The sequence below is a fragment of the Haematobia irritans genome, chromosome 3, assembly GCF_050003625.1.
Source record: "Haematobia irritans isolate KBUSLIRL chromosome 3, ASM5000362v1, whole genome shotgun sequence".
Lineage (NCBI taxonomy): Eukaryota > Metazoa > Arthropoda > Insecta > Diptera > Muscidae > Haematobia > Haematobia irritans.
Window position 1 is genome coordinate 205,242,002 of NC_134399.1, and position 72,089 is coordinate 205,314,090.

Genomic DNA, 72,089 nt, shown 5'->3' on the forward strand with positions numbered 1-72,089 from the left:
CGTGTTCCTTTTTTGGGTCAGAATAGAACCCTATTGATTTTGGAAGATATGGGGCGAAAGATATATAGCTCCCATATATATCTTTCGCCCGATATGCACTTATATGGCCCCAGAAGCCAGAGTTTTGGTCCAATTTGGATGAAATTTTGCACTAGGAGTACAATTAGTAGTATAGTCATGTGTGCCAAATTTGATTGAAATCGGTTCAGATTTAGATATAGCTCCTATATATATCTTTCGCCCGATATGGACTATTATGGTCCTAGAAGCCAGAGTTTTGGTTCAATTGTACAAAATTTTCCATAGAAACAAAATTGTCACAAAATTTTCTATAGAAGTAAAATTGTCACAAAAATTTCTATAGAATTAAAATTTTGGGAAAAAATTTCTATATAAATAAAATTTTGATAAAATTTTCTATAGAATTAAAATTTTGACAAAAATTTCTATAGAAATAACATTTTGACAAAAGTCTCTATAGAAAATTTTCCATAGAAGTAAAATTGTCACAAAATTTTCTATAGAAATAAAATTTTGATAAAATTATCTATAGAAATAAAATTTTGACTAATTTTTCTATAGAAATAAAATTTTGACAAAATTTTCTATAGAAATAAAATGTTGACAAAATTTTTATGGGAATAAAATTGTGAAAATCTTTTCTATAGGAATAAAATTTTAACAAAATTTTCTATAGTAATAAAATTTTGGCAAAATTTTGTATAGAAATAAAATTTTGACAAAATTTTTCTGTAGAAATAAAATTTTAACACAATTTTGACAAAACTTCCTCTAAAAATAAAATTTGGACAAACTTTTCTATAGAAATAAAATTTTGACAAAAACTTCTATTGAAACAAAATTTTGAGAAAATTTTCAATAGAAATAAAATTTTGACAAAGTTTTCTATAGAAACAAAGTTGTGAAAAATTTTCTATAGGAATAAAATTTTGACAAAATTTTCTATCAAAATAAAATTTGACAAAATTTTCTATAGAAAAAGATTGTGAAAAACTCTTCTATAGGAATAAAATGTAACGTGCGTCCATCCAACTATCTTGCAGTCTATAGGGCTTTGCCCAAATAAATTTGACAAACATTCTTTTCCTCTGTTGGTTAAGCTACACTTGTAGTTTAGGCAATGTATGGTTTTAAGCTGATATAAAAAAAAAACAACAGAAATAAAATTTTGACAAAGTTTTCTATAGAAATAAAACTGTGAAAATCTTTTCTATAGGAATAAAATTTTAACAAAATTTTCTATAGAAATAAAATTATGACAAAATTTTGTATAGAAATAAAATTTTGACAACAATTTTCTATAGAAATAAAATTTTAACAAAATTTTCTGTAGAAATAAAATTTTGACAAAATTTCCTATAAAAATTAAATTTTGAGAAAATTTTCAATAGAAATAAAATTTTGAGAAATTGTTTCTATAGAAATAAAATTTTGACAGAATTTTTTATGGAAATAAAATTGTGAAAATCTTTTCTATAGGAAAAAAATTTTAACAAAATTTTCTATAAAAATAAAAATTTAACAAAATTTTCTATAGAAATAAAAATTTGACAAAATTTTCTATAGAAATAAAATTTTAACAAAATTTCCTATAGAAATAAAATTTTGACAAAATTTTGTATAGAAATATAGAAATATAATTTTGACAAAATATTCTATAGAAATAAAATTTTGACAAAATGTTCTATAGAAATAAAATTTTGACAAAATTTTCTCCAAAAATAAAATTTGGACAAAATTTTCTACAGAAATACAATTTTGAAAAAAATTTCTATAGAGACAAAGTTGTGAAAAAGATTTTCTATAGGAATAACATTTTGACAAAATTTTCTATTGGAATAAAATTTTGAGAAAATTTTCTATAGAAATAAAATTTTGACAAAATTTTGTATATAAATAAAACTTTGACAAAAATTTCTATGGAAATAGAATTTTGACAAAATTTTCTATACAAATAACATTGTGAAAATCTTTTCTATAGGAATAAAATTTTAACAAAATCTTTTATAAAAATAAAATTATGACCAAATTTTGTATAGAAATAAAATTTTGACAACAATTTTCTATAGAAATAAAATTTTAACAAAATTTTCTATAGAAATAAAATTTTGACAATATTTCCTATAAAAATCAAATTTTGAGAAAATTTTCAATAGAAATAAAATTTTGAGAAAATGTTTCTATAGAAATAAAATTTTGACAGAATTTTTTACGGAAATAAAATGTTGACAACATTTTTTATGGGAATAAAATTGTGAAAATCTTTTCTATAGGAATAAAATTTTAACAAAATTTTCTATAGAAATAAAATTTTGACAAATTTTTTCTGTAGAAATAAAATTTTAACACAATTTTGACAAAACTTCCTCTAAAAATAAAATTTGGACAAACTTTTCTATAGAAATAAAATTTTGACAAAAATTTCTATTGAAACAAAATTTTGAGAAAATTTTCAATAGAAATAAAATTTTGACAAAGTTTTCTATAGAAACAAAGTTGTGAAAAATTTTCTATACGAATAAAATTTTGACAAAATTTTCTATCAAAATAAAATTTTGACAAAATTTTCTATAGAAAAAGATTGTGAAAAACTCTTCTATACACAGAAAAAAATATCACCAAAATATTTCCAATTAAAAAGTTAATTGAAGTTTTTCAATTAATAAATTAATTGATACAATTAACTTTTTAATCATGATAGAAACAATAAGTTAATTAAGTCAATGATTGAAATTTTTAAAATGTTTAATTAAAAAATTAATTGATACAATTAACTTTTTAATCATGATAGAAACAATAAGTTAATTAAGTCAATGATTGAAATTTTTAAAATGTTTAATTAAAAAATTAATTGATACAATTAACTTTTTAATCAAATTCTGAAGACTAATTCAGTTAAAAAAAGTGCTATTTTTTTACTTTTTTAATTAAAAATGTATTTCAAACAATCATTTGTTAATCCAAATAAAAACTCTAAGCCAATCTAACTAAGTAATTAAAAATAGTTACCTTTTTAAAAATAGTTACCTTAATAAATTAATTGCGTTTTGCAATCAACATCAATTAAATTTTTAATTGAATCAATTTAAAAATTAATTGAATTTTGCTGAAAAAATTTTTTAATCAAGAATTTTTTCTATGCCCAATTAAAACTGTGATTGATACTATCATTTTCGTGATTGAAGACATTTCAATTAAAAAATTAATTGGATCAATTAATTTGGTGATTGAATCAGAGAAAAAATTTTTTGTGTGTACACACAAAAAAATTTTCTAATTCAATCACGAAATTAATTGATCCAATTAATTTTTTAATTGAAATGTCTTCAATCACAGAAATGATAGTATCAATTAAAAAATTAATTGACAATCAATTAAAAAATTAATTGATCCAATTAAATATTTAATTGACACTATTAATTGGTGTGATTGATTTTTATTTCAATTAAAGAATTTGTTGAATCAATTAAGTTTTTAATTGAATTTTTTTTTAACTCAATTAAGATTTTAATTGGAAAAAATTTCGAGAAATTTTTTTCTGTGTAGGTATAAAATTTTGAGGAAATTTTTATAAATTAATATCCCATGAAAATTTTAATTTTTGTGTTATTTCATACAAAGACTATTGTTCTTCCTTTTTGTAGAAGTAGCAATTCTCACATGTTGGTGCAACCTAAAATGGTTAAAACATATAAAATTCGACACATTTACAATTCAAGGGTATTTATATACCCAAGAAATTGTCACTAATAGGAGGAGTCATTCATTCATAACAATTTTTTTTCACACTAATCACAAAGAATGCATTAAAAACTACAAAATAAAAATTTTGTAATTTGGTAAATTGTTTGAAAATTTTCATCAAATTTTGATAGATTATTTCTGGCAATTCACAAACGTAAGCGACTTTTTTTATCATTATGCGACTTTTTTGAACATGCGACTTTTCAAAATTTCCAACGGTAACACTGCCTCAGGCAATACAACGTTGTAGATTGCTTCAGTTTCCACATCAAGGTACCGGACAGCATCTGCAATATTAGTACAAAATGCTTTTTGTAAGGGAATACATACAAACTTTTCATCCACCAAGAAGTAATAAAATGCAGTGGGATAAACCAACACCTCACGAAGGCCAACTTTTGAAAGAGTGACGATTATTTGGTTCGATTTCTAAAACAATAAACAAACACTAATTTTTCAACGCAAATATGAACTAAATTGGTTGAATGTTTAGAACAGCAGAAAATCATCAACAGTTCTCTGTGAATTCAATTTCTTAAAAAAATTCGAATTTTTTTCGCATTTTCTGAACCCACCCCCATAGGGGTATTTAAAAATCAACTTTGACCAAAGTGAAAATGCTTTGCAGCACTTGTCTTTAGTTTTCGTTACAAATTTTTTTTGTTTTCTTTTGTTTGTTGTTTCTATTTTTTTTTTTCAACAATCCATTTGGGTTTTAACACATTTTTCCACATTGCATTGCCCAAAGTTTTGGACCGTTTGACAATATCAATTGGTGGTCACTATGCAACACTGTGGTGTAGTGGAGTTAGTGACTGCTATTGTTACGTTGTCTTAACTGTCAGAGAAAAAATGTTAAGTAAACGTTAAAGAGAGTTTAAAAATATGAAATAATATGCCACATATATACACTGTGAAAAATTTGGTTATTTGTTGATATTATATACTGAAGTATATCAGCTTTAAAATAGATATACAAAGAAGATTTTTTAAAATTAATATTAATAAATACACAATCTACGCAAAGCTAATACAATTTTGATCACAATAAGGGGGGAACTAGAAACTTATAATCGACGTCAAATACCGTCCATTACCAAATTATAAGTCAACAAATTTATTTCGTATAAAGTTATTGGGTAGACGGGCGGACACGCTCTTTTGGAATCAAGACGTCAGAAAATGAATTTCATCCAAACGAACTTTGAGTTTCCGATAGAGATACACATTTGAGTGAAGTTTCATTAACACTTCCAATATAAAAATATTAATTATGGCTCTCTTATCTGGGGCACAATCTTTTTTGTTTGCCCCTTCTTTTCTCAGTGCACCTGAATACAATTGAACTTTTAGCAAGTTTTCCTAGCTTGGTTTCGACACAGTTTCTTAAATTTTAATTTTAACTAACCAAAATAGCTTAAGGCTATGGTTGTGTATGTTGGAATTGTTTGTTAGTATGCGAATGTTTGTGTCTAATACAAAAGCAGTGGTCTATATACACTACTCTCTTGAGATAAATATTGGATTTTCAATACTCTATGTATTGTGAAATATTAATGGACAGTTGAATTTGTCCCTTAGGGCATGAGTTGAAAATTTGAAAACTTTGTATTGCAAGTTTTTGATATTGTTGTTGTATTTGTTTGCTTTTATTTTGGGAATAGATTTGGTATGATTTCCAACGAAGTACCTTAAGGTGTCACCGCCATTTGTTGAAATTTAAAATTGATTTTTTTTAAATATCGGAAAAGTTAGCTAAAATAGAGAGGAAAAGGAAAAGGAAATAGAAATTTATTTCAATTATTAAATCAAGCTTTATTCTATAGGGCTCGTATTGGTTGATCGCAACAGGATTACCTAAACCGAAACAGGAACAACAGGTGGTTTCTACAATTCATATGTAATCGGATGAAAAATAGAAGCCTACTTAGTAGAGTGAAGTGCAACAGGCAATAGTCCTACTTTGGAAACAGCGACAGGAACAGACAAAGGAAAACAAGGGTTGATTCTCTCTTATCAGGAAACCAATTTTGCCGTTGAGAGCCAGCAACAGAGAGAATGGACTTGACAGTTGTCAGATAGAAAAATTGCAAGTTTTTGCTAGAGTTTTAATATTGCCACTCGTGCCAAAAATAATCCTCCACACGCAAAGAAAAAAAAACGTTTGGAAAACGTGTACCGAAAACGTTTTTCTTTTGTTAGAGTTTTTTGAATTGCTTCGAAAATTTTAAACTTTTGTTACCAAAAAAATTCGTTTGTTACAAAATTTTTATTTTTTTCAATAAAAAAAGTTATTTTTGAAACAACAGCACAGTTCATTTCGTTTATATCAAACATTGTTCTTTTCTTACTTTAGGTCTTTAATAAGACACATTGTACAGTTCAAAATTTAATATAGTACAATGTAATGTTGAATATTTTTTTCGGAATCTTTCGAACATATCTGAAATATATGTAAAAAAAAACAAAAACAAAAAAAAACTTTGGTCGAAGCAGGGATCGAACCCACGACCCTTGGCATGCAAGTCGGACGTAGCAACCACTGCTTCACGGTGCCAAACTAAATGTTTGTTTCTGTTAAATAAACTTTTATTCGGTTCGTGGGCGCCGCAAGCTATGCTATATAAATATAACTTATATGGATAATTATCTATTGATGACCATAACAGGTACATAGCTCAGTGGATAGTGTGTTGGCTTACAAAGTGCATGGTCCGCGGTTCGATTCTCCGTCCAGGCGAAAGGTAAAAAAAAATTTATAAAATTGTATAATTTCTTCTACATTGTTGGTATCACAGGAAAAGGTGTTAAAAACTAAAAAATCTCGTGGATGTGAGAAAGATGTGACGGAAAATGCAATTAGCAAGAAAACAACGTTTTTTTTTGAGTTAGTCTTTATGAAATTGTTTTTACATCCTGGAAAAGAATAAACGTTTATCACAAAAAGTATATACTTTTCTTCTAAATACACTTCCTTTCAGCGAAAAGCAAATGAGAAACGAACTTTGTTTGTCTAAAATTTCGTTTGGGAGGAAAGAATTATTTTTTTGCGTGCAAACTTCTAAGATATTAGTACCAAAAATCTAATCTATTTCTATCGAAAATGTTGTCGAAATTTTACTTCTATAGAAAATTTTATCAAAATTTTATTTCTATAGGTCTTGCAAAAATTTTATTTCTATAGAAAATTTTGTTAAAATTTTATTTCTTTAGAAAATTTTGTCAAAATTTTATTTCTATAGAACATTTTGTCAAAATTTTATTTCTATACAAAATTTTGTCAAAATTTTATTTCTATAGAAAATTTTGTCAAAATTTTATTTCGATAGAAAGTTTTGTCAAAATTTTATTTCTATAGAAAATTTTGTCAAAATTTTATTTCTATAGAAAATTTTCTCAAAATTTTATTTCTATAGAAAATTTTGTCCAAATTTTATTTCTGTAGAAAATGTTGTCAAAATTTTATTTCTATAGAAAGTGTTGCCAAAATTTTATTTCTATAGAAAGTGTTGCCAAAATTTTATTTCTTTAGAAAATTTTGTCAAATTTTTATTTTTATAGAAGAATTTGTCAACATTTTATTTTTATGGAAGATTTTGTAAAAATATCTTATTATACAATTGCCTGTTTCGGTATAAGGCTAACATGAAATATGATTTTGTAAAAATTTTATTTTTACAGAAAATTTTGTCAAAATTTTATTTCTATAGAAAATTTTGACAAAATTTTATTTCTATAGAAAATTTTGTCAAAATTTTTGTGGTTAATATATACATAAATATTGTTTTATTCAAAATAAATATTTTATTTTGAATTTATAGAAAATGTTGTTAAAATTTTGGTTCTACAGAAAAGTTGTCAAAAATTTATTTCTAGAGCTAATTTCGTCAAAATTTTATTTCTATAGAAAATTTTGTTAAAATTTTATTTCTTTATATAGTAAATTTTGTCAAAATTTTATTTCCTTAAAAATTTTGACAAAATTTTATTTCCATAGAAAATTTTGACAAAATTTTATTTCTATAGAAAGTCTTGCCAAAATCTTATTTCTATAGAAAATTTTCTGAAAATTTTATTTCTATAAAAAATTTTGTCAAAATTTTATTTCTATAGAAAATTTTGTTAAAGTTTTATTTCTATAGAAAATTTTGTCAAAATTTTATTTAAATAGAAAATTGTGTCAAAATATTTTTTTTATAGAAAATTTTGTCAAAATTTTATTTCTATAGAAAATTGTGCCACGGTTTTATTTCTATAGATAATTTTGACAAAATTTTCTTTCTGTGGGAAATTTTGTCAAAATTTTATTTCTTTAGAAAGTCTTGCCAAAATTTTATTTCTATAGAAAATTTTGTCAAAATTTTATTTCTATAGAAAATTTTGTCAAAATTTTATTTCTATAGAAAATTGTGTCACGGTTTTATTTCTATAGATAATTTTGACAAAATTTTTTTATTTAGAAAATTTTGTCAAAATTCTATTTCTGTAGAAAATGTTGTCAAAGTTTTATTTCTATAGAAAATTTTGTCAAAATTTACTTTCTATAGAAAATTTTGTAAAACTTTTATTTCTATAGAAAATTTAGTCAACATTTTATTTCTATCGCAAATTTTGTCAAAATTTTTCTAAAGCACATTTCTATAGAAAATGTTGTCAAAATTTTATTTCTATAGAAAATTTTGATAAAATTTTATTTCTGTAGAAAGTTTTGTCGAACTTTTATTTCCATAGAAAATGTGGCCAAAGTTTTATTTCTATAGAAAGTTTTGTCTAAATTGTATTTCTCTCGCAAATTTTGTCAAATTTTTATTTCTATCGCAAATTTAGTCCAAATTTTATTTCTGTAGAAAATTTTGCCAAAGTTTTATTTCTATTAGAAAATTTTGTCAAAATTTACTTTCTATAGAAAATTTTGTCAAAATTTTATTTCTATCGCAAATTTTGTCAAAATTTTATTTCTATAGAAAATGTTGCCAAAATTTTATTTCTATAGAAAATTTTGTCAAAATTTTATTTCTATAGAAAATTTTGTCAAAATTTAATTCTATAGAAAATTTTGTCAAAATTTACTTTCTTAAGAAAATTTTGTCAAAATTTTATTTGTATAGAAAATTTTGTCAAAATTTTATTTCGATAGAAAGTTTTGTCAAAATTTTATTTCTATAGAAAATTTTGTCAAAATTTTATTTCTATAGAAAATTTTGTCAAAATTTTATTTCTATGGAAAATTTTGTCAAAATTTTATTTCTGTAGAAAATGTTGTCAAAATTTTATTTCTATAGAAAGTTGTGTCACGGTTTATTTCTATAGATAATTTTGACAAAATTTTCTTTCTATGGGAAATTTTGTCAAAATTTTATTTTTATAGAAAGTCTTGCCAAAATTTTATTTCTATAGAAAATTTTGTAAAAATTTTATTTCTATAGAAAATTTTGTCAAAATTTTATTTCTATAGAAAATTTTTTCAAAATTTTATTTCTATAGAAAATTTTGTCAAAATTTTATTTCTATAGAAAATTTTGTCAAAATTTTATTTCTATAGAAAATTTTGTCAATATTTTATTTCTATAGAAAATTGTGTCACGGTTTTATTTCTATAGATAATTTTGACAAAATTTTTTTATTTAGAAAATTTCGTCAAAATTCTATTTCTGTAAAAAATGTTGTCAAAGTTTACTTTCTATAGAAAATTTTGTAAAACTTTTATTTCTATAGAAAATTTTGTCAACATTATATTTCTATCGCAAATCTTGTCAAAATTTTTCAAAAGCACATTTCTATAGAAAATGTTGTCAAAATTTTATTTCTATAGAAAATGTTGATAATTTTTTTTCCTATAGACAATTTTGTCAAAATTTTATTTCTATAGAAAGTCGCGCCAAATTTTTTTTTCTATAGAAAATTTTGTCAAAATGTTATTTCTATAGAAAATTTTTTCAAAATTTTATTTCTGTAGAAAATTTTGTCAAAATTTTATTTCCATAGAAGATTTTGTCAAAATTTTATTTGTATAGAAGATTTTGTCAAAATTTTATTTCTATAGAAAAATTTGTCAAAATTTTATTTCTATTGAAAATTTTGACAAATTTTTCTTTCTATAGGAAATTTTGTCAAAATTTTATTTCTATAGAAAGTCTCGCCAAGATTTTATTTCTATAGAAAATTTTGTCCAAATTTTATTTCTATAGGAGATTTTGTCAATTTTTTTTTTTATAGAAGATTTTGTCAAAATTTTATTTCGTTAGAAGATTTTGTCAAAATTTTATTTCTATAGAAAATTTTGTCAAAATTTAATTTCGTTAGAAAATGTTGTCAAAATTTTATTTCTATAGAAAATTTTGTCAAAATTTTATTTCTTTCGAAAATTTTGTCAAGGTTTTATTTCTATAGAAAATTTTGACAAGACTTTCTTTCTATAGGAAATTTTGTCAAAATTTTCTTTTATAGGAAATTTTGTCAAAATTTTCTTTCTTTAGAAAATTTTGTCAAAATTTTATTTCTATAGTTAATGTTGTCAAAGTTCTATTTCTCTAGAAGATTTTTGTCAAAGACGGATATCGTTAAATCGTCTTAGAATTCCTCCCGAATCCGGTTTGTTTGTGTATTGAAAACAAAAAACTTATATTTGTGGCAAATGGGAATCGATTGCAAATATAAAAGTTTAAAGATTTTAATGCTATATAAACATTAAAAGCTTTAAACTAGTGTTGAGTATTTCCTACACAAAGAAGATTAAACACGAAATATCTATTGCACCAAAAAACCCACCTGATAAATTCTCCATATCCAAAACTCTAATTGCCCACAATATTTTTCTATTGTGTCGATTACCCCCAATATTGTTTTTTTTTTCTAATTGCTCTACATACATACGTAGATAACATATAAAAACAATTTCGAATGCATTTACCAAAAGATATTCAAAGTACATTGTTTTGCTTTCCAACTAAACAAAGCCCATAGTCGAACAATTCTCGATTTAACCAAAACAAAGAGATTTTTTCATTCATGGAAAAATGAAAATTCAACCATAACATTCCAGGATGTTGAAAAAAAACACCATCTACATTTTCAAACCCGAAACTCAGACATACGTACAATCAAGATGAAGATTAACCAATTTTTGTGGTTTTTATGGATATCACTCATACAAACATACAAACTGATATTGCACTATGCACATAGTCCACCATAAGTGCAGCGTCAATGCATTGTGGTTCTGCTATAAAAGCTAAACTGGCATCCATTCCATCTACAATTGAAGCTGCATTCAGTGAGGTAGTCAAACTATTTGTAGCTAATGACTATGGGAATCTGTGTTCCCATTAACACATTTATCCATAAAAACAATACTGCACCACATTTGCAAAAGCTTAAAATAGCATCAGCAGGCCCATTACACAGTGGTGGCAATGTTAGGTTAGGTGGCAGCCCGATGTATCAGGCTCACTTAGAGTATTCAGTCCATTGAGATACCACATTGGTGAACTTTTCTCTTATCACTGAGTGCTGCCCGATTTCATGTTAAGCTCAATGACAAGGGACTTCCTTTTTATAGCCGAGTTCGAACGGAAGCTTTGAAACCCTCACCAACATTACTGAGGTGGTATAATCCACCGCTGAAAAACTTTTTGGTATTCGGTCGAAGCAGGAATCGAACCCACGACCTTGTGTATGCAAGGCGGGCATGCTAACCATTGCACCACGGTGGCTCCCTTGGTGCAATGGAAACAACGTTACTGTCTTACCAAAGATGCATCCTGTTGTATTGAAGTCAATACGTTTGATAGTTCGCCAGGACTTAATACTAAATATTCAGCACCATAAGAAACTATAGAGCCAACATGGAGACTGCAAGTAAAATAAGGGAAGCGCGCATACGCTTTGATAGCACTGTGACGCACTTTTCAAATTTTTGCCTTCAAACAAATAATCACTTATCCCAGCCGAAATTACTCGATGAGAGGAGAAAAGTAATTTCTGGATTTTGCTAGATTGGTTGCCGTTCGTTTTTTATAAGCCTGAATTGAGAAGAAACTGTCTCCACAAAAGTTGAATATATATGAGAGCAAAGTGCAGAGGATCTGGAGAAGTGATACATGACGACTATAAGAATGTTAAAAAGTACTCATAGATCCTATACACAATAGAAAGAAGGGCACAAATGATGACCGGGGAAATAATATTAACGGAGTATCCTGGGCTATAAATCCGTGTTGAAGAAGCTACACAGAGAATACAGATTGGTTGTGACAATCGAATTTATTGCCAACCTCCTTTTGGCAGTTGTAGCAACTACCAGTTGGCAGTTGTGTCACCCGACTGATTCGGTCGACACAACTAATACCACATATGGTGTTGGTTGGAGCTGCCGATGATATTGGTTGTGACTACCTTCATCATTCGGTTGTGTTACCCAACCTAAATAATACTCATGACCGAATTAAAAATATATTTAAAATCAATTACTTCACAGTGAAATATTATATTTTATTTTATTTTATTTTATTATTTACATATAGATATAGTGGTACAAAGAAATCTAAATACGCTAAATGTATGTAATTAGTAGATACAAATTTTTGTCGAAAATCTGTACTTATTGCATCAAAATGTATTCACGCCCAGATTTTTAGAGCAAACAAAAAATTTGTTGACGGTGAACATGTAGCATGGTTGCCGCAAACCTCTTATTTTCTCGGACATTATGTACCTGACTTCGACAGCATCAAAAACATATTGTCCTTTTTTATGGATATCAATAATTGAATATTCGTGGTGTGAACAAATTGATAAAATCGTGCAGATTTTAGATTTTGCACATCCAACTGCTTTCGTACCTGAAATGTAGCTTCTTAAAATCCAGGACTATATCGCTGGTTAACCAGAGTAGATTTTTCTGCCCAAGGTGGCGTCCAGTGCTGCATAGTTCAAAAATGGGTCACTATCGTAGGGAAATTAAGAAATAAAATTAGAAAGTTACGGGTTATAGGTATCACTGCTAGAGTTTGTAAAACTAATTCCAAAATTTACCCACTATATCATATCACATCAAAAATGGTCCACAGCTATTACCAGATTCAAAACGGCAGGTTCAATGAAAAGTTAAAAACCACAGCTAATATTGTCATTCCTATCCTACATACAATATCTATGCGTTTCTTTTTTAAACCAATTTGAAGCCTACAAAAATACGTCTTAGTAAATAATTTGTTAAAATAAAAATGACATTTGAGAATTCATCAACCGGCATTCGGCTGAGAATACCAAATATCAGTTAGAACTACTAAATGACAGTTACGAAATTTAGTTAAGGTAGGTCATATCTATCGAATTCAAATAATTTTTTTCAAAAGAGAGGCAATTAGTTGCTACAACCATTTGTTTGCAATTACAAACGAAAATCTATTGAAATTATAATCAAATGATATTAAAGACAGACAAACGCTTGTGATTGAAAGAAATAGATCGGCACAACTGATATTTAATTCTGAGTGTACAATTTTCGTTAGTACAACTGATTTTCAAACAATTTGTTTTCTGTGTGTAGGAGCAAGGTGAATGAAATTATTTCCCACACATAGTGGCAGACAAGATGATCACACCGAAGTTGACGTGTCAACTCGAACACTCTTTACAGAAGAAGCTGAAGAACAACAAAACACCCCATTCAAATAATAAACCAGCTGGAATATTGAAAACTACGTCCGAAAACCGCCCCTCACGCAGAAACTTGTGATAATAATAATAAGTAATAATAAGTAAGACTTACTAATACTAAACACGGAAGGAAAATTACTAGAAAAACTAATAAAACCAATGTAAGAAGAACCTATAGAGAACAACGGTGAACTATACTGGAGTAGGCAGAATGATTTCCGCCCAACGAAATTCCCAATGGTAAAGGGTGATACGGTCAAAATTTGGGCAATATAAACTTGAAGTATTTCTTTCAATTTTGCATTTAAAAAACCTGAACACCCCTCATTTTGAAGGTGTGTGTGTAGAATGTTGCTCCTATATTGATTTTGGAATTCACTCTTCATTTGTCAAAATGCCGTCCAAGCAAGAAGAGCAGCGTATCAAAATTTTGCTCGCGCATCGCGAAAATCCGACCTACTCGCACGCAAAGCTGGCAAAATCGCTAAAAGTTGCCAAATCCACCGTTACAAATGTAATTAAAGTGTTTTGGGGAACGCTTGTCGACAGCCAGGAAGTCTGGATCGGGGGGACATCGAAAACCGGAAGCCGCTGAGACGACAAAGAGAGTTGCCGGTAGTTTCAAGCGAAACCCTAACCTCTATCTCCGAGATGCCGCAAATAAGCTGGGTGTATCGTCTACAACCGTGCATCGAGCCAAAAAACGAGCCTGACTATCGACTTACAAGAAGGTAGTGACTCCAAATCGCGATGATAAACAAAATACGACGGCCAAAGCGCGATCCCGGAGGCTGTACACGACGATGCTGACGAAGTTTGACTGCGTGGTAATTGACGACGAAACCTACGTCAAAGCCGACTACAAGCAGCTTCCGGGACAGGAGTTTTATACGGCAAAAGGAAGGGGAAAGGTAGCAGATATTTTCAAGCACATAAAACTGTCAAAGTTCGCAAAGAAATATCTGGTTTGGCAAGCCATCTGTACCTGTGGCTTGAAAAGCAGCATTTTCATAGCTTACGGGACTGTCAACCAAGAAATTTACGTGAAAGAGTGTTTGAATAAACGTCTGCTGCCTTTCCTGAAGAAACACGGTTGTTCCGTACTGTTTTGGCCGGATTTGGCATCTTGCCATTACGGTAAAAAGGCCATGGAATGGTACGCCGCCAAAAAACGTGTAGGTGGTTCCCAAGGACAAGAACCCTCCCAACACGCCAGAGCTCCGCCCAATTGAGAAATACTGGGCTATTGTCAAGCGGAACTTAAGAAGACCAAAAAAACTGCTAAGGACGAGCAGCAGTTCAAGGCAAACTGGCTTTCTGCGGCGATGAAGGTGGACAAGGTGGTTGTACGAAATCTGATGGCAGGTGTCAAGCGTGAGGCCCGGCAATTCGGATTTGGAAAAGCGAAAGTCTAACTGAATAGTTTTCCTGAATTTTATACTAATTGAACTTTGAAAAAGAAATTTAATTTGATTTTTTTGATAAACGATTTCACCGATTTACACTAGAGGTGTGCATGTGACACGAAATTGTCGTGACTCACGAAAATTTTCGTGACTCACGCGTGAGTCGTGAGTCACGCTCATTGTAACGGCGTGAGTGTGCGTGAGCGTGATTAACAAACCAATATGTCGTGCGTGAGTGTGAGTCACGAAAATATTATCTTCGTGAGTGTGCGTGAGTAAAGATTTACGCTCACGAAAATAATCCCGCTCACCAACATAAAATGCTTAAGACTTAAATTCATTTACAATTTTAGTGACACCTGGGATGTTAAGAGTGTAATAAAGCTCTCGATTTTAACAATACTCATGTTTTCAGACACGTCGCTAAGGTACAGTACTCAAAAAATTGTTCGTGAGTCACGACATTTTTCGTGAGTCACGATATTTTTCGTGAGTCACGGTATTTTTCGTAAGTCACGACATTTTCGTGCGTGAGTGTGCGTGAGTACAAATTTTCTTTTCGTGAGTGTGCGTGAGTCCTACCAAACAATATCGTGTGTGAGTGTGCGTGAGTAAGATTTTTCCGTCGTGAGTGTGCGTGAGCGTGAGTAAAATATTACTCACGTGTACACCTCTAATTTACACGCGTTTTCCCTTGACCAAATTTTAACCGTATCATTCTGTATTAGGCTAACATAAATAATAACAAGCTACGAAGAGCCCCTCGTAAGAGGAGAAAAATAATGTTGTCGTTAGAATTGTTGTTGTGTCCTTGAAACCAGTTTCAAATAGTTATTGTCTGGAAACAAAACATTGTGTGATCAATCAGGTGAATTCAGCAATGCCTCTAAAAATAGATTTCGCAGCAATGCCTCTAAAGATAGATTTTAGTTGCACTAGTCTAGTTACAAATTAAAATCGAGAAATAAGATTAAGAGATTGTAGCTATATGAGAGGATGATGCACAGTGGTGGTGAAAAAATGGTTCAATTTGGAAGGAATAATTCTCGTACGTAATATCCTTAGGAAATTTGCATATAAGACCAAATTGAATCATCTCCCACCCCGCCAAATCTACACTAAAGACTATGGAAACTGGCATTAGTCGACATAGAAACATATGTCTAATCAGGCTTGTGGATTACTATCTAGCGTTTTCTTTTCAATAACTTCATAATCAATTCCTCAATTTTTCATGTTCAACAAGCTCGTATTAAAATTGTAATAATAATATGTAAAGTCACTAAGTCGAGTTACTGAAATATTGAAAAGAAAGATTTACTTTTTGATTCTCTTTACAATGCTTGGAAAACCTTTATGCGATCACGCCATTACGATTATGCCACTGTGCAATGGAGGATCTATTAAATTGAATACTTAAAAAACATACTATTCCACTCACACGCAATCTGTACTACCCACAACACACAAAAACCAACAAACGAACAATGCCCTGGGTGATGATACAGCTACTGATGAGGACGATGATGTCAATGATAATGATGCTTATCATTATCTTCATCACATGCTACTTTGTTAGAGTGTTGGTTGGTACTTGGTCTAGATGTGTTTGTTTTAATTTTTTTTTTTGTTTTTGTTATTCTTCTCCACTCATTGGGGGAGACAGAAACTCTCTGACAATGGGGTCAAAAGTGCTGCAAAATACTAAGTCCTCCTTCACTTTTTCTCTTTAGAGGCTTTGTTTGATGGCGTTAAAAATTCCTAAAGCACAATGTTCTTTTGGCCTCAATACATGAGTAACACGCAACCTGCCTATACTCTATTCTACTCTTTCGACTTGCTCTCTTCTATGGCCTAAGAAGATAAGAGGTCGGGCATATGGTCTGGTGTAAATGAAGCCATGGGAGAGATAGTTTGTGGTTTTTATGTGATTGCTATGATGGGCTTATTGCAGCATTTGTAGATTTGAGATAAAATTCATGTAGCCGTACATATGTATGTGTATGAGCGTGTGTAACTCACACTCACATTCGTTGTGCATTCATATTCGTTCATTCATTCATAGAGATTGTATAGAGTCATGCATTCACTCATTTAACTCTTCCAAATGGACTTTTAAATATGTCACCCTTTAACACTTCAACCAATATAACAGGCTCATTCAAATGGGCCAAACTATAGACAGACAGCCATATGAGGTGAGAAGCATTGGGGACGTAATATTTGCTGCAAATCCATTAAAAACTAGGGAGAATTCATATCCAAGCCATTTAGGGCAATCCCCAAAAACAATCGTTGTATTTATCCTATGCTCTAGTCTCGTTGCCATCGTTGCTATTGGAATCCTATGCAATTTTTTTGTAGATTGCAATTTTTCTCATTTTTGTGGCTTTTTGAAATGGATTTTGCAAATTGATTGCGGAAGGGTCTATGGAAAAGTTTTATCACAGAGAAATTTACTATAGATTTAGCAGGAAGGGGGGGGACATTTTTGGAAATGCAAATCTAATTAGAGGAAATTCCAAACAAAACCTATTTTACTAAAACAAATGTTTGCCTGGCTCCCACGAATTTGTCTTTACACCGATGATTTTGGTATTTATTCTGAGCCAAACAAGCGGAGAATTGAAGTAAGAACACGTTTAAGTCACAATACTCTTTTAAATAAATTTATTATTTTTTTCAGCTTATTTCATGTTCTATCAAAGTCCATTAAAAACGTGTTAACGACAACTTAAATTTCCAAATTTCAGACTCGTTATCAAGTAGAAATAAAAAAATAATTCCAAGAGATCTCCTATTTTTAAACACATATTAGCTTTGTGGCCAATATGCAAAAATTGAAAAATAATGTTGAATAATTTTTCAGAATTATTAAAGTCAAGTTGGCTTTGGCCAAACCAAATTTTCCTTCATGTAAAGATACTCCTCTGTAATTGAATTATTTAACTATAACGACAAAGCAACTTCATTGCAAAGTTTAGCGACTTTTGGGTAAGGAGAAAAACTTTAAATTGGAGAAATTTGCCCTCTATGCTAAAAAAAAATTTTATTCTTATTTTAAGGATAAGAAATACAATATTTTTTTCAGTGTAGACTGTTGTAAGCTGATAACCAACGACCACAGACCATCAGGAAACCGACGCACACATCAACCAACCGAATCTTTCATCAACTCCAGATCATCAATCAACCAAAGAATCGAAGTACTTACGATTATCTACGAATCGAATTCCTTCTTCATCTCACGAAGTCGCCAGTTGCCATCAGGTCTGTGGAGTCGGAGTCTTGGAGTCGGAGTCTGAAGATTTTGCTGGAGTCGGAGTCGGAGTCGTAAAAATCTTGCTCGACTCCGACTCCGGCTAAATCAAATTTTTTAAAACACTTCACATTTTTTTAACTAAGCAAGTTTTTACGCAAATTAGTTTCCATTGCTTTATTAATTCGATCAATGTACATCATGATTGTAAATGAAAATCAACTTCCAATTACGGCTATCTTTTTATGTTTCCTAGAATGTTAGACTAGCAGATGGGCTGGATCGATCCATTTTAATGCTCATATCAATTTATTTGAAATATTTCGAACAATCGAAATTATTTTTTTTTTAATTTTATTTTAAGGCCATATACGTATGTGGAATATTGACAGAAAATTTTTCAAAGTTTTTTTTTTTATAGAAAATGTTGTCAAAATTTTATTTCTATAGCAAATTTTTTCAAAATTTTATTTCTATAAAAAATTTATTCAAAATTTTATTACTATAGAAATATTTTTTTCTATAGAAAATTTTGTCAAAATTGTATTTCTATAGAAAATTGAGTCAGAATTTTGTTTCTATAGAATATTTTGCAAAATTTTATTTCTATAGAAAATTTGGCCAAAATTTTATAGTAATAGTAATAGTAATATTTTTATTAGAAAATTTGGTCAAAATTTTATTACTATAGAAGATTTAGTCAAAATTTTGTTTCTGTAGAATATTTTGCAGGATTTTATTTACTACAAAAAAATTTTTCTAAAATTGTACTTTTATTGATAATTTTTTCAAAATTTTATTTCTATAAGAAAAATTTTTATTTCTATAGCAAATTTTCTCAATTTTTTTCTTACTGATGCTCACTGATACTCACTGCTATAAAAAATGTATTCAGAATTGTATTACTATAGAAATATTTTTTTCTATATAAAATTTAGTCAAAATTTTATTTCTATAGAAAATTTAGTCAAAATTTTGTTTCTATAGAATATTTTGCAAATTTTTATTTCTATAGAAAATTTTGCAAAATTTTGTTCGCTACACAATTTTTTAAAATGTTTTTCTATTGATAATTTTTTCAAACTTTTATTTCTATAAAAAATGTTGCCAAATTTTATTTCTATAAAAATGTTATTCAAAATTTTATTTCTATATATTTGGTCAAAATTTGATTTCTATAGAAAATTTTGCCAAAATTTTATTTCTATAGAAAATTTAGTCAAAATTTTGTTTCTGTAGAAAATTTAGTCAAAATTTTATTTACTAGACAAAAATTTTTCCAAAATTGTATGCTCACTGATACTCATTGCAAAGTCGAAAACTTGCAGAAATGACTCAAATTTTAAAATTTTTCAATGAATGAATCATAAATGCATTTTTGCGAAATTGTCTAAACAATTATAAATATTTCCCAAATATTGCCCGAGTTTTGTAGAAGTCTGATTTGAGATTTTATCAAAATGTAGATCTAAATACAAAGTTGTGCAGAGTATATTATTGTCGGCCCGCCCGACTTTAGACTTTCCTTGCATTTTTAGTTTTTGTTAAAATTGTGTTACGTCCCATAACGTTAGATTTAAATTTTAAGTACATAGATTTTGTAGAAGTATATACAATTTTGTCTAAATCGATTCAGATTCAAATTCATGCATATGGGAATATAAACCTTTATATAGCTCGCAACAAATTTAAAGGATTTGAGATAGTGTCAATAATTTTAGTCCACAAATACATATACTGTTGGTATCTTCTCATATTATGATGGGTATTTATATCATTATTTTATTTATTAAACATTGCCCTAAATTTGAAATATAGAGTTCAATTGGCATCTAATGTGAAATTAAGACCTTTTTTTCACACATAAATAAATATGATACTTTATATCGATCTACTTACGGTACCCCACAATAGAACTACAAATTAGTGGTATTAAAATGAGATTTAGTTATATTACCCGGAGTCGACTCCGGAGTCGGAGTCGAGCTGATGAAGAATGCAGGAGTCGGAGTCGGAGTCGAGCAAAATTGGCTCGACTCCACAGCCCTGGTTGCCATATCGACGACATCCCGAATGCCTGCTCCCATAAGATTTCAATCATATTAGAGAGATTGTGAAATATCACACAAGTAGATTGTAAAATAGCGATTAATTAATAGTTTACTAGAAAGAGGTAAACAATTGTATTCTTATCTGACAACTGACAGACTTATTCCAGCTAGTTCATTTTATTATTTGTTCTCTCGTGTAACTTGTTACCGTACTACCAGGCGTGCTGCATCACGTCGTAAAGGTGAAGGAACAGGTCACAACACCAGAAAGGTTTCGAAAAATGAAGGCCATATTTGATCGAAATAAATTCCGACATATTAACGAAGAGCTTGGACTAAATCAATAAATAGTTTTGAAAGTGCAAGAGCTCACCGAAGAAATATTAGTTTACAAAAAAGCCAAGGAGTTGCTTCGCTTTCACGAAAGTAACTAGTTACCGAATCAGGTTTTCTACGATCAAAAGCCTTTCCAAACTGAGCACTTTGTGAACAAATAAAAGGATCAAGTTTACTTGCCAAAGAGATCAGCCGAAATGATTGGGTACCAGAATTCAAGCACCGTAGACGTTAATTGTGTCGACAATCGTAACGGCCGATGGTCGTTCCGGCACATATTCATGACCGTGGTGTCAAAACAAATACCGAAATTGTTCGGGAAAACGTCCTAAGGACAGTATTGAAGCCCCAGGCACAAACAAAAAAAAATTTTCTGGTTCAATCACGAAATTAATAGATCCAATTTATTTTTTAATTAAAATGTCTTCAAATGATGACAGAAATGATATTATCAATTTAAAAAATTTATTGAAAGACAATTAAAAAATTAATTGATCCAATTAAAAAATTAATTGATACTATTAATTTTTGCGATAGATTATTGTTTCACTTAAAAATTTTTGAATCAAAATTTTGTTGAATCAATTAAATTTTTAATTAAATATTTTGCAAAACAAAAATTAAGACTTTAATTGGAAAAATGTTCGTGACAAATTTTTCTGTGGAGACAAACATTTCGGCCACAGACCATGGGAATTCCAATAGAATCGTTTGTTGCACTCAGTACGCATCAATCCGTTGGAGTTTTGGGCTTGTTCCTTTCTACACAATTTGATTTTCAAATCATATGAAACACGTTATTTCATTGGATTTTCTTGCACGCTCAGATGAAAACTTTAGGATTTTTCTAAAATTCAAACCGACACGGTTCTCATAAATCCAGGATCTGATGTAATCTTCATCTTTAAATGTAACTTTGTGAAGCGTACCGTTTGAACCGACCATGTTGAGATAGTATGCTTCATCAAATCCACCTGAAATTCCAATCAGCAGACAATAAAACTTTAAACTTTTTCAAAATTCAACAAAGTAATTTGGCCTTGCTGAAAAATTTTAAAATAAAATATTTGTTGTTTTATCAAAAACCCAAATACATTTTTAATGGATCTGTAGACTGGGGATACTTTTCATGTGAGAAAACGCGAAAATCGAAAGTATTGGATTTTTGTAGCTTTCAAAATCGAGTAGTAAATTTCTCAAAAAAAAGCGTCGCCAAAAAAGCAGTGAAAACTTTCTTTTTTGGATCCTATAGTGGTGCAAAATTGGCGCAGAAGCGATGAATTTAACATGGGCTTATCATAGGACGGATGTCCACCATTTTAACAGCCGTTGCACTGAATTTGCATCACTACTTAAGGTGTGATCCGAATTCAGTGTTTTCACACAAAAAAAAATCTGGTGCAATCACGAAATTAATTAAAATTTTTCTACAATGGATATTGCATTTTTGTCGAAAAAATTTTAATAAATTGTACCATTTTATTAATTCTTACTCTGTTTTTAACCTATTTCAAACAAAAAAAAAGGTTAAAATAACCCATTAAAAGTATGAAAAAATGAGTTATAAACAAGCATATACGGCCGTAAGTTCGGCCAGGCCGAAGCTTATGTACTCTCCACCATGGATTGCGTAGAAACTTCTACTGAAGACTGTCATCCACAATCGAATTACTTGGGTTGCGGTAACACTTGCCGATGACAAGGTATCTTAAAACTTCCTAACACCGTAATATATACCATATAGTCCATACGTGGTATATAATTAAATACGTATATAATTAAATTTAAAGTTTCTATAGAAATAACATTTTGACAAAATAAAACTTTGACAGCATTTTCTATAGAAATAAAATTTGGAAAAAATTTTGTATAGAAATAAAATTTGGAAAAAATTTCTACAGAAATAAAATTTTGACAAAATTTTCGATAGAAATAAAATTTTGACAAAATTTCTATAGAAATAAAATTTTGACAAAATTTTCTATAGAAATAAAATTTTGGCAAAATTTTCTATAGAAACAAGTAAGGAAAGTCTAAAGTCGGGCGGTGCCTACTATATTATACCCTGCACCACTTTGTAGATCTAAATTTTCGATACCACATCACATCCGTCAAATGTGTTGGGGGCTATATATAAATGTTTGTCCCAAATACATACATTTAAATATCACTCTATCTGGAAGAATATGATAGACTTCTACAAAATCTATAGACTCAAAATTTAAGTCGGCTAATGCACTAGGGTGGAACACAATGTTAGTAAAAAAATATGGGAAACATTTAAATCTGGAGCAATTTTAAGAAAACTTCGCAAAGTTTATATATGATTTATCGCTCGATATATATGCATTAGAAGTTTAGGAAAATTAGAGTCATTTTTATAACTTTTCGACTAAGCAGTGGCGATTTTACAAGGAAAATGTTGGTATTTTGACCATTTTTGTCGAAATCAGAAAAACATATACATGGGAGCTATATCTAAATCTGAACCGATTTCAACCAAATTTGGCACGCATAGCAACAATGCTAATTCTACTCTCTGTGCAAAATTTCAACTAAATCGGAGTTAAAAATTGGCCTCTGTGGTCATATGAGTGTAAATCGGGCGAAAGCTATATATGGGAGATATATCTAAATCTGAACCGATTTCAGCCAAATTTGGCACGTATAGCTACAATGTTAAATCTACTTCCTGTGCAAAATTTCAACTAAATCGGAGTTAAAAATTGGCCTCTGTGGTCATATGAGTGTAAATCGGGCGAAAGCTATATATGGGAGATATATCTAAATCTGAACCGATTTCAGCCAAATTTGGCACGCATAGCTAAAATGCTAATTCTACTTCCTGTGCAAAATTTCAACTAAATCGGAGCAAAAAATTGGCCTCTGTGGTCATATGAGTGTAAATCGGGCGAAAGCTATATATGGGAGATATATCCACATCTGAATCGATTTCACCCAAATTTGGCACGCATAGCTACAATGCTAATTCTACTTCCTGTGCAAAATTTCAACTAAATCGGAGTTAAAAATTGGCCTCTGTGGTCATATGAGTGTAAATCGGGCGAAAGCTATATATGGGAGATATATCTAAATCTGAACCGATTTCAGCCAAAGTTGGCACACATAGCTACAATGCTAATTCTACTTCCTGTGCAAAATTTCAACTAAATCGGAGTTTAAAATTGGCCTCTGTGGGCAAATGAGTGTAAATCGGGCGAAAGCTATATATGGGAGCTATATCTAAATCTAAACCGATTTGGCTGATATTTTGCAAGTTTTTCGGGACCCATAAAATATTCGGATGTACACTCCAATTATGACCAGATCGTTGAAAAATATATATGGCAGCTATATCTAAATCTGAACCGATTTTTCCAAATTTAATAGGGATCGTTTTTGAGCCGAAACAGGACCCTATACCAAATTTTAGGACAATCGGACTAAAACTGCGAGCTGTACTTTGCACACAATAATACATCAACAGACAGACAGACGGACATCGCTAAATCGACTCAGAATTTAATTCTAAGCCGATCCGTATACTAAAAGTTTGGTCTTTGATTACTCCTTCTTGGCGTTACATACAAATGCACAAACTTATTATACCCTGTACCACAGTAGTGGTGAAGGGTATAAAAAGTTAAAATAACCCATTAAAATTATGAAAAAAGAGTTATAAACAAGTACATACGGCCGTAATTCGGCCAGGTCGAAGCTTATGTACCCTCCACCATGGATTGCGTAGAAACTTCTACTGAAGACTGTCATCAGCAATCGAATTACTTGGGTTGCGGTAACACTTGCCGATGGCAAGGTATCTTAAAACGTCCAAACACCGTAATATATACCACATAGTCTATACATGGTATATATTAAACTAAAAAGGCCGATTAAATACGTATATAATTAAGTTTAAAGTTTCTATAGAAATAAAATTTTGACATTTTCGATAGAAGTACAATTTGGAAAAAATTTTCTATAGAAATAAAATTTTGACAAAATTTTCTATAGAAATAAAATTTTGACAAAATTTTCTATAGAAATAAAATTTTGACAAAATTTTCTATTGAAAAAAAATTTTGACAAAATTTTCTGTAGAAATAAAATTTTGACAAAATTTTCTGTAGAAATAAAATTTTGACAAAATTTTCTGTAGAAATAAAATTTTGACAAAATTTTCTACAGAAAAAAAATTTTGACAAAATTTTCTATAGAAATAACATTTTGACGAAATTTTCTATAGAAATAAAATTTTGACAAAATTTTCTATAGAAATAACATTTTGACAATGTTTTCTATAAAAATAAAATTTTGGTAGATTATTTTTGGCTCGAGTGGCAACCATGATTATGAACCGATATGCACCAATTTTTGTGTGATTGGGGATCGGCTATATATAACTATAGACCGATATGGACCAATTTTGGCATGGTTATTAGCGGCCTTATACTAACACCACGTTGCAAATTTCAACCGGTTCGAATGAATTTTGCTCCTCCAAGAGGCTCCCGAAATCAAATCTGGGGAACGGTTTATATGGGGGTATATATAATTATAGACCGATATGGAGCAATTCTTGCGTGTTTGTTAGAGACCACATTTAACACCATGTTCCAAATTTCAACCGGAATTATGGACCGGTATGGACCAATTCTTGCATGGTTGTTAGAGATCATATACTAACACCACGTACCAAATTTCAACCGGATCGGATGAAATTTGCTTCTCTTAGAGACTCCGCAAGCCAAATCTGGGGATCGGTTTATATGGGGGCTATATATAATTATATACCGATGTGGACCAATTTATGCGTGGTTGTTAGAGACCATATACTAACACCATGTACCAAATTTCAGCCGGATCGGATGAAATTTGCTTCTCTTAGAGGCTCCGCAGGCCAAATCGGGGGATCGGTTTATATGGGGGCTATATTTAATTATGGACCGATGTGAACCAATTTTTGCGTGGTTGTTAGAGACCATATACCAACACCATGTACCAAATTTCAGCCGGATCGGATGAAACTTGCTTCTCTTAGAGCAATCGAAAGCCAAATTTGGGGGTCCGTTTATATGGGCGCTATACTTAAAAGTGGACCGATATGGCCTATTTGCAATACCATCCGACCTACATCAATAACAACTACTTGTGCTAAGTTTCAAGTCGATAGCTTGTTTCGTTCGGAAGTTAGCGTGATTTCAACAGACGAACGGACGGACATGCTCAGATCGACTCAGAATTTCACCACGACCCAGAATATATATACTTTATGGGGTCTTAGAGCAATATTTCGATGTATTACAAACGGAATGACAAAGTTAATATACCCCCATCCTATAAATGAATTATAAACAAGTATATACGGCCGTAAGTTCGGCCAGGCCGAAGCTTATGTACCCTCCATCATGGATTGCGTAGAAACTTCATCTAAACACTGCCATCCACAATCGAATTACTTAAGTTGCGGTAACGCTTGTCGATGGCAAGGTAGTCCATACGTGGTATATATTAAATCAAAAAAGATCGATCCAATACGTATATAATTCAGTTTGACAAAGTAGACATAAAATTTTGACAACATTTTCTACAGAAATAAAATTTTAACAAAATTTTCTATAGAAATAAAGTTTTCACAAAGTTTTCTATAGAAATAAAAATTTTGACAAAATTTTCTATAAAAAGAACATTTTGACAAAAAATTCTACAGAAATAAAATTTTAACAAAATTTTCTATAGAAATAAACTTTTGACAAAATTTTCTATAGAAATAAAATCTTGGTAGATTATTTTTGGCTCGAGTGGCAACCATGAATTTGAACCGAATAAAATTTGAACAAAATTTTCTATAGAAATAAAATTTTGACAATGATGAAAATTTTATTATGAACCGAATAAAATTTTAACAAAATTTTCTCTAGAAATAAAATTTTGACAAAATTTTCTATAGAAATAAAATTTTGGTAGATTATTTTTGGCTCTAGTGGCAACCATGACTATGAACCGATATGGACCAATTTTTGTGTGATTGGATCAATTTTGGTATGGTTGTTAGCGACCATATACTAACACCACGTTCCTAATTTGAACCGGATCGGATGAATTTTGCTCCTCCAAGAGGCTACGGAGGTCAAATCTGGAGAATGTTTTATATGGGGGCTATATATAATTAAGGACCGATATGGACCAATTTTTGCATGGTTGTTAGAGACCATATACTAACACCATGTACCAAATTTCAGCCGGATTGGATGAAATTTGCTTCTCTTAGAGGCTCCGCAGGCCAAATCGGGGGATCGGTTTATATGGGGGCTATATTTAATTATGGACCGATGTGTACCAATTTTTGCATGTTTGTTAGAGACCATATACCAACACCATGTACCAAACTTCAGCCGGATCGGATGAAATATGCTTCTCTTAGAGGCTCCAAAAGCCAAATCTGAGGGTCCCTTTATATGGGGGCTATATGTAAAAGTGGACCGATATGACCCATTTTCAATACCATCCGACCTACATCGATAACAACTACTTGTGCCAAGTTTCAAGTCGATAGCTTGTTTCGTTCGGAAGTTATCGTGATTTCAACAGACGGACGGACGGACGGACGGACGGACATGCTTAGATCGACTCAGAATTTCACCACGACCCAGAATATATATACTTTATGGGGTCTTAGATCAATATTTCGATGTGTTACAAACGGAATGACAAAGTTAATATACCCCCATCCTATGATGGAGGGTATAAAAATGAATTAAAATAACGTCCTCTGTAGTTAAAATAAATAACATTTTTGGGAAGACATTTTTGGAAGTGCGCCTTTAGAAGGAATTCCAAATTGCTGGGCTATGGAATTTTAAACTCTTCCTAAATGAAAATTCTACTTATATTTTGTAAGCAGTAATTTGGCTTTGCTGAAATTGTGGAAATAAGACATATGTTGTTTTGTCAAAAATCTACAGATATGTTAGGCTGGGGATACTGTTCATGCTAGAAAACGTGAAAATTGACTTTTTGGTTAATCGATTTTTTATTAAAAAAAAAAAATCACATCGATTTTTTGTAGTTGTCAAAATCGAGTAATAAACTTTTAATGTTTTTGAAAATCCAGTCAAATTTGTAAAAGCAGTCTATTTTTGTTATTTATTTATTTATTCTTTCTTCACGAATCCAAGCCGCCAGGCCATATGAGGATTCCAAATCTACAAAAGCATAACAACATTTATAAATTATAAAAAATGGTATATGAACAAAAAAGGTAACATAAATTGTATTTATAACTGACTAAAGGTTGAATTACACACCATGCGTCAATCCGTGCGTTGATGGAAGGGTTTATTTTTTCTGTTTGCGGCAGCCTATTCGAGCTTTTGATTTCAAAGAGAAATTTCAACTCTTCAATCATCGGACGCATTGTACGCATTGAACGCATGGTATGTAATTCTACCTTAACTGAATTTGAAACAAACGGATACACAATAATTAAAGAAATTTAAAAAAAATGTTAAAATTACAAAAAAATTATAAAACAATAAAATTTATTAATCATTAATATTGCACTTTTGTCGAAAAAATTTTAATAAATTGTACCATTTTATTAATTCTTACTCCCTATTTCAAACAAAAAAAAAACTAAAATAACCCATGAAAAATATGAAAAAACGAGTTATAAAAATATGAATTAAAATAACATCCTCTGTAATTAAAATAAATAGCATCTTTGGGAGGACATTTTTGAAGTGCATTTATAGTTGCGCCTTTAGAAGAAATTCCAAATTGCTGGGATATGGAATTTTAAACTCTTCCTAAATGAAAATTCTACTTATATTCTGTAAACAGTAATTTGGCTTTGCTGAAATTGTGGAAATAAGACATATGTTGTTTTGTCAAAAATCTACAGATATGTTAGGCTGGGGATACTGTTCATTCTAAAAAACGTGAAAATCGACTTTTTGGTTAATTTTTTTATTAAAAAAAAAATAACAACGATTTTTGTAGTTATAAAAAAAGGTATATGAACAAAAAAAGGTAACATAAATAGTATTTATAACCAGGGATCCGGAGCGGAGCAAGCCCTTTTTTTGCCGGAGCGGAGCGGGAGCGGCATTTCTAAAATCCGGAGCGGGAGCGGAGCGGTTTCCAAATGAAAAACCGCTCCGCTCCGAATAAAATATTACTTGAATGAAATGTGCAACTTTGAAATTACACTGTGTAGGTGATTTAAAATATAGCTAGTACTTAGCGTAGTGTGAGTAAACGTTTAAAATGTACGATATGTATTTTTGTACGTACGTACATTGGGGAAAACAGAACGTGTTTTTTCAGTAATTGTTTTCAAAAACGGCAAATGTCAAAATATATCTCTAGTATGTGTTGTAAAAGTAACAACAGTACTTTCGATCAATTTCATTCCGTATTACTATAAAGATGTTTGTAATGAACGTCATATAAATGCAATTAAACGATCTTATTTATATTTAATTTTTTAGTTTTCTACACTGAAAAAAATATTGTCGTGAAGTCAGAGATTTCATGGCCTTAGAATAAGAATGCAAATTTTGCTTAACATGCAAGACGCATCTCTAAAATAAAGTTTTTTCCTTGTCCAAAAGTCAATAAACTTTTGAATGAAGTTGTAATGTCCTTATAATTAAGTGATTTTACTTAAAAATGTATATCATAACATGAAAGATAAAATTTTTGAGGTAAGGTCAACGTGACTTTAATAATTAAGAAAAATTCTTTAAAATTAATAAAATTGTCTTTAAATTTGTTTCCTTTTTGAATCTTGCCTACAAAGCAAAAAATCGTTAAAAAATAAGACATGTTTATCAAAACACTTTATTTTAAAGACGCTTTTTACTTGAAACATAGCATAATTTCTACTGGAAGTAGAGTCTTAATATGGAAAATAAAATTGTCGTTAACTCATTTTTAAAGGATTTTGATAACAACTGACGAAAAAAATCTAAAAAAAAATAAAAATTAACATTTGCTTCCTAGAAGCAAGTACATAACCCCCAAATTTAAAAGAGAATTGCGTCTTTAAAGTATCGTTTCTTGTATTCTCCGCTTCTTTGGCTCGGAATTAATACCCAAACTGTTAAAGTTAAGACAAAATCTTTGGAACCGGGCATGCTTTTTTTCAGTGTAAGGACATTCATATTTGCTTTACTATTGTACTAAAGGGTGATTCTTTTGAGGTTAGGATTTTCATGCATTAGTATTTGACAGATCACGTGGGATTTCAGACATGGTGTCAAAGAGAAAGATGCTCAGTATGCTTTGACATTTCATCATGAATAGACTTACGATCTGCCACAACGTCGAATTTTCAGTGAATGGGCCCTAGAAAAGTTGGCAGAAAATCCGCTTTTTTATCGACAAATTTTGTTCAGCGATGAGGCTCATTTCTGGTTGAATGGCTACGTAAATACGCAAAATTGCCGCATTTGGAGTGAAGAGCAACCAGAAGCCGTTCAAGAACTGCCCATGCATCCCGAAAAATGCACTGTTTGGTGTGGTTTGTACGCTGGTGGAATCATTGAACCGTATTTTTTCAAAGATGCTGTTGGACGCAACGTTACGGTGAATGGCGATCGCTATCGTTCGATGCTAACAAACTTTTTGTTGCCAAAAATGGAAGAACTGAACTTGGTTGACATGTGGTTTCAACAAGATGGCGCTACATGCCACACAGCTCGCGATTCTATGGCCATTTTGAGGGAAAACTTCGGAGAACAATTCATCTCAAGAAATGGACCGGTAAGTTGGCCACCAAGATCATGCGATTTGACGCCTTTAGACTATTTTTTGTGGGGCTACGTCAAGTCTAAAGTCTACAGAAATAAGCCAGCAACTATTCCAGCTTTGGAAGACAACATTTCCGAAGAAATTCGGGCTATTCCGGCCGAAATGCTCGAAAAAGTTGCCCAAAATTGGACTTTCCGAATGGACCACCTAAGACGCAGCCGCGGTCAACATTTAAATGAAATTATCTTCAAAAAGTAAATGTCATGGACCAATCTAACGTTTCAAATAAAGAACCGATGAGATTTTGCAAATTTTATGCGTTTTTTTTTTAAAAAAAGTTATCAAGCTCTTAACAAATCACCCAGTATATCCTAGCATTCTCTTATTTCTGATATTAGTTCTCGAAAATTTAATTAAAATTATGGATAGTTTCAATTTTGGTTGAAAAATGCATACCCGGTTCCAAAGATTTTGTCTTTACTTTAAAAAATTTGGTATTGATTCCGAGCCAAAGAAGCGGAGAATACAAGTAAGGATACTTTTAATACAATTCTCTTTTAAAATCGGGTTTTGTGTACTTGCTTCTAGGAAGCAAATTTTAATTTTTCGCTTTTTCAGCTTTTTTTCTTCATATGCTATCAAAGTCCTTTAAAAACAAGTTAACGACGACTTTATTTTCCAAATTAAGACTCGACTTCTTGTAGAAATTATGCTGTTTCAATTAAAAAACGTCTTTAAAATAAAGTGTTGAAAAACATGTCCTATATTTGAACGATTTTTTGCTTTGTAGTTAAGATGCAAAAAGGCAACAAATTTAAAGACAATTTCATTAAATTTAAAGATTTTTTTCTAAATTATTAAAGTCAAGTTGACCTTAGCCCAAACATTTTTTCTTTCATATTATGATATCCATTTTTAAATCAAATCACTTGATTATAAGGACAATACGACTTCATTGAAAAGTTTATCGACCTTTGCTCAAGGAAAAAACTTTATACTAGAGAAATGCGTCTTCTATGCTAAGCAAAATTTGCATTCGTATTTTAAAGACATGAAATCTTTGACCTCACGACAATATTTTTTTCAGTGCATTTATTTTAATTTTTTCTCACATTGAAAACTAATGACTTGATTTGTATTATTGCATGCTATCTACTTTTTTTGAGAACGAACATTTCTTAAAAACGCTGTTCGAAAATGTATTTTTACAATAAAGGGGAAAAAGCGAAATTAGGTAACACTAGTTCTGAGTAAGAATATTCATAGGTATACCACAGACTGATTTCGATGGAGGTTGTTGCAAACATAAACATACACACACATTACAAATATAACAAAACCTCTTCTCTGCGTCTGTTGCAAAACAAAAAAAAAACTTTCGGAGAGTAGTTACTTCTACTCTGTATATAGACTTTCAATTCCAATCAGCGTTGCCGTTTTGGTCCGATCGGACCAAAATTGGTCCAAAAGATTTCTAATTTTTAAATTTGGTCCGATGGTCCGATGGTCAGAATTTGGTCCATTTTCATAAATTTGGTTTCTATCACACATTAAATAGTAGATGGTGCACCGCAAAGAATATTGTCGGGAGGCCAAATATTTCACATGCTTAAAATACGAATACGAATTTTGCTTAGAATAGAAGACGTATTTCTCTGAAATAAAGTTTTTTCTTTGTCTAAAATTTCTAAACTTTTCAATGAAGTCTTTTTGTCCTTATAGCTAAGTGATTCGGCATAAAAATGTATATCCTAACATGAATGAAAATTTCGTTTTAATGAAGTCAAAATGGATTTAATATTTCTGAAAAAATCTTCAAAATTAATAAAATGTTTCAAAACATTGTTTTAAAGTCATTGTACCCTAAACCTCATAGTGGTTAGGGTATAATAGGTTTGTCCGAAGTTTGATCTGCCAAAAAATGTGCCTACCAGAAATATTGATTTTAGACCCCATAAAATATGTACCGATCGACTCAGAATCACATTCTGAGTCGATCTAGCGCTTGGTGTCCGTCCGTCTGTCCATGTATTTGTTGTTCACAGGATTCCGGTCGCAATTATTAACCGATTTTGATGCAATTTGGTACAGGGAGTTTTTTGGGCACAAGGACGAACGCTATTGAATTTGGAAGAAATCGGATCAAATTAAGATATAGCTAACATATATATATATCGCCCGATTTCGACAAATGGGGTCATGCTGTGCCCCCATAAAATAAAACTCAATTGAACAAATAATACAATGTTTGTACTATAATTTTTTCGAAGAGGAGCGGAGCGGAGCGTGGAGCGGAGCGATTTATTTTTTCTCGGAGCGGAGCGTGGAGCGGAGCGGTTTTTTTTCTCCGGAGCGGGAGCGGAGCGGAGCGAAAAAAATGTACCGCTCCGGATCCCTGTTTATAACTGACTAACTGAATTTGAAACAAACGGATACACAATAATTAAAGAAATTAAAAAAATTGTTAAAATTACAAAAAAGAACACATAAAACAATCAAATTTATTAATCATTAATCATTAATTTTTTATTATTTTTATTTTTATAGTCACCAAAGTTGATTAATTAGAAGAAACCCCATTTAAATTGAATTTTAATTGTGGAATTTGACGCAACTCTTGTTTTTTATGAAAATTCTACAAAAATTCGAAAGTCAAAAGTCGACTTTTTAATAATTTCAACATTTGTAAATTTTTAAAAAAATTTTAAATTAGTAGAAAGTCGATTTTATCACATTTTCATAAGTCGTCTATTTCAACAGTCAAAAAAACAACTTTGCCAACAAAAAGTTTGATTTTCATTTAATAGTAAAACATTTTTTCAACACATCCTCTTCTTGGTATCCCATTTTATGTGTCTAATTCAAAAATGTAACTGAACTTAAATTTCTTGCATTGGTCCACGTTGCAATCCATAAAATCTGCCTCAAAACTAAAACCGGAAATGATTTTCCAATTTTTGTCATCTTGTCTTGGTCTTGCACACACGCACGCCCATCAAGAAAAAGTTTTCGGAAAGATAGACCATTTTATTGCCTTGCCATGAATCTCTATAAACGGCTTTATTCCAACTAGATAAATGAACGCATGATGCGACAATGTGTGTGTATGTGTGTATGCATGTTTGTGTGGAAATATGTCGAGTATTTGCATGCTATTCATATGCTATTTCACAACATCGAATGGTGCAATTGCAGCTTTACTAACTTAGCATGTCCCTAATGCAATTTCCTGCTCTTATTTGGAAGATTCCAGCACATAGTTTTTATTGCTCCATCCTAGTTGCTCACAGACGAAAAAGATAACGAGTTCCATTTGTAATACAACTCTTGTGATATATAGCTCGATAGGAGGGTAGACGAAATTTTGCCTTCGTTTTGAAACAATGGGGAAACAATCTTAGCAACAGTTGTATCACAATGAATGATGGTTGCAGTCATTGCATTGATACGACGCAATCATTAGGCATTCATTGCTATTTTTATTAGCAAATTAGGAAATTTCCTATTCATCACATTGACAAAAGTCATTAATCTACGTAAACAAATGGGATACTCAAGCTGACAAAGTTAATTAAAGAGATCAATATATATGGCTAGTAAGCACTTGAAACCCTTGAAAACGCACAGGGTGGCGGCATATATATAATGCAACAAAATACTGCGTTAAATTTTTTTTAAATTTTATTATTCAAAATCTAAAAATATCGGAAATAACATAAAAATTTAATATTAGTTTAGATTTGGTCCATGTAGAAATTATGGTCTTTAAATGGCCGATAGAGCCATCACACATTGCACTTTCGGGCAATGGTACGGAATCTTCTTGGAATATCCAATGCATAGGGTCACGAAAAAAAGTTGATGCGGTCACCCCCCAGTTTTGTAGCATATTCGAAGACAATTTCAGAACACCAAAACTTTTTTTCGTGCACCCTACGACGCCCCGAAATACAATTTTTTGTGCTGTGTCGTCATTTGAAGTCCGATCGATTGTTCGTGGTTGATCAGGGGCTATATTTCGTGCATTGGTAATTTTTGACTCCAATGTCAAATTTGATTTTTAATTTTTTTATTTCGCTTCGTATACCCCTATGATACCCATTTCTGATAACCATTATAAAGATCTTAACAAAATATGAAACTTTTGCTTTTGAAGTATTTACTTATATTCATAAACAAAACAGTTACAGAGATTTTAAAAAGTCAATAGGTCACCCTATACACCACCAAATAGTTTTTGTTGTCATGTTGTCCGATCGAAACCACATGTACATCGTTATTCACATCTACGAAATTAATTTATAAGGCATTTAGAACACAAAACCTGTTTATCTGTAAATTTGTAACGGTACCTTTGTATACATACCCGTTGTTTGCACTACGGCATTTTCTGCGTTATGCAAAGTGCATGTGTTTTTGCTGGAACAATTTGAGAGCCTGCTGTTTTAAAATTCTAACAATCACTTTCGCTTTCGCGCTCATTTCAAAACGATCCGTTCATAAAAGTGAATCACCACATCTGTGGTGTCAAACGTGTCAAAAGATTTTGCAAAATATACCATTCCAATTAAGAGGTACTTCAAAAGAAATAAAATTTAGACACAATTTTCTATAAAAATAAAATTTTCTATGAAAATAAAATTTTGACAAATTTGTCTATGGAAATAAAATTTTTAGAAATCTTTCTAGGAAAATAAAATTTTGACAAAATTTTCTATGGAAATAAAATTTTGATGAGATTTTCTATAGAAATAAAATTTTGACAAAATGTTCCACAGAAATAATATTTTGACAAAATGTTCTATGTGTTGAGAAAACTTGACAAAATTTTCTTAAGTAATAAATTTTGTCAAAATTTTATTTCTATATGGACAAACTTCATAGTTTGCCAAACATATTTTTTGATTTTTTATATTTGAATGAATTTTATGAATCTTTTGAATTTTATACATGAATGAATTTTATGAATTTGAATTTAAATGAATTGTTTAATATATCATATTTACATAATTATCGATTTCTTGAATTTCTGTTCAATTTGTTTATTTTGAATTATATGTACTAAAATATTGCTGAATTGATATCGATAACATCTATTGTAAATATTATTGTTGTAAAAGTTAGTACACTAAACCTTAAGATCCTAGCTTTTTCCTTCACTTCTTCTCTAACTACCCGACGGTAAGCACTACTTTTCTCCTCTACTTCTACTCTCTGCCGCTTCCCCCATATTATATTTTATCAATAAAAAATTGTTAATTTATACATTGAAAACTGAAACCTCCATTTGTTATTTTTTATTCTTTTCCGATTTGGTTTCACTCCGTCAAACTTTGTTTATTATTTCTCATTACCTGAGAAATAATAAATCAAAGCACACACACACACACACGTAAGCTTATACAGTCCACTCATCTCACCCAGGGGATTTCATGTCAAACTTTGGTTCTCCACTATCATCTGTAACAATCCCCCCACACACCTGTGCATGGTCCTCCGCAGCCGTTCATTGGTAACATATCGAAATCCACAACACCATCCACAACAAAGTAAACAAACAAATTACCATCTCTATCTACTCAGTTGAAAGATCGCCGGTAAGTGATACGTCACAAAATTATATAGAAAAGAACATAAACGTAAGCAAACACAAAAAACGGGGAAAATACGCGAGTTAAAAAGTTTAAAATTCGTTAAAAATTCGGGTAAATTGCGTGTTAAAATCAGGTAAATTTTCGTAAAAATACTTTGAAATTAGTAAAAAAAAAAAAGTAGAAATCGCACAAAGAAGGTAAACTATTGTCCAAAACTTTATAAAATTTGTTAAAAGTGTGAAAATAATTGGGAGAAAAGGCTAAAAAGAACGGTAAAAATCATTTAAAATCCCAAGAATAGAGGGAAAAGTGAACAAAAATCTTTAAAATTGATACAAAGTTGGGTAAAATTGTAAAAATAGCGTAGAGAAGCTCCTATGACTTGTTTCAAATGCAACGAAACAAGTTAAAAATGTACAGAGAAACTTCTAAAGTTGGTTTACGGTGATTAAAATAGTCAAATTATTGATATTCCGGATAAAATTGGCGAAAAACTTCTCTAAAAAACAAGGAGAAGAAGAGAAAAATCGAAAAAAAAACCGCAATTTGTGTTTGCAAACGTATGTATGTATATATATATATATGTATTTTAACTAAAATTGAAGTGCAAATCAAAATTACAAGAACAAATTGGTGCAAATTGGTGTAAAAGTGTGAAAAAAGTGTGACTTCCATTGCTGTCCGTCCGTCCAACGGTCCAAAAACGGTAAAAATTTGTTGTAAAAATTTCATAAAAATCGAAAAAACAGAAAAAATTGAACCTTTTTGATGCATATTCGTGTATAGTTGTTTGTATGTCATATATGCATTGGTTCAACGAACTGGTATGAAGTGAAAAAAAAAAGAAGAAAGAAAATCAAGAAGAAGATCAGGAAAATTAACAAATAATTTTCGTTTTGCTTTCAACGGTTTGGATAACATTAGCTATCGTGAAAATTCCCATTTTTATGAAATAAACGCGTTTGTGCTAAAACATTAACATTTCATCGGTAAAAATAAAATTTTCATATTCTTCAAATTTGCATTTGTGATCATATGTGAATAAAATCCACAAAGAATATTATACATATGATAGAGTGACAATTGGTCAGCTGTGCTAGTGTTACCATATCACCCCCGTTTCAATTAGCGAAGTCACACACCAAATTACACCTAACGCACCTGAATGAATGCGCAGCGTATGATCAATGATGCGCAGCGTATGATCAATGATAATGTCGATTTAATTAAATTCAATTAATATTTGGATTTTTGATTAAAAAAGTGAATGTAATTAAAACAAATAAAGTAAATATTGGAAATTTTGCCCATCTCACTATATTTTGGTTACAATAACAAAAATTTTTGCTAAAATATTAATAAATTAATACACAATAATTTACATTGAATTACCAGCGTAGTTAACAAAGACATCAAATTGATCATACACTTTGCATTCACGCCGACATAATTCAACACACCGCAACAAATATTTGCACAATAACTAATATAATCGTATTTGCACTTTAATACCATTGCACATTTTATCATTTTATATTGAACGTAGTAGTTATATGTACACGTATAAAAAACCATCAAACAGTGAATTATTCACCATTTACACAACAAATGCAATTCTGAAAATTTTATTTGAGTGCAAATTAATTCGGTACACCGCGGAAAAAAAATCAGTTTTATGTCAAAAGTGATTAAATCAAAGTAGAGTACGCAAACACATACATCCATTTGTGTTTTACCGGGGTATAAAAACAAAAACGCGAATTTTTGGAAAAGTTATCTACACTCGAAAAAACAAACCTATTACACTAAAGAAAGTTTGTATATCATCGTAGAAGTTTCCTTACATTCTTAAAGCAAATTTGGTAAAGCGCTAATTCTCTTTGGTAAAACGCAAATTACTACACTTGCAAAAATTAGTATCAACAAAATTTTTTTTAAAAAAAATTCACGAAAATTACACTTACAGAAATTTGTCTTTGAATTCAAAAAGAAAATCCGCTACTGAAAATTTCGTGTTTTCGACTCTCAAAACGTTATGCTAAAATTTGGAAAATGTAAATATACATAAAACTCGAATTTTTACACTCAGCAAAAATTCTCCAAAATTTTTCTACACTTAAAATTTTAACTTGGAACATTTTTTACATTCCAAATTTTGTACACCCAGCAAAATTTTTTAAATTCTGCAAAGTTTTTATAAACTCAAAATTTTAACTTGCAATATTTTTTAAAATTTTTCCTACACTCGGGAAAAAATTATTTAAATTCTCGAAATTTTTCCTACACTCAAAAATTTTTTGTCTTGGAATATATTTCTACATTCAAAATATTATTTCCTTCAAAATATTGCAATACTAAAATTTGCTAAAAAATAAATAATAATAATCTCAGAAAATTACGACATAACATATTTTCAATTATATTTTCCGGAAAATTGTATCACGCTCGGGAAAATTTATAATCAAAAAAAAAAAAAAAATCAAAAAATTATTACACTCGAAAAAAAAATCAATCTTTATTAAACTAAAAACTATTATTACACTCGGGAAAAGTGGGAAAACTTCGGAAATTTTCTAAAGTTGAAATAAAATACATATATGAAAATCTCTACAAATTCTTACACTCAGAAAATTAATTACGCTCGAAAACATTTTTTCGTTCCCCAAATACGAAGTGCACTCAAGCAAAATTCTCAGATCAACTCATGCGACTGCGAATACACTCAAATTAATATTATCTCAACATATATGAACGAATCATCATAACAACAGGTAAATTTTTGAAATTATTGGTAATTTATGAATATTTACAACATAACAAGCGTCTCATAAGAAAAATTGTGAGAAATAAAATCGCAATTTTCACTTCTCGAATATTAAATTTATTAAAATTGGTAAACATATACAAGAAATCAAGCGGCTCATAAGAAAAAATTGTGAGAAATAAAATCGCAATTTTTCATTCCTCGAATATTTAAATTTGTTGAAAAGAAATATATACAAGAAAATAAGCGTCTCATAAGGAAAATTGTGATTCAGAACATCGCAATTTCCGCTCATCGAATATATTAACGAAATCACTCATCGAAACATTAAAACAAACTATCAACGAAAATACTCATTACGACATTAAAAATAAACATCAATATATCTAAAAAGTGAAATTGCATCTCAAAGCCGAATTGGCTGATGAAACATATATATTATCTCTCTGTAACAATAATATCTCTTGCTCTCTGAATATTGCTATTAAATTGGCCTGTTGTGCTTTATCAAGATTTGAGGAAATTTTTGAACTTTTATTGAGTTATATGATTTTTTCGAAGAAAAATTGAACAAAGTCATATTTCTTTTGGATGAGTTCATTATATTTCTTCGTGACATTTATATTTCTCGCTCTGTGAAGCTTAAAATTATTTGGCCTGTGGCTTTACAAAAATTTGGAGGAATTTTTGAACTTTTATTGAAGATATATCATTTTTTTGAAACAAAATCTTGAAAGTCATATGTTTTCAGTGAGTTCAATATATTTCTCTTTGAAAATTACATTTCTCATTCTGTGAAGTTTACAATTATTTTATCTGTTTGCTACAAAGAGCTTGGTCGAATTTTGAACTTTGATTGCAGACTTATGATTTTTCGATTCGAGAGGTTTGGAAAATCATAGTTCAGTGAATGTGTTCAATAGATTTCACCTGCTTAATAAAATCTTAATAAAATTTAATCTCGTCTCATAAACGAAAAAATCGAAATTTTGTCTCGTTCACGTTTTTTGGAAAAAAAAAGATTTTGTTATCGTGAAAAACTTGTTTTTCTTGAAATTTTAGGACAGAAATTTTACCGATTGAATTCTGTTTAAAAGTATCGATTGGAAGTCGAATTTATCAATTGCATCGCATTACATAAAGAACGCAACACTTTGGAATTTGTGGAAGCACAATTAAAATTGTTTGAATTATATTTTCATTAGCTCAAATCAATTAAAATTGATTGATTATTTTTCTTTTCGCATATTTATCTTTTCAATTGATCTTTTGAACAATAAACTACTATATTTTCGCAACATTTGCAAATCCCGCTTATTAGTTTATTAGTTCTGGAGATAAATTTTCGCATAAAACACAACTAAAACGGTTAGAGGTTACCCACAAAACTTCATATTTGCAATTCCAAAAACCCATATATTTTTTCTCGCTATATTTCTGCAATTCCAATTCATTAATTTGATAAATTCAAGAAAACATTTTCTCGTTTGCAATCGATAATTTTCTGATACATTTTTTACGACAATGAATCCTACAAACAATCCTAATGAACTTTCATCAGGTCCTTCTGGATCAAATGCTTCCTCCAATTCTAACGCAGCAGTGGCTGCATCTCCCGCATATGATAGATTTCTTTTTGATTGCGAGTATTTAATACTTTTTTGCACGCAATTCGAACAATGCGATATTAGAGATCAAACGGACTCTGTATTGGAAGTTAAATTGGAAGACTTGGAGAAAAGATGGCAACAACTTCAGACTTCATATCAAAATATAATGCTATCGCCGAGTTCCACCGATCCGAAGGATATTAAAGCTAATGCAAAAATAAATTTCAATGCCAGTTCTGAGGCATATTACACCGCAAGGTCTCAAATCTTAGATATTCTCCGAATATCTGGAGGCCAAGCACGTCAAAATGCCAGGCACAGCCTAGTTCCTGAATATATACCTCAGAATCAGAGTTCTATTCCCGCCTCTTCTCATAACTCTAACGACAGTTATATAAAAGTTCCTCCGTGTGACACCGAGGTGTTTAAAGGTGGATACGAGGAGTGGCCCTCGTTCCGTGATATGTTCACGGCAGTTTATGTAAATTATCCAAAATTGACCCCCGCTCAAAAACTTTATCATTTACGCAATAAGACCAGGGGCCCAGCTGGGGCTATAGTCAAGCGTTACACTTTGTGCGATGAAAATTTTAATATGGCATGGAGCGCACTTAAAGCTCGTTACGAGAATAAACGTGTTTTAGTTGATAATCAATTAAAAATTCTTTTCAATATACCTGTGGCAAATGTTGAAAACAGCGAATCAATTCAAAAAATTCAGTCCACGGTCAATGATTGTTTATGTACTCTTCGATCTCTTAACGTCGATGTTGACGGATGGGATCCCATTCTCATTTATTTAATTTCCCCAAAATTACCAGATGAGACTCTCTCTTTATGGGAACAATCCCTCAGATCACATCGAGATCTGCCTACGTGGAATCAACTGGACGAATTTTTGATAAATAGATTCGAAGTTGTAGAACGCATCTCGAGCATAAAGTGCACAAAGCAGCAAAATAATGTTACACATCAAAATTCAAATAAATATGATCAACGCAATCCCATCTCATCTCAGGGCTCTGGCAAAATACAAACATATCTCTCTCAAGAAAAACTCACAGCTACTTGTTTACTTTGTGAAACCAACCATTCTTTACGAACGTGTCCGAAATTTCGTCAACTTACTGCACAACAGCGTGTAGACTTTGTCTATAAAAATAAGATTTGCAGTAACTGCTTATCAAGTTCCCATCTCAAACCTAATTGTAAAAGTACAAACACTTGTATAATTTGTCACAAACCGCACCACAGTTTGATTCATATACGAACTAAATACAACGAAAATACAAGTGAAAATTCAAATACTCAAGAAAAAAGAAGCGAAAGCCAGAATCATCAAAAGCCCAATACACACAATTTATCCTCACAGAAGGAACAACCATCTACATCAAAGCAAAATAATTCTTCTCATATCCAAGCCAACTTTTCATCGAATAATGATATGATTTTACTCCGAACTGCATTAGTGCAGATTGAACATAATGGAGAATTGTTCACGATTAGAGCTCTTATAGATCCGGGTTCTCAACGAACATTTATTTCAAAACGAATTCAAACCCGTTTACAACTTCCGACTACTAAGTCAAATTTTGAAATATCTGAAATTGGTGGCCAGCGTCAAACATCTGACAAACAATGTCAATTGTCCATAGTGTCAAAGAAACATGAAATACGATTCTCAGTTTCTGCCATTGTTTTGCCGCAAGTGACAAAACGTCTTCCTGCCATTTCGTTTGAAATACCAAATAATTCAGAATTGGAAAATTTAGAGTTGGCAGATCCATATTTCAACAAATCTTTGCAAATTGATTTGGTTCTGGGTAATGATTCCGAACGTTTTATTAATATTGAAGGAATCAAGAAAAATATTTGTGGCGAAACTTCAGCCTATAATACGATATTTGGCTGGGTTCTCAGTGGTCCAATGCGGACTGAAACAATACATTCATTCTCCGTAAATGTTCATGAATTCGAAGAATCCTCTATTAAGGAAATGCTAAGAAAATTTTGGGAACAAGAAGAAGTTCCTACATCCCATCTCGTCTCAGCTGCTGATGCGTTCTGTTAAGAGTATTACAGAAAAACTACAACTCGTTTACCCAATGGTCGTTACATGGTACGACTTCCTTTTAAGGAAGAATTTTCTGATTCATTGTACTTGGGTCCTTCTAGATTTATGGCTTTGGCTCAGTACAATCGTATGGAACGAAACCTTTCCAAAGATTCTGAATTAAAAACACAGTACCATGATGTTCTGAACGAATATATAGCGCTTGATCACGCAGAAGAAACGTCTTCTCGCGAAATTTCCTTTGATGATAAATTTAATTCATTTTACTTGCCACATCACGCTGTGGTACGACCGGAACATAAGTCCACAAAGGTTCGAATTGTTTTTAATGCGTCCAGAAAGACGAAATCAGGCTATTCTCTTAACGATGTGTTACACACCGGTCCCACATTGCAATCTGATCTCACTTCTGTTATTCTGAATTGGCGGAAATATCAGTATGTTTTCTGCGGGGATATTCAGAAAATGTACAGACAGATTCTTGTACACCCCCATGATAGACCGTATCAACGAATTTTATTCAAACCGTCCGATAATAACTTTATTAAAGATTATCAACTCAAAACAGTAACTTTTGGTATTAATTGCGCGCCATTCCTTGCTATACGTACTCTTTTGCAACTGGCATCTGATGTCCAAGCAACTCATCCCACAGTAGCTCGAATACTTAAACACGAAACATACGTTGACGACATTTTATCGGGCGGGTATTCTATTCAGGAGGCTTTGAAGGCTCAAAATGATCTAAGTGATATTTTAAAGAATGCCGGTTTTCCTCTTAAGAAGATCATAGCTAATGATCCACAATTACTCGCTCATATTCCGTCTCAAGACCTATACGATTCCGAATTTTTACGCTTCCATGAATCAAGTTCTACAAAAACTTTGGGTATAAAGTGGAACGCGTTGTCAGATTCGTTTACTTACTCGATAAATCCAATACAATTTGAACAGACTATGACGAAAAGGATGGTTCTATCGTCAATCGCTCAATTATTTGATCCCGCGGGATGGATTGCGCCGGTTATTATTCGGGCAAAAATATTAATGCAACAATTGTGGCTAGAAGGAATTGGATGGGATGACAATCTTGGTCCAGAGTCACAAGCTACTTGGAATAGACTCGTATTCGATTTCCCTCACATTAATTCTATCTCTATACCAAGATGGATTCAATGTTGTCCTACTGATACTTTGGAAATCCACGGGTTTTCAGATTCGTCTCAAGCTGCATATTGTGCATGTGTTTATTTGCGATGCCAGACTAATAAATCAGTTGTGTTTTCTAATTTACTGGTTGCTAAAAGCAAAGTCGCTCCTCTCAAACCTGTATGTTTGCCAAGATTGGAACTTAATGGTGCATTTCTGTTAGCTAAACTCGTCAATTATGTCACTTCGAATTTCGATTTCAAGATAAGCTCTATTACTCTATGGACTGACTCTTCAATAGTTCTTGGTTGGCTTTCGAAACCACCTTGGTCCTGGGAGACATACATTGCAAATAGAACTTCGCAAATTCACGAGTTAGTTCCTGGTAGCAATTGGCGGCATGTCCCGACTCATGATAATCCTGCAGATCTCGGTACTAGAGGTTGCCGACCTCAAGATTTAACACCCAATTCTTTATGGTTTAATGGTCCAAAATGGTTAACTCAACCACATTCAACGTGGCCTAAAAGAAATCCATTGGTTGCACCAGAATTAGGAAAACGTATTAATGTTCAAACTTATCATAGTACAATTGACGATACTGATATTTTACTCAGATTTTCGTCTTACAATCGCGCATTGCGAGTTATATCCTACATGTTTCGTTTTTATAACAATTGCCTAAGTCGACGGAGATCGACAATAAAAATTTCGAATCCATTTCTTACTCATAAAGAAGTTACATTTGTTAAATCACGTTTAATCACATTATCGCAAAAGAAATTTTACCCTGACGAATATTCTAATCTTCTTGAATCGAAACCAATTAATGATAAAAGCCAATTGAAATGTTTGAATCCATTTCTTTCTCACGAGAATATTATGCGAGTTAATGGAAGACTCGCCGACTCGTCTCTACCATACAACGAGCGATTTCCTATTATTCTTTCGGGGAACTCACGTTTCAGTCACTTATACTTATTAAACTTGCATCAATTATTAGCTCATGCCGATTGTACGCTAATGTGCCGAATGGTACAGACTAAATTTTATATATCCCGTTTAAAACCGCGAGTGAAGGCTATAATTCATAAATGCCGAACGTGTGTAATATTCAAACAAAAGTCCTGTAGCCAGATAATGGCTCCCCTTCCATCTGTGCGATGTGAACTATCCCCTCCTTTTAATATCACCGGTGTAGACTTCGCAGGGCCTTTTGAGCTAAAAAGTTCCACTCTAAAAAGAGCTCCAATAATAAAAAGCTACGTTTCGATTTTTGTTTGTTTCACTACAAAAGCGATCCACTTAGAACCCTGTTCAGAATTATCGTCTCTAGCCTTTGAAGCTGCATTTACACGATTCGTCGGGAGGCGGGGGCTACCCAATAGGGTTGTTTCCGATAATGGAAGAAATTTTATTGGGGCAAGCCGAAAATTACTAAAAGAATTTTCTGGTTTTGTTAAATCCACCGCCAGTGACATATCCCAGAAATATTCAACACACGGCTTTGAGTGGCAATTTATCCCACCGCATGCCCCGCATATGGGCGGATTATGGGAATCGGCCGTAAAAAGTTTTAAACATCATTTTAAACGAATAGCTGGTGCCCATAAATTTACTTTCGAACAATTTGCTACAATTCTCGCAAGAATCGAAGGAATTCTAAACTCACGTCCCATATCTGCCGTTTCTGAAGATCCATCAGATTTGACAGCTCTTACTCCGGGTCACTTTTTAAAAGGATCACCAATTATGTCTTTCCCTGAAACCCCATCTCAAAACTTATCTCTTCTCAATAGATGGACAAAGTTAAAAGCTCTGCACCATCAATTTGCTATCAGATGGAAAGAGGACTATCTGAAATCTCTACACAAACGATATAAGTGGAAAAATTCAGGTCCCAATTTAAAGATTGGCGATTTGGTTGTCGTCATGGACGATTTGTTACCACCTAGCGACTGGCGCTTGGGTAGAATCGTAAATACTCATCATGGTTCCGACAATAATATTCGTGTTGCGGATATCAAAGTTGCTTCAGGAATTATCACTCGCCCTATCGTGAAATTATGCTACTTACCGCTCTTAGACCAAGCCTCTCCTGAACCAACCTCTTAAATCTTACCTTTTCACATTCCTTCCTCTCATAAAATCTTTTCATAACCTTCCCATTATCCCATACTAAAGTCCTTTCCAATTACAGATTACTAACTAAAAATGTCCCACCATCAAGTTTACGATTGCGGCATCTGCAAGGAAAGACACTCTTTGCGGGATTGCCCAATTTTTATAATGATGCCTGTGGCGGATAGAAGGGTGACGGTTCGGACATATAATTACTGCATGAACTGTTTGGCAAAAAGCCACACAGTTGAACGGTGCAGTTCCCCAGCGACCTGTCGGAAGTGTGGCTATCAGCATCACACTATGCTGCATCCACAAATAGCGAGGACGCCATCCGCAACTTCACCAGCCTACTACACGCCTAGGGAAAGGAACACGACGACACGCCAAACACCATCAAGAAACAATACCACTAGAAGACGAGTAATAATCACGGGAAGACACAACAGTACAACTACACAACAAACAAGAAGGCCCATCCGATGGTTCACGAAGAACCCAATACCGCAGACATCAACCACGATAAGACGACCACCACGACAGCCTACACCACAACATGCTCATACCAACAATAAGATTCAGAGGAGACGCTCCAACCAACGTCCTAAGCGGAACCAGCATATCCTGGCCGAGGCTATAAAGTCCATTGCTACCGTGCTTTGCAAGTCGAACTTTGCATAAGTGCAAGGCCGGGGGCATGGACAAACTTCATAGTTTGCCAAACATATTTTTTGATTTTTTATATTTGAATGAATTTTATGAATCTTTTGAATTTTATACATGAATGAATTTTATGAATTTGAATTTAAATGAATTGTTTAATATATCATATTTACATAATTATCGATTTCTTGAATTTCTGATCAATTTGTTTATTTTGAATTATATGTACTAAAATATTGCTGAATTGATATCGATAACATCTATTGTAAATATTATTGTTGTAAAAGTTAGTACACTAAACCTTAAGATCCTAGCTTTTTCCTTCACTTCTTCTCTAACTACCCGACGGTAAGCACTACTTTTCTCCTCTACTTCTACTCTCTGCCGCTTCCCCCATATTATATTTTATCAATAAAAAATTGTTAATTTATACATTGAAAACTGAAACCTCCATTTGTTATTTTTTATTCTTTTCCGATTTGGTTTCACTCCGTCAAACTTTGTTTATTATTTCTCATTACCTGAGAAATAATAAATCAAAGCACACACACACACACACGTAAGCTTATACAGTCCACTCATCTCACCCAGGGGATTTCATGTCAAACTTTGGTTCTCCACTATCATCTGTAACAATCCCCCCACACACCTGTGCACTATAGAAAATTTTGTCAAAATTTTATTTCTATAGAACATTTTGTCAAAATTTTATTTCTATAGAAAATTTTTGTTAAAACTTTATTTTTATAGAGAATTTTGTTAAAATTTTATTTTTATCGCAACTTTTGCCAAAATTTTATTTCTATAGAAAAAGTTGTCACCATTTTAATTCTATAGAAAAATTTGCCAAAATTTTATTTCTATAGAGAATTTTGTCAAAATTTTTTTGTTCCATAGAAAAGTTTGTCAAAATTTTATTCCTATCGCAAATTTTGTAAACATTTTAGTCCTATCGCAAATTTCACCAAAATTTTATTTCTATAGAAAAATATGTCAGCATTTTATTTCTATAAAAAAATTTGTCACAATTTTATTTCTATCGCAAATTTTGTCAAAATTTAATTTCAACAGAAAATTTGTCAAAATTTTATTTCTATAGAAAATTTTGTGGAAATTTTATTTTTATATAAAATTTTGTCAAAATTTTATTTCTATAGAAAATTTCGACAAAATTTTCTATAGAAATAAAATTTTGACAAAATTTTCTATAGCAATAAATTTTTGACAAAATTTTCTACAGAAATAAAATTTTGACAAAATTTTCTATAGAAATAAAATTTTGACAAAATTTTCTATGGAAATAAAATTTTGACAAATTTTTCTATAGAAATAAAATTTTGGCAAACTATGCAATAGAATTAAAATTTTGGCAAAATTTGCGATAAAAATAAAGTTTTGACAAAATTTGCAATAGAAATGTGACAGAATTTTCTATGGAAATAAAATTTTGACAAAACTTTGTATAGAAATAAAATTTTGACAATTTTTTTTATAAAAATAAAATAATGACATATTTTTCTATAGAAATAAAATTTTGGTAAAATTTGCGACAGGACTAAAATTTTGACAAAATTTGCGATAAAAATAAAATGTTAACAAAATTTGCGATAGAAATAAAATCTTGACAAAATTTGCGATAGTAATAAAATTTTGACATTTTCTTTAGGAATGAAATTTTGACCAAATTCTCTAAAGAAATAAAATTTTAAAAAAATTTTCTATAGAAATAAAATTTTGTCAAAATTTTATATAAAAATAAAATTTCCACAAAATTTTCTATAGAAATAAAATTTTGACAAATTTTCTGTAGAAATTAAATTTTGACAAAATTTGCGATAGAAATAAAATTGCGACAAATTTTTTTATAGAAATAAAATGCTGACATATTTTTCTATAGAAATAAAATTTTGGTGAAATTTGCGATAGGACTAAAATGTTTACAAAATTTGCGATAGGAATAAAATCTTGACAAACTTTTCTATGGAACAAAAAAATTTTGACAAAATTCTCTATAGAAATAAAATTTTGGCAAATTTTTCTATAGAATTAAAATGGTGACAACTTTTTCTATAGAAATAAAATTTTGGCAAAAGTTGCGATAAAAATAAAATTTTAACAAAATTCTCATAAAAATAAAATTTTAACAAAAATTTTCTATAGAAATAAAATTTTGACAAAATTTTCTATAGAAATAAAATTTTGACAAAATTTTCTATAGAAATAAAATTTTGACAAAATTTTCTATAGAAATAAAATTTTGACAAAATTTTCTATAGAAATAAAATTTTGACAAAATTTTCTATAGAAATAAAATTTTGACAAATTTTTCTATATAAACAAATAGTTGACAAATTTTTCTATAGAAATAAAATGTTGACAAATTTTGACAAAATTTGCGATAGTAATAAAATCTTGACAAAATTTGCGATAGCAATAAAATTTTGCCATTTTCTTTGGAAATGAAATTTTGACCAAATTCTCTATAGAAATAAAATTTTCTATGGAAATAAAATTCTCTATAGAAATAAAATTTTATATAAAACTAAAATGTTGACAAATTTTCTCTAGAAATTAGATTTTGACAAAATGTGCGATAGAAATAAATTTTTGACAAAATTTTCTATAGAAATAACATTTTGACAACATTTTCTATAGAAATAAAATTTTCACAAAATTTTCTACAGTAATAAAATTTTCACAACATTTTCTATAGAAATGAAATTTTGACAAATTTTTCTATAGAAATAAAATCTTGACAAAATTTTCTATAGTAATAAAATGTTCACAAAATTTTCTATAGAAATAAAATTTTGACAAATTTTTCTATAGAAATAAAATTTTGCAAAATTTGCGATAGAACCAAAATTTTGACAAAATTTGCCATAAAATAAAATGTTGACAAAATTTGCGATAGAAATAAAATTTTGACAAACTTTTCTATGGAAAACAAATAAGGAAAGTCTAAAGTCGGGCGGGGCCGACTATATTATACCCTGCACCACTTTGTAGATCTAAATTTTCGATACCATATCTCATCCGTTAAATGTGTTGGGGCTATATATAAAGGTTTTTCCCAAATATATACATTTAAATATCACTCGATCTGGATAGAATTTGATAGACTTCTACAAAATCTATAGACTCAAAATTTAAGTCGGCTAATGCACTAGGGTGGAACACAATGTTAGTAAAAAAATAGGGGAAACATTTAAATCTGGAGCAATTTTAAGAAAACTTCGCAAAAGTTTATTTATGATTTATCGCTCGATATATATGCATTAGAAGTTTAAGAAAATTAGAGTCATTTTTACAACTTTTCGACTAAGCAGTGGCGATTTTACAAGGAAAATGATGGTATTTTGACTATTTTTGTCGAAATCAGAAAAACATATATATGGGAGCTATATCTAAATCTGAACCGATTTCAACCAAATTTGGCATGCATAGCTACAATGCTAATTCTACACCCAGTGCAAAATTTCAACTAAATCGGAGCAAAAAATTGGCCTCTGTGGTCACATGAGTGTAAATCGGGCGAAAGCTATATATGGGAGCTATATCTAAATCTGAACCGATTTCAACCAAATTTGGCACGCATAGCTACAATGCTAATTCTACACCCAGTGTAAAATTTCAACTAAATCGGAGCAAAAAATTGGCCTCTGTGGTCACATGAGTGTAAATCGGGCGAAAGCTATATATGGGAGCTATATCTAAATCTGAACTGATTTCAACCAAATTTGACACGCATAGCTACAATGCTAATTCTACTCCCTGTACAAAATTTCAACTAAATCGGAGCAAAAAATTGGCCTCTGTGGGCAAATGAGTGTAAATCGGGTGAAAGCTATATATGGGAGCTATATCTAAATCTGAACCGATTTGGCTGATATTTTGCAAGTTTTTCGAGACTCATAAAATATTCGGATGTACGGAATTTGAGGAAGATCGATTGATATACACGCCAATTATGACCAGATCGGTGAAAAATATATATGGCAGCTATATCTAAATCTGAACCGATTTTTTTCCAAAATCAATAGGGATCGTCTTTGAAGCGAAACAGGACCCTATACCAAATTTTAGGACAATCGGACTAAAACTGCGAGCTGTACTTTGCACACAAAAATACATCAACAGACAGACAGACGGACATCGCTAAATCGACTCAGAATTTAATTCTAAGACGATCGGTATACTAAACGATGGGTCTCAGACTTTTCCTTCTTGGCGTTACATACAAATGCACAAACTTATTATACCCTGTACCACAGTAGTGGTGAAGGGTATAAAAATTGATAAAATTCTCTATAGAAATAAAATTTTGACAAAATTTTCTATAGAAATAAAATGGTGACAAATTTTTCTATAGAAATAAAATTTTGGCAAAATTTGCGATAGAAGTAAAATTTTGACAAAATTTGCGATAAAAATACAATTTTGACGAAATTCTCTATAGAAATAAAATTTTAACTAAAATTTTCTATAGAAATGAAATTTTGTCAAACTTTTTTATAGAAATAAAATTTTCTATACAAATAAAATTTTGTCAAAATTTTCTATAGAAATAAAATTTTCCATAGAAGTAAAATTTTGACAAAATTTTCTTTAGTAATAAAATGTTCACAAAATTTTCTATAGAAATAAAACTTCGACAAAATTTTCTATAGAAATTAATTTTGACAAAATTTGAGATAGAAAAAAAGTTTTGAAAAAATTTGCGTAGAAAAAACGTTTTGACAGTTTTATGCAACTTCCCTAAAGTGTATTTATCAGTTATCGGTCGATAGATATGAATTAGAAGTATAGGAAATTTTGAGTCATTTGTTCAAGTTTTGGACTTAGCAATGGCAATTTTGCAATAACAATGTGGATGTTTCGCCCATTTTTTCACAAAGCGGATAGTATATATATGGGAGCTATATTTAAATCTGAACCGATACCAACCAAATTTAGCATGCACCCAGAAAAAAGTGACCCCTTCTTTAAGTTAAAATGAACTCATTGTGAGGAAAGTTGAACTTCGTATAGCGCCAAAGACATTTTTATTTGTTAGAACGATGTGATTTTCGTAGAAATTAGGAATAATGCATTCCATATATTAGTTAACATTTTCCTATATTTATATACCACTATACTACAGAATGAAAAAAATTAACTAATTTGAATTCATATATGGAATGATTTTATTGAAATTTTTTCATTCATTTCGACAAATCTTACACATTTGTGGTAAAACTTTTACTTCATAATTAGAACTGCTTACCTTCGTTTTTAAATACAATTTTATTTATTTCTATAAGCAATTTTATCTTCAATAAAAGACATGTTTTATTAATATATTGAATATATTTATTAAGAATCAACAGAATCGAATCTCTTTGAAATATTAGTTTATTATTCCACTATTTCCAATTTCCGTGTGATATTATCAACTGTAAAACGCACTTTTTCTTCTTCTTGTACTTTTCACTTTTAATAAGTTGTTGCCTAACGATTTTGTCCTCCTTTTACAATTTCAATACCAACAAATATAAAAAATCATAAAACATTTTTGTTGCAAAAGGTTAGCGTCACCGAACATTACCTGATAATTGAAGATTCCAAAATGAAGACAAATGAAAGGGTTGTTATTCTGCTGGTGTTTTCTTTCTTTATACACTATCACGAACATTGATAGATTTATTTAAAAAAAACGAAAATTTTTCTCACTAATTTAAAATAACCAATACTTTATATATTTTATTTGTTATTTATTATATTATTTTACCATATTATTTTTTAACAATCTCTCCGTATACCAAAACAACGCGATTCCAACTAAAAAAACAGCCGACGCGCAAATATATCGATTACACCCACGCGCAAACACATCGATTACGATGACAGGTATCGATTACAGGTAGACAATAGAAATTTAGGAAAATTTCCTATATTCTAACAAGTGTGTTTCCTTAAGTTTTGAAAGGATTGCATACTTCTTAGTACGAATGAACTAAAATATTTTTCTATGCCAAGTGTTGTTCGTATGTATGAAAAACTTTCTATTATAAAGGAAGTCGCAATTATCATTTTATAAGAAATTTTACTAATTTTGAAGAAACTTGGTTTTAGTTCGGTTTTTGTTTATTTTTACGAATGTTTTGTTATCGGTGAATAAAATTTTCTTTTTCAGTAGTAAATTCTTATACCCAGCGAAGAAAATAGTATGAGTAAAATTCCATGCCTTATTCTAGTTAATGAACTATTCCTAACTGCTTACAGTTTAGGATTTTTTTACTGAAACGAGTAAATTTTATTATTTTTCACAAAAATTTACCTTAATGGAAATAAAATGGATAAACTATATTGATGAAAATTTTTTCCTTTAGTTTCGAAGGCACTTTTTTCTGGGTGTGGATATCCAGAATCTTAATTCTATTCCCTGCGAAAGGTTTCAAGTAAATCGGAATAAAACCTTGGTCTCTGTGGTCATATGGGGGAAAATCGGGCGAAAGTTATATATGGGAGCTATATCTAAATCCGAACCGATTTCAATCAAACTTAGCATACATTGTTGGAATGAAAATTCTATCCTCTGTTTCAAATTTCAGAGTATATTTCTTCAAACCATAGACTTCATCACGTATCTAGTCACATGATACAGTGTCATCAGATAGTAATATACTACCTCTCTAACTTGAATGATGATGGCTTTATTTAATTCAAAAAACAACGACCACCTCCCTTCGAAGGTCATTAAAATGTCATAAAATGTGAAACATGCTTCCATTGCAGACTCCATTCTTCACATGGGCTTTTCAGTTGTTGTTTTTTTATTTTTATAATAATCATACGCCATGTGGTGTGCACAAGTGAGTGTTGTTAATCCTGTATTCCTTCTCCAACATCCTGCTATAAATTATCCATTTAGACATTACATTTTCTCTGGAGCTCTGACGTTCAAACCCATATTCAAATTTCTTTAATGTCTTTCCGAGAGTTTTATGTGGCTTGTGTCTTTCTTGTTAAATATCCATTTTGAGATTTGTTATGTAGGGTTTGTTGGTGTTGTTGTTATTGTTGATTTTATTTTTTTCAAAAGTAATTATTTTTTAATTTTACTCTTACAGAATATATGGGTAATTCATATAACAAGGATATGTATATGAGAGCCTCAAATTTTGGTTTTATACCCTTCACCACTACTGTGGTACAGGGTATAATAAGTTTGTGCATTTGTATGTAACGCCAAGAAGGAGTAATCACAGACCAACCTTTTAGTATACGGATCGGCTTAGAATTAAATTCTGAGTCGATTTAGCGATGTCCGTCTGTCTGTCTGTCCGTCTGTCTGTCTGTCTGTTGATGTATTTTTGTGTGCAAAGTACAGCTCGCAGTTTTAGTCCGATTGTCCTAAAATTTGGTATAGGGTCCTGTTTCGGCTCAAAGACGATCCCTATTGATTTTGGAAAAAATCGGTTCAGATTTAGTTATAGCTGCCATATATATTTTTCACCGATCTGGTCATAATTGGCGTGTATATCAACCGATCTTCCTCAAATTCCGTACATCCGAATATTTTATGGGTCTCGAAAAACTAGCAAAATACCAGTCAAATCGGTTCAGTTTTAGATATAGCTCTCATATATAGCTTTCGCCCGATTTACACTCATTTGCCCAAAGAGGCCAATTTTTAACTCCGATTTGGTTGAAATTTTGCACAGGGAGTAGAATTAGCATTGTAAATATGCGTGCCACATTTGGTTGAAATCGGTTCAGATTTGGATATATCTCCCATTAAAGCTTTCGCCCGATTTACACTCATATGACCACAGAGGCCAATTTTTAACTCCGATTTAGTTGAAATTTTGCACAGGGAGTAGAATTAGCATTGTAGCTATGCGTGCCAAATTTGGTTGAAATCGGTTCAGATTTAGATATATCTCCCATATATAGCTTTCGCCCGATTTACACTCATATGACCACAGAGGCCAATTTTTAACTCCGATTTAGTTGAAATTTTGCACAGAGAGTATAATTAGCATTGTTGCTATGCGTGCCAAATTTGGTTGAAATCGGTTCAGATTTAGATATAGCTCCCATATATATGTTTTTCTGATTTCGACAAAAATGGTCAAAATACCAACATTTTCCTTGTAAAATCGCCACTGCTTAGTCGAAAAGTTGTAAAAATGACTCTAATTTTCCTAAACTTCTAATGCATATATATCGAGCGATAAATCATAAATAAACTTTGCGAAGTTTTCTTAAAATTGCTCCAGATTTAAATGTTTCCCATATTTTTTTTTACTAACATTGTGTTCCACCCTAGTGCATTAGCCGACTTAAATTTTGAGTCTATAGATTTTGTAGAGGTCTATCAAATTCTGTCCAGATCGAGTGATATTTAAATGTATGTATTTGGGACAAACCTTTATATATAGCCCCAACACATTTGACGGATGTGATATGGTATCGAAAATTTAGATCTACAAAGTGGTGCAGGGTATAATATAGTCGGCCCCGCCCGACTTTAGACTTTCCTTACTTGTTTTGTTTTTGGTTTGGGCTTCAAGAGACACTTGAATGACGTTTAATTTTGGAAGGGCTATAATAGGAGGAAGCGTATGTGTTTTGTAATGTCAGTAGGAAATTTTAAGAGCTAAGAATAAATAAAAAAAATTTATTGCGAAATGGATTAAAAAAATTGAAGGACCAGTGAACATCCATATTTAGTCGAATAGATTGGTAGTCGAACGATGAAATGTTAGGGATTTTTGCCAATAACAGTTAGTTAGTAGAATTATTATATTTTGAGAAAGTTTCCTTGACTTTAATTATTAGTTAAATGATCTAATAAAGGGAGGAAATATGTTCTAAGATATTAACATCTATGTTCCAAACATGTTACTTGGTTTTGAACATTACCCAGCAAAAAATGGAGCACTATTTCAGCAGGATTGTATGGGAGGGAGGCAGTACGAACTGCTTACAAAACAACTGAATCAGCGCTGATTTTTGTGTGCGATTTCCCGATTTTGGTTAGGTTAGGTGGCAGCCCGATGTATCAGGCTCACTTAGACTATTCAGTCCATTGTGTTGGTGAACTTCTCTCTTATCACTGAGTGCTGCCCGATTCCATGTTAAGCTCAATGACAAGGGAACTCCTTTTTATAGGCGAGTCCGAACGGCGTTCCACATTCCAGTGAAACCACTTAGAGAAGCTTTGAAACCCTCAGAAATGTCACCAGCATTACTGAGGTGGGATAATCCACTGCTGACAAACTTTTTGGTGTTCGGTCGTAGCAGGAATCGAACCCACGACCTTGTGTATGCAAGGCGGGCATGCTAACCATTGCACCACGGTGGCTCCCGATTTAGAGAAGCTTCTAAATAGCGCTGATATAATGGCTCATTTTAATAGAAATATTGCTCGGAAGTGATATATAATCTCGGGTAAAACATTGTTGGCGTGAAGAAAAACAGATCTACCTTTCATACATCTATACTCCATGAATTGGTTGCAATAACGTAAACGAATGATCATAAACTAGTTTGCTTACTCGTTCACGTTATTGCCATCGATTCATGTAGTGTGGATACACTGCCTACTTTATTGTATACCAAAAAGCGCAACTGCTGAAACATTTTTGCTGGGTATATGCTGCACTTAAAAATAATGTGCTAAAACTATGAGTATCAAACATATAATTTTTACACATAAACATATGAAAAACAGTCTTTTTCGCCCGTGTTATTACACAGATTATATAGAAAGCTGGATGAGTTACAAAAATATTTTTATTTTAAAACAACAGCATCTTTGAACCTCGCAGAACCAATACCAAAATCCTAAAGAGGAGGTAAAAATCGTTGGATCCCGGTACAAGTTTTTTGAGTGTAGCAAAACATAAAATTTTTCTTGTGCCCAAATTATGATGTTTTCGTCCAAAAAAATCCACATTTTAAATTTAAATACCTCACAAAAATCCATAATACATTTTTGAAAAAATTTATTGGAAAACGAATCTTATATACCCTCCACCATGGATTGCGTAGAAACTTCTACTCAAGACTGTCATCCACAATCGAATTACTTGGGTTGCGGTAACACTTGCCGATGGCACGGTATCTTAAAAAATCCTTAACACCGTCTTCAAAATTGTAAGTTAGTCCATACGGGGGATATATTAAACAAAAAAAAAAGGCGGATTAAATACGTATATAATTCAGTTCGACAAAATTTTCTATAGAAATAAAATTTTGACAAAATTTTCTACAGAAATAAAATTTTGACAAAATTTTCTATTGAAATAAAATTTTGACAAAATTTTCTATAGAAATAAAATGTTGACAAAAGTTTCTATAGAAATAAAATTTTGACAAAATTTTCTATAGAAATAAAATTTTGACAACATTTTCTACAGAAATAAAATTTTGACAAAATTTTCTATAGAAATAAAATTTCGGCAAAATTTTCTATAGAAATAAAATTTCGACAAAAATTTCTATAGACATAAAATTTTGACAAAATTTTCTACAGAAATAAAATTTTGACAAAATTTTCTATTGAAATAAAATTTTGACAAAATTTTCTATAGAAATAAAATTTTGACAAAAGTTTCTATAGAAATAAAATTTTGACAAAATTTTCTATAGAAATAAAATTTTGACAAAATTTTCTATAGAAATAAAATTTCGACAAAATTTTCTATAGAAATAAAATTTTGACAAAATTTTCTTTTTTTTCGGATTAAATACGTATATAATTCAGTTCGACAAAATTTTCTATAGAAATAAAATTTTGACAAAATTTTCTACAGAAATAAAATTTTGACAAAATTTTCTATTGAAATAAAATTTTGACAAAATTTTCTATAGAAATAAAATGTTGACAAAAGTTTCTATAGAAATAAAATTTTGACAAAATTTTCTATAGAAATAAAATTTTGACAACATTTTCTACAGAAATAAAATTTTGACAAAATTTTCTATAGAAATAAAATTTCGGCAAAATTTTCTATAGAAATAAAATTTCGACAAAAATTTCTATAGACATAAAATTTTGACAAAATTTTCTACAGAAATAAAATTTTGACAAAATTTTCTATTGAAATAAAATTTTGACAAAATTTTCTATAGAAATAAAATTTTGACAAAAGTTTCTATAGAAATAAAATTTTGACAAAATTTTCTATAGAAATAAAATTTTGACAAAATTTTCTATAGAAATAAAATTTCGACAAAATTTTCTATAGAAATAAAATTTTGACAAAATTTTCTATAGAAATAAAATCTTGACAACATTTTCTATACAAATAAAATTTTGACAAAATTTTCTATAGAAATTTTTTACATAAAATTTTGACAATATTTTCTATAGAAACAAAATATTGACAAGGATTTCTATAGAAATACAATTTTGACAAAATTTTCTATAGAAATAAAATTTGGACAAAATTTTCTTTAGAAATAAAATATTGACAAACTTTTCTATAGAAATAAAATTTTGACAAAATTTTCAATAGAAATAAAATTCTGACAAAATTTTCTAAAATAAAATTTTGACAAAATTTTCTATAGAAATAAAATTTTTGACAAAATTTTCTATAGAAATAAAATTTTGACAAAATTTTCTATAGAAATAAAATTTTGACAAAATTTTCTATAGAAATAAAATGTTGACAAAATTTTCTATAGAAATAAAATTTTGACAAAATTTTCTATAGAAATAAAATTTCGACAAAATTTTCTATAGAAATAAAATTTTGACAAAATTTTCTATTAAATTAAAATTTAGACAAAAAATTCTATTGAATTAAAACTTAGACAAAAAATTCTATAGAAATAAAATTTAGACAAAAAATTCTATAGGAATAAAATTTAGCAAATTAATATTTTTTTGTTTGGTAGTGTTTTGGTAAAATTTTTGGCGAAATTTGGTAGATTGTTTTTGGCTCAAGTGGCAACCGTGACCCCAACCCCAGGAGACCTTTGATCGTCTTCCAAATGCTTGAGATATGAAAACGGGAGTTGGGTCACCATGAACGAAAATTTTACTGCTAAGTATTCAAGCGTTAAAATTGGGCGAATTATCTCTCATCATTTCAGAATTTATCGGATATATTGTCCCAATTAGTGATTAACACTGATTACGAAGGCAACGAGTCTGAAATAATTTTGCAAAACTATTTTAGCCAAATTGAGTAAAATTAAAAAAAGAGCTTGGATCCCCGAAATAAAATTCTGTGTCGGTTTTTAGTTCAAATGCTCCATTTGCACCCTTTCGTATGTCGTGGTATAAAGAGCACCAATTATTCATTCTTAAATGTTGACGAACCACTGGACTTCTTTTGTAAAAATGTAGAAATTTGATGTTAATTTATTATGCTAAACGGGTTTCAAAAAAATCCACAAATTTATTGAAGTTCCCCTTCAAGTCTCCATCTCAGAAATTTCGCCCCCATTCCCAAAAAATCTCCAATACTGGCAACACTGCCCCAGACGATGCTGTCAATACGACAGGCTTAGTATAAAATATTCATTGTAAATTTCTTTACGGAAAAATTAGATTTTGTATCTAAATTTTTATTTTGGTGACGTGGGACAAAATTTAAAGTACATAAGAACAAAATTCTGGCTTCTGGGGCCATATAACTCCATATCGGGAGAAAGATATATATGGGAACTTTATCTAATTCTGAACCGATTTCAACCAAATTTGGAATGCATAGCTATAATGTTAATTTTACTCCCTTTGTAAAATTTCACTTAAGTCGGATTACAACTTTGACCTCTGGGCTCATATTAGTCTAAATCGGAAGAAAGATATATATGGGAACTATATCTAAATCTGAACCGATTTCAACTAAATTTGGCACACTTGACGACACTATTAATTGAACTCCTTGTACAAAATTTAAAACAAATCAGGCTAAAATTCTGGCTTCTGGGGCTAAATATAAGTGAATATCGGGCGAAAGATATATATGGGAGCTCTAGCTAAAACCAGCGCTGTGGAGTCGAGCCAATTTTGCTCGAGGTTTATATTCCAATATGCATGAATTTGAACCTGAACCGATTTAGACAAAATTGTATACACTTGTACAAAATATATGTATTTAAATTTTAAATGTAATGTTATGGGACGAAACACAATTTTAGTAAAAAACAAATAAGGAAAGTTTGAAGATGGACGGGGCCGACTATAATATACTCTGCACAACTTTGTATTTAGATCTACGTTTCGATAAAATCTCAAATACTTCAAATTTTGAGAAAATTTTTTATAGAAATACAATTTTGAGAAAATTTTTTGTGGAAATGAAATTTTGACCAAAATAGCTAAAGAAACAAAATTTTGAAAAAAAAAAAATTATAGAAATAAAATATTGACAAAATTTTCTATAGAAATAAAATATTGACAAAATTTTCTTTTCCTCTGTTGGTTAAGTACACTTGCAGTTTAGTCAATGCATGGTTTTAAGCTGAAATCAGAAACAACAACAATGCTTAAAGAACAAAACCAACAATAACAAAACAACACGAATGGAAAAAAGAGGAAGCACACTCAAAATAAACCCAGCCAACTGCACTCAAATCGATGATTTGACAGTGGTATAGGAAAAGAGATATGTTTGTACGAATTTATTTCGGCATAAGCCAGCTATCATGCAAAACCTTTTTTCGGAAGGTTCAAGTGTGGTTCGTTGTTGGGTTTAATGAACTGCCTGAATTTATTCTGATAATTGGTTGATAGTTTTGCTGCAAGTAGAAAATGCTGATGAGAAATGTGGTAATTCCGAAACGTGCGTCCATCCAACCATCTTGCAGTCTATAGGGCTTTGCCCAAATAAATTTGACAAACATTCTTTTCCTCTGTTGGTTAAGCTACACTTGTAGTTTAGTCAAAACATGGTTTTAAGCTGAAATCAAAAAACAACAAGAAATAATATTTAGACAAAATTTTCTATAGAAATTAAATTTTGACAAAATTTTCTGTAGAAATACAAATTTTGACAAAATTTTCTTTCAATCTTCGATATATGTATATAGCTATATATAGTCTTAAAACAAAATTTAAAAAAATAAAATCGATTGTTCGAAATATTTCAAATAAAATGTTATGGTGGTGGCCATTAAAATGAATCGATTCAGCCCATCTGCTAGTCTAACATTCTAGGAAACATAAAATGATCTCCGTAATTGGAAGTTGCTTTTCATTTACAGTCATACCTTACATTGATCTAATGAATAATGCAATGGAAACTAATTTGCGTAAAAACTTGTTTTGCTACAAAAATGTGAAGTGTTTTAAAAAATGTAGTTTATCCGGAGTCGGAGCCGAGCAAAATTTTTACGACTCCAGCAAAATCTTCAGACTACGACTCCGACTCCACAGACCTCTCTAAAATTGAACCGATTTCTTCCAAAATCAATAAAGTTACAACAGGTTGGCTGATAAGTCCCCGGTCTAACAAAGAAAAACACATTTTTTTGTCAAAATTCGTTTTTTTTATTCAACCTAGTTCCCTTCAAGAGCGATACAACGATTATAACGACCTTCCAATTTTTTGATACCATTTTGGTAGTACTCCTTCGGTTTTGCCTCAAAATATGCCTCAGTTTCGGCGATCACCTCTTCATTGCAGCCAAAGTTTTTCCCTGCGAGCATCCTTTTGAGGTCTGAGAACAAGAAAAATCGCTGGGGGCTAGATCTGGAGAATACGATGGGTGGGTGGGGAAGCAATTCGAAGCCCAATTCATGAATTTTTGCCATCGTTCTCAATGACTTGTGGCACGGTGTGTTGTCTTGGTGGAACAACACTTTTTATACCCTTCACCACTACTGTGGTACAGGGTATAATAAGTTTGTGCATTTGTATGTAACGCCAAGAAGGAAAAGTCTGAGACCCATCGTTTAGTATACCGATCGTCTTAGAATTAAATTCTGAGTCGATTTAGCGATGTCCGTCTGTCTGTCTGTCTGTCCGTCTGTCTGTTGATGTATTTTTGTGTGCAAAGTACAAGTCGCAGTTTCAGTCCGATTGTCCTAAAATTTGGTATGGGGTCCTGTTTCGGCTCAAAGACGATCCCTATTGATTTTGGAAAAAATCGGTTCAGATTTAGATATAGCTGCCATATATATTTTTCACCGATCTGGTCATAATTGGCGTGTATATCAACCGATCTTCCTCAAATTCCGTACATTCGAATATTTTAACAGTCTCGAAAAACTTGCAAAATATCAGCCAAATCGGTTCAGATTTAGATATATCCCCCATATAGCTTTCGCCCGATTTACACTCATATGACCACAGAAGCCAATTTTTTGCTACGATTTAATTGAAATTTTGCACAGGGAGTAGAATTAGCATTGTAGCTATGCGTGCCAAATTTGGTTGAAATCGGTTCAGATTTAGATATATCCCCCATATAGCTTTCGCCCGATTTACACTCATATGACCACAGAGGCCAATTTTTTTGCTCCGATTTAATTGAAATTTTGCACAGGGAATAGAATGAGCATTGAAACTATGCGTGCCAAATTTGGTTGAAATCGGTTCAGATTTAGATATAGCTCCCATATATAGCTTTCGCCCGATTTACACTCATATGACCACAGAGGCTAATTTTTTGCTCCGATTTAGTTGAAATTTTGCACAGGGAGTAGAATTAGCATTGTTGCTATGCGTGCCAAATTTGGTTGAAATCGGTTCAGATTTAGATATAGCTCCCATATATATGTTTTTCTGATTTCGACAAAAATGGTCAAAATACCAACATTTTCCTTGTAAAATCGCCACTGCTTAGTCGAATAGTTGAAAAAATGACCCTAATTTTCTTAAACTTCTAATACATATATATCGAGCGATAAATCATAAATAAACTTTTGCCAAGTTTCCTTAAGATTGCTTCTGATTTAAATGTTTCCCATATTTTTTAACTAACATTGTGTTCCACCCTAGTCCATTAGCCGACTTAAATTTTGAGTCTATAGATTTTGTAAAAGTCTATCAAATTCTGTCCAAATCGAGTGATATTTAAATGTATGTATTTGGGACAAACCTTTATATATAGCACCCAACACATTTGACAGATGTGATATGGTATCGAAAATTTAGATCTATAAAGTGGTGCAGGGTATAATATAGTCGGCCCCGCCCGACTTTAGACTTTCCTTACTTGTTTCTTCTTCATATGGGGCCGTTTTGCCGCGATTTCGACCTTCAAACGCTGGGTTTTCCCTTCTCAAGATAATCGATAAAAAGTATTCCAGGGGAACCCCAAAAACAGAGGACATTACTTTGCCAGCGGACTTTCCACGCTTCGGAGACGGTTCACCGGTCGCTGTCCACTCAGCCGACTGTCGATTGGACTCAAGAGTGTAGTGATGGCGCCATGTTTCATCCATTGTCACATATCGACGGAAAAACTCGGGTGTATTACGAGTGAACAGCTGCAAACACCGCTCAGAATCATCAACACGTTGTTGTTTTTGGTCAAATGTGAGCTCGCGCGGCACCCATTTTGCACAGAGCTTCCGCATATCCAAATATTGATCAATGATATGACCAACACGTTCCTTTGATATCTTTAAGGCCTCTGCTATATCGATCAACTTCATTTTACGGTCATTCAAAATCAATTTGTGGATTTTTATGATGTTTTCGTCGGTAACCACCTCTTTCGGGCGTCCACTGCGTTCACCGTCCTCCGTGCTCATTTCACCACGCTTGAATTTTGCATACCAATCAATTATTGTTGATTTCCCTGGGACAGAGTTCGGAAACTTATTATCAAGCCAAGTTTTTGTTTCCATCGTATTTTTTCCGCTTCAGAAAACAGTATTTTACCAAAGCACGAAATTCGTTTTTTTCCAATTTTTCCAAATAACAAAAGTTGCTTCACAAAATCTCACAAACTAATTGACTTACAGACGTCAAATTTTGACACGAATCATTTGAAGAAATGCATAAAAATAATATGCATTTAATACTAGCGACGCCATCTATGTGTCAGACCGGGGACTTATCAGCCAACCTGTTATTCTGACCCAAGACACATACATACTTGTGCCGATTGGACTAAAATTGCGAACTAGACTTTGATCACAAAAATGTGTTCATAGACAGACGGATATGCCTAGAGCAAATGAGAGGCAGTGTGGCATAGGGTATAAATATAAACTGAAATTTATTTCGAGGATTTTGCATTTTCGGTTTAATGATTTTTTTTTTTAAATTTATAAATATTTTTTCTTTTACGTATAACGTCCAACATATAACAGGTTGGATTTTAAACTGGCTATTATTTAACGTGAATAGAAAAATATTGTCGTGAGGTCAAAGATTTCATGTCTTTAAAATACGAATGCAAATTTTGCTTAGCATAGAAGACGCATTTCTCTAACATACATTTTTTTCCTTGTCCAAAAGTCGATAAACTTTTCAATGAAGTCGTATTATCCTTATAATTAGGTGATTTCACTTAAGACTGGGTATAATAACATGAAAGAAAAAACGTTTGAACTAAGGTCAACTTGAATTTAATAATTCACAAACATTGTTTAAATTTAATGAAATTGTCTTTAAATTTGTTTTCTTTTTGCATCTCGACTGCAAAGCAAAAATTCGTTCAAATATAGGACATATTTTCAAAAACTTTATTTTAAAGATGGTTTTTACTTGAAACATATCACAATTTCTACTGAAAGTCTTAATTTGGAAAATAAAGTTGTCGTTAACTTGTTTTTAAAGGACTTTGAAGAAAAGAAGCTGAAAAGCGAAAAATTAAAATTTGCTTCCTAGAGTCAAGTACCCAAAACCCAAATTTAAAAGGGAATTGTGTCTTAAAAGTATCCTTATTTGTATTCTCCGCTTCTTTGGCTCGGAATCAATACCAACATTTTTAAAGTAAAGACAAAGTCTTTGGAACCGGGCATGCTTTTTTTATCATAAAGTATATATTTATTTAAGATATTCTGGGTCGTGGTGAAATTCTGAGTCGATCTGAGCATGTCCGTCCGTCTGTTGAAATCACGCTAACTTCCGAACGAAACAAGCTATCGACTTGAAACTTGGCACAAGTAGTTGTTATTGATGTAGGTCGGATGGCATTGCAAATAGGCCATATCGGTCCACTTTTACGTATAGCCCCCATAGAAACGGACCCCCAAATTTGGTTTGCGGGGACTCTAAGAGAAGCAAATTTCATCCGATCCGGCTGAAATTTGGTACATGGTGTTAGTATATGGTCACTAACAACTATGCAAAAATTGGTCCACATCGGTCAATAATTATATATAGCCCCCATATAAACCGATCCCCCGATTTGGCTTGCGGAGCCCTAAGAGAAGCTAATTTAATCTGATCCGGCTGAAATTTGGTACATGGTGTTAATATATAGTATCTAATGACCATGCAAAAATTGTTCGAAATCGGTCCATAATTATATATAGCCCCCATATAAACCGATCCCCGGATTTGACCTCCGGAACCCCTTGGAAGAGCACAATTCATCCAATTCGGTTGAAATTTGGTACGTGATGTTAGTATATGGTATCCAACAACCATGCAGGAATTGGTTCATATCAGTCCATAATTATATATAGCCCCCATAATTATATACCGATACCCAGATTTGACCTCCGGTGCCTTTTGGAGAAGTAAAATTCATCCGATCTGGTTGAAATTTGGTACGTGGTGGTAGTATGTGATATTTAACAACCATACCAAAAGTGGTCCATATCAGTCCATAATCGTATATAGCCCCCATATAAACCGATCCCGAGATTTGGTTTTGGAGCCTCTTGGAGGAGCAAATTTCATTCGAGTCAGTTGAAATTTGGTACATTATGCTAGTATATGACCGTTAACAACCATGCCTAACTAGGTCCATATCGGTCTATAGTTATATATAGCCCTCAGATAAATCAATCCCCAAGCACACAAAAATTGATCCATATGAAGTTCATAATTGTATATATATATAAAAAAAAAAAATCTAAGCATTCCATAATTAATTTAAAGACTGACGACCTAAGGTCAACGTCACATTATTTTTTTTATTCTTATATTTAAACATTAAATACATATATTGTACAAAATATTTTGTTACAAAAAGATTTTATGAAATGTTGAATGTTGAAATAAAGAATACTACTTCTACTACTACAGCCCCCATATAAGCGACCCCCATGTTTCAATTCTGGCTCCCTACGTACCGTGCAAAAGTCCATATCGATTCGTAATTATTTGTAGACTTAACTACACATACCTTTTTTGTCTAATATATACCACGTATGGACTAACTCAGAATTTAGAAAACGATTTAAGATACCACAACCCAAGTAATTCGATTGTGGATGACAGTCTTTCGTAGAAGTTTCTACGCAACCCATGGTGGAGGGTACATAAGATTCGGCCTGGCCGAACTTACGGCCATATATACTTGTTAGAGTATACAAAGCAAAATTCGCATTCGTATTTTAAAGTCATGTCATCTTTGGCCTAAGGACAATATTTTTTTCAGTGTGTAGAACGAGGTTTGATAAGTAAAGCAGTTTACTAACAATAACACAAGGGAATCCAATTCAAACTTTTTAAATTATTTTAAAATATTTTTAATATAGAGAATACTAACAAAATAGATTTTCCGTTCTTTTTTTACCTTTTCTCGAACTTTTCTCGTAATTAGTATGTTTTCTTCGAATATTAATACAGAAGTAATAGCATAGTCCAATGCATATGAACTAAGTCTATGCGTGACAATGTCACACGTGTCACACCAAAGGAGTAAGTAAATATTTTTCCTCTGAGTTAGTAAAGTTTTTGTTGTTATTAAAATCGAGTTGTGTGTTAAGAAAAGTTTTGTGTGAAAGGTGCACGCAATCACCAATATTTTCCTTCAACCATGAAGTCCTCCATGCAGTTATCCTTAGGCTGATATGTGTACAAGTTTGTGGATATAATAAATCACTTGAATTTGGACGTAGTTGATTGCTTACATCTGGCCCTACGGATCTCATGGTTAGATGTCAGTTTTTAATGGAAACACGAAATGCCGAGACAAACATGCTAAACCATAGAATGCATACTTTTGAATCGTATAAAGCGCTCAGCATTGCAAACATATACACTCAAAAAAGTGAACCCTATATGGCATTAAAGCACGATTGCCACTCGAGCTAAAAATTTCACAAAATTTTACCAAACAAAACAAATCTTACTGTACAAAATATTATTATAAAAATTTTATTTCTAAAGATAATTTTGTCAAAATTTTATTTATATAGAAAATTTTGTCAAAATGTTATTTCTATAGAAAAATTTGTTAAAATTTTATTTCTATAGAAAATTTTGGCAAAATTTTATTTCTGTAGAAAATTTTGTCAAAATGTTATTTATATAGAAAATTTTGTCATAATTTTATTTATCCATTTGTTTTGTTTTGTTATTGGTGGTTTTGTTCTTTAAGCATTGTTGTTATTTTTTATTTCAGCTTAAAACCATACATTGACTAAACTACAAGAGTAGCTTAACCAACAGAGGAAAAGAATGTTTGTCAAATTTATTTGGGCAAAGCCCTATAGACTGCAAGATGGTTGGATGGACGCACGTTTCGGAATTACCACATTCCTCATCAGAATCCTCTACTTGCAGCAAAACTATCAACCAATTATCAGAATAAATTCAGGCAGTTTATTAAACCCAACAAAAACCACACTTGAACCCTCCGAAAAAAGGTTTTACATTGATAGCTGGCTTATGCCGAAATAAATTCGAAACAAACACATCTCTTTTCCTATTTCGGCATAAGCCGGCTATCAATGTAAAACCTTTTTTCGGAGGGTTCAAGTGTGGTTTTTGTTGGGTTTAATAAACTGCCTGAATTTATTCTGATAATTGGTTGATAGTTTTGCTGCAAGTAGAGGATGCTGATGAGGAATGTGGTAATTCCGAAACGTGCGTCCATCCAACCATCTTGCAGTCTATAGGGCTTTGCCCAAATAAATTTGACAAACATTCTTTTCCTCTGTTGGTTAAGCTACTCTTGTAGTTTAGTCAATGTATGGTTTTAAGCTGAAATAAAAAATAACAACAATAATTTTATTTCTATAGAAAATTTTGTCAACATTTTATTTCTATAGAAAATTTTGTCAAAATTTTATTTCTATAGAAAATTTTGTCAAAATATTATTTCTATAGAAAATTTTGTCAAAATTTTATTTCTATAGAAACTTTTTTTCTGTTTTATTTTAATTTATAAAAATTTAATTTCTAAAATTTAGCAAAAAACGAAAATTTTTTTAATGTAGGACGCAAATTTTGGAAATTTGCGTGCCTCCGATAAAGTCGTAGGTCTTTGAATGAAGGCAAATTTTCCTTACAGTAAACAACACACAATTTCGATTTAAAGAAATCGTCCTTGAATTCATATCAGTTTAAGATAAACCTGCTTTAAATATAGGCTACGACTTATTTTGAGGATTTAGGATCTTTGGTTTAAAGTTTTTTTTTTTTTTTTGAATTAGGAAAACATTTTGTACCTTGAAGTATCCGTAAGAATTTGGATTTTTAAACTGGCAGTTGTTTGTACACGCAGAGAAGGAATATGATCACCTCAAACATATTTCAAGAGCAAAATGTTATTTTTGTATGGTGACCATGTAACATGTTTGTCACTAAAATGTTATTTTCTCGTCAAATATAACCTGCTTACCGAGATCAGATACATGATTTCCGAGAAAATAACATGGTTGCGAAAACCATGTTACATGATCACCACCCAAAAATAACATTTTGCTCTTAAAACATGTTTGAGGTGATCATATTCCTTCTCTGGGTGTACGTGAATAACGAAACAAGAAACAAGTTTTGTTTTTTGAAATTTCTCAAACCCCGTATAAGATAGAAATTCCCTTATTTTCGGTCTTAAATCATATTTTTTTGTACATTTTTTTAGTATGTACGAACTCAAAATAGTGATAATAGAACATGGCTAAAAATGACTTAGACCACTTTAGACCGAACAAAGCTTTTTGTCCTTTATGGATTGGACATTTTTTTAAAACTTTAGACACAGGCTAAGTACAATATTAAGGTGGGTATTCACGATTACTTTTCTTTAATAATCCATTTTAAGGAATACAAACTTTGTGAAACTTTGCTTTGGGCTATTCCCCATCAAGTTATAATGAAATCTGCAACAAATATGTATAATTTAATGCCTTTTTTACTGATTTTGTTTTCAATTTATTGAAAAAATTACGATTTTAGGGGCTAAACTCGAACTTAATACCAGCCTTTAACCATAACATTTGATAGAAATGTCCAATAAATTCGAAATTTTGACAGGATACAATTAACATCAATCCGAATAAAAAACTCCATCAAAACATGCTAAGTCGACTTAGCGTACTCTGGAATGAGGGCATCGATATATAGAAGCTATAAGTAAATCTGAACCAATTTGCATAATATTTTGCGGGTTTGATTAATACCACATTAATAATACCTTGTGCAAAATTTGAGTAAGATCAGTTAAGAAATGAGGCCACATACAGTTAGTGCTATAGAAGATCACATTTGGCCATTTTTGAGTATTATCGGTTAATAAATAAGGATTTTATAGCCAAATTTAGAAAAATCGTGAGGTACATATATATGGGAGCTATCTGAACCGATTTCGATGATTTTTTGCACATATAGCTTGTGATAAAGAAGATTACATTTAGCCAACTTTGAGTAAGATCGGTTGATAAAAAAGGGTTTTATGGCCAAATTTAGAAAAATCGGATGGTACATATATATGGGAGCAATAGCTAAATCTGAACAGATTTCGATGATTTTTTTGCAGATGTAGTTAGTTATATAGAAGATTACATTTAGCTAAATTTGAGTAAGATCGATTGATAAATATGGGTTTTATGACCTAATTTGGCAAAATCGGACGATATATATATATATATATATATATATATATATATATATATATATATATATATATATATATATATATATATATATATATATATATATATATATATATATATATATATATATATATATATATATATATATATATATATATATATATATATATATATATATATATATATATATATATATATATATATATATATATATATATGGGAGCATATATATATGGGAGCTATATCTAAATCTGAACCGATTTCAATAAAATTTTGCAAACTTAAAGGGTGATGCAGAAGATTATTTTTTGCTTAATTTGGCGACGAATTGTTAGTAAAAAAGTGCAACGTGACCCCATATGTGGAAATCGGGCGATACATAACAGGTTGGCTGATAAGTTTCCGGTCTGACACATAGGTGGCGTCGCTAGTATTAAATGCATATTATTATACCCTTCACCACTACTGTGGTACAGGGTATAATAAGTTTGTGTATTTGTATGTAACGCCAAGAAGGAAAAGTGTGAGACCCATCGTTTAGTATGCCGATCGTCTTAGAATTAAATTCTGAGTCGATTTAACGATGTCCATCTGTCTGTCTGTCTGTCTGTCTGTCCGTCCGTCTGTCTGTCTGTTCATGTATTTTTGTGCGCAAAGTACAGGTCGCAGTTTAAGTCCGATCGTCCTCAAATTTGGCATAGGGTCGTTTTTTTGGGACAAAGACAATCGCTATTGATTTTGGAAAAAATCGGTTCAGATTTAAATATAGCTGCCATATATATTTATTACCGATCTGGTCATAATTTGCGTGTTTATCAACCGATGTTCTTCAAATTCAGTACATGCGAATATTTTATGGGTCTCGAAAAAATTGCCAAATATCAGGCAAATCGGTTCAGATTTAGATATAGCTCCCATATATAGCTTTCGTCCGATTTAGACTCATATGACCACAGAGGCCAAAGTTTACTACCAATTTGCATAAAGAGCAGAATTGACATTCTACTAATGTTTGGTAAATTTGATTGAAATCGGTTCAGATTTAGATATAGCTCCCATATATATCTTTCCCCCGATATGGACTAATACGGTCCCAGAAGCTAGAGTTTTACCCCAATTTGGTTGAAATTTTTCACTAGGAGTACAATTAGTAGTGTAGTCAAGTGTGCCAACTTTTATTGAAATCGGTTAAATTTAGATATAGCTCCCATATATATCGTTCGCCCGATTTACACTCATATGACCACAGTGGCCAATCTTTTACTCCGATTTAGTTGAAATTTTGCACAGGGAGTAGAATTAGCATTGTAGCTATACGTGCACAATTTGGTTGAAATCGATTCAGATTTAGATATAGCTCCCCTATATATGTTTTTTGATTTCGACAAAAATGGTCAAAATACCAACATTTTCCTTGTAAAATCACCACTGCTTAGTCGAAAAGTTGTAAAAATGACTATAGTTTTCCTAAACTTATAATGCATATATATCGAGGGATAAATCATAAATAAATTTTTGCGAAGTTACTTAAAATTGCTTCAGATTTAAATGTTTCCCATATTTTTTTTTTTTTTTACTAACACTGTGTTCAGCCCTCGTGCTTTAGTCGATTTAAATTTTGAGTCTATAGATTTTGCAGAAGTTTGTTAAATTCTGTCCAGATCGAGTGATATTTAAATGTATGTATTTGGGACAAACCTTTATATATAGCCCCCAACACATTTGGCGGATGTGATATGGTATCGAAAATTAAGATCTACAAAGTGGTTCAGGGTATAATATAGTCGGCCCCGCCCGACTGTAGACTTTCCTTACTTGTTTTTATATAGTACCAACCTTCAAATGATTCGTTTCAAATTTTGACGTCTGTAAGTCAATTAGTTTGTGAGATAGATGGAAAAAAAGGAATTTGGTGTTTTGATAAAATACAGTTTTCTGAAGGGAAAACATACGGTGGAAGCACAAACTTGGCTTGATAATGCGTTTCCGGGTACTGCCCCAGGGAAATCAACAATAATTGATTGGTATGCAAAATTCAAGCGTGGTGAAATGAGCACGGAGGACGGTGAACGCAGTGGACGCCCGAAAGAGGTGGAAAAAAATTTCACGAAAAATTTTCCAATTAAAATTTTAATTGAGTTTTAAAAAATATTATTTAAAATATTAATACAATTAAAATTCTAATTAAATCAACAAATTTTTTAATTGAAACAAAAATCAACCACAAAAATTAATAATATCAATTAATTTTTTATTTGGATCAATTAATTTTTTAATTGATACTATCATTTCTGTGATTGAAGACATTTCAATTAAAAATTAATTTGATCAATTAATTTCGTGATTGGATCAGAAAATTTTTTTTGTGTGTACCGACGAAAACATCAAAAAAATCCACAAAATGATTTTGAATGACCGTAAAATGAAGTTGATCGAGATAGCAGAGATATCAAAGGAACGTGTTGGTGATATCATTCATCAATATTTGGATATGCGGAAGCTCTGTCCAAAATGGGTGCCGCGCGAGCGGTGTTTGCAGCTGTTAACTCGTAATACACCCGAGTTTTTCCGTCGATATGTGACAATGGATGAAACATGGCTCCATCACTACACTCCTGAGTCCAATCGACAGTCGGCTGAGTGGACAGCGACCGGTGAACCGTCTCCAAAAGCGTGGAAAGACTCAAAAGTCCCCTCGCAAAGTAATGGCCTCCGTTTTTTGAGATGCGCATGGAATAATTTTTATCGATTATCTTGAGAAGGGAAAAACCATCAACAGTGACTATTATATGGCGTTATTGGAGCGTTTGAAGGTTGAAATCGCGGCAAAACGGTCCCATATGAAGAAGAAAAAAGTGTTGTTCCGCCAAGACAACGCACCGTGCCACAAGTCATTGAGAACGATGGCAAAAATTCATGAATTGGACTTCGAGTGCTTCCCCACACACCGTATTCTCCAGATC

At 31.2% G+C, this 72,089-nt stretch overlaps 3 protein-coding genes across 3 annotated transcripts; all 3 read left to right on the forward strand.

The window, feature by feature from the left end:
• The first annotated feature begins 35,284 nt into the window (after positions 1-35,284).
• LOC142229229 (uncharacterized) lies at positions 35,285-46,655 on the forward strand. The gene is made up of 2 exons (XM_075299770.1): positions 35,285-35,830; positions 45,625-46,655. The coding sequence occupies exon 2, from the start codon at positions 45,639-45,641 to the stop codon at positions 46,224-46,226; it is 588 nt and encodes a 195-aa protein (XP_075155885.1). The 5' UTR covers positions 35,285-35,830; positions 45,625-45,638; the 3' UTR covers positions 46,227-46,655.
• On the forward strand, positions 40,116-42,272 carry LOC142231392 (uncharacterized). Its single transcript, XM_075302000.1, has one exon. The coding sequence runs from the start codon at positions 40,116-40,118 to the stop codon at positions 42,270-42,272; it is 2,157 nt and encodes a 718-aa protein (XP_075158115.1).
• LOC142231393 (uncharacterized) lies at positions 42,318-45,539 on the forward strand. Its single transcript, XM_075302001.1, has one exon. The coding sequence runs from the start codon at positions 42,318-42,320 to the stop codon at positions 45,537-45,539; it is 3,222 nt and encodes a 1,073-aa protein (XP_075158116.1).
• Positions 46,656-72,089: the final 25,434 nt, after the last annotated feature.

What these genes read in the sequence shown, in the direction of transcription:
- LOC142231393 (XM_075302001.1), top strand. Translation starts at nt 42,318, where the DNA reads ATGGTACGACTTCCTTTTAAGGAAGAATTTTCTGATTCATTGTACTTG.
- LOC142231392 (XM_075302000.1), top strand. Translation starts at nt 40,116, where the DNA reads ATGAATCCTACAAACAATCCTAATGAACTTTCATCAGGTCCTTCTGGA.
- LOC142229229 (XM_075299770.1), top strand. Translation starts at nt 45,639, where the DNA reads ATGTCCCACCATCAAGTTTACGATTGCGGCATCTGCAAGGAAAGACAC.